The sequence below is a fragment of the Triticum aestivum genome, chromosome 6D, assembly GCF_018294505.1.
Source record: "Triticum aestivum cultivar Chinese Spring chromosome 6D, IWGSC CS RefSeq v2.1, whole genome shotgun sequence".
Taxonomy (NCBI): Eukaryota; Viridiplantae; Streptophyta; class Magnoliopsida; order Poales; family Poaceae; genus Triticum; species Triticum aestivum.
The window spans coordinates 452,373,043-452,442,490 of NC_057811.1; the positions used below are offsets into that span (position 1 = coordinate 452,373,043).

Below are 69,448 nucleotides of genomic sequence, written 5' to 3' on the forward strand. Positions count from 1 at the left end.
TCGGCAGACACGTTTGGAGCTCGACTAGCAATTCGGCCTCCGTCCTAGTCTCAGTCAAGTGGCGAAATCTGTGCCATGCGTACATAACTACGCACTCAAGATACCTTGGGCATAGGCGGAGGCACCAATACGGCACGTCCCACAATGCGGCTCAACCGCCCCAGGGGCTGTACACCTTTATCATTTGTTTTCTCTTTCAGGACCTTACTCTCTGGAAGCCCTTTCCGGCAGTCTAATTGTTGGACTCATCGCGGTAAGGAAATACCAAGGAAGCAAGACGGTCTGACGTACAAGGGAATCCCCAGGTGGTCTCTGATAACGATCAAAATACCTATTTTACATACCCGCACGCAACTTGCCCTTGGATAGGACATGTCAAATGGTCCTATTTTTTGCTTATTGCACTACTTGTATCCGTACGCTTTGACGTATTATTTAATAACAATGCGTAGCGTTAGCCTATTATTGCATTCCCCTTTCCTTTTTTCTTTTCCTTGTCTGCCTATTTACGACAAATTGCACCCGTACATTCTGGGACGACCAGTGCGCCAGGGGCTTCAGTATACCCCATAACACGGCGTGAGAAGTCCGAAAACTTTCGACAGTGCGGCACCCCGAACTTATAGCATTATATGCATCAGCCCCGAATCATGTCTTGGGTCAATAGTTGGGTTTGCCCGGCTCCCATGTTTTGGTACCTTACGTTCCGCAATATCGGCTAAGGTAGCACTGGGAGAACTACTGCGATTGTGTCCCGGTTCTTCCGGACGAGCACCTCAGTAGAGAAAGCCGAAAACTGAGTGTCATGATGAGGTGAGAGCTGGTCGCTGTTCGAGAGGTCTCAAGTCCTTAAAGACTTTTTCCGCTTCGGGCGAGGAGTCGGCCTTGTCTGACTTAGGCGTATATAACGCCCCAAATTCGGCCTTCCGAATACTAGGGGCTTCGCCGAAATTTAAAATTGTAGACTTCTATGGCTAAGTGAGAGTGATAAAGCTTTATAGTCCGATTGCCTGGTTCGTTGTGCTGCACACCTCCTTCGAAGGACCCAAAATTGGGATAAAGAGTGCTCAGGTTTATCCCAAACACCTCAGTACTAGTTACATGGGGGCAGAAGCCGACGACTGGCCAACTCTCAGATTTCATAAACGGCCGCACAGAAGGTAATATTTTAAATTAACAAGCGTTGCATAGCGCAAATGAAATCGTTTCATATTACAGGATCACATGAGTACATTCATTCAAATATTACATCCTTAGCACATTCCTCCGCCACAAGGCGAGCACCCTTCAGGACACTGTCATAATACATTTCGGGGTGGCGATGCTCCTTGCCTTCCGGCGGCCCCTCCTTCACCAGCTTTACAGCGTCCAGCTTCGCCCAGTGCACCTTCGCCCGGGCAAAAGCCCTGCGCGCACCCTCGATGCAGACGGACCGCTTTAAGACTTCAAGCCGTGGGCAGGCATTCACAAGCCGCCTCACCAGACCGAAGTAGCTATCAGGCAGGGGCTCGCCAGGCCACATCCGGACTATAAGACCCTTCATGGCCTGTTCGGCTGCCTTGTGAAGCTCGACCAGTTGCTTCAGCTGGTCGCTCAAGGGCATTGGGTGTTCGGTCCCAGTATACTGAGACCAGAACAACTTCTCCGTCGAGCTCCCCTCCTCAGCCCGGTAGAACTCCGCGGCATCCGACACACTGCGGGGCAGATCTGCAAACGCTCCTGGTGAGCTCCGAACTCGGGTAAGTAAAAGGAACGTTTCCTTCACATGCTTGCTTTGCATAATGAATGCCTTACCCGCTGCTATCTTCTTAACCACCTCAATTTCTAGGAGGGCCTTTTGGGCTTCGGCCTTGGCATGTTGTGCGCTTTCGAGGGCCTTCGCAAGCTCGGACTCTCGCGTCTTAGAGTCAAGCTCCAAGGACTCGTGTTTTTTGGCGAGAGCCTGGAGCTCTTGTTGCACCTCGCCTACCCGGGCTTCTTGTTTTTCTCGCTTGATGCGCTCCTTGGCCGCTTTGTCTTCGGCCTCGGATAGTGCCTTCTGCAGGGTCGCCACTTCGGTCATGGCCCCTAGCAAAATTCATGACGATCCTATTATTCTAAAACCAAACTCTTTAATATACATACGGGGTATCGCTTACCTTTGTTCTCTTCGAGCTGCCTCTTGGTAAGGCTGAGCTCTTCCTTGGACCGCTCAAGGTCCTGCTTCAGCGCAGCGACCTCCGCGGTACGTGGCAGCGGCTAGCAGTGAAGCCTTCATATGCACACAGACATATTCTGATTAGACTCCTACGGTTATTATTTGATCCTCTATTCGGCCTTTCTTCGCGAACGCCAAACAGAGCATCAGGGGCTACTATCTATGCTGTAACATTTTCCTATAATTTGATTATTTACCTCAAAGCCTGTTAGGAGGCTGGCACAGGCTTCAGTCAGTTCGCTTTTGGCGGACTGAACCTTCTCGACCACCGCACTCATGATAGTGCGGTGCTCTTCGTCGATGGAAGCACCGCGAAGCGCTTCCAGCAAGTTGTCCGATGCCTCTGGATGGACAGAGGCCGTCGGCACAGGCGGCTTGCCCCTCTTAGCGAGGGGTCGCCTGACAGAGTCTGGAACCACTGGAGGTTCCGACGCAGTATTCGGCTAGGGGCCGGATTTACTGCCCCCGCCATCGGAGCCCATGGTAGTCTTGCTCCCCTTGCGCCCAGTGTCCAGAATGTCGCCTTGAGGCGCCTCTAGGACTACCTCCCCTCGGCTCGGTGCCCTTTGAGACAACACCTCGACGTTGTCCGTAGGGCGAGGGGAGGAGGCGGTCGGAAGTGAATCGCTGTTCAGATCCGACGGGTCCAAAGAACCATCCGACGAAGATACGTCGCTACGGGCTCGGGACGGGCTGCATAATCATGTTCGGCGTGATGGAAGCAGTGCAATAAAATGTATCAAGGATTATTATGGTATCCAGATACTTACGACTTCGCCAGGGGCTTATCCCTGGGCAACCACTCATCATCACTATAGGCGGCCGTCGTGGAGCAGTCGGGGAGGAGGGTCCTTCCCTTCTTGGACCCTTCGGCCTCCCCGGATGGGGCGACCTTCCTTTTCTTGTCCCCCCCGGCTGTGGGGGGGGGAGAACTTTCCTCTTCTTCCTCCTCGTTTTCGTGGGAGGAGTGCTCCTCGGTGTTTTCGGACGATGAGTCCGATATAACCTTGTGCCAGAGACCCTTCCGGGTCCCTGTGGCCTTCTTCTTGGCCTTCTTCACCGGCACCTCGTAAGGCGCCGGAACCAGCATCTCCGTTAGGAGAGCATCTGCTGGATCTTCGGGCAGGGGGGCTGGACAATCGATCTGCTCCGCTGTCTCTACCCAGTCCTGTTAAATGGCGTGGAGGCTTAGATCCCGCCCATGGTTAAACTGGGGAAAATGAACATCTTATGAGATATAAAAGACTTACCGGATTGGTAGGGCGCTTTGCGCTAAGTCCGTGGTCCTCGGTAAGGGGAGGAGGTACCTCGGCGCCCTTGAACAACACCTTCCAGACATCCTTGTGCGTCGTGTCGAAGAGCTCTCGCAGCGTCTGGTGCTCGGCCGGGTCGAACTCCCACAAATTGAATGCCCGTCTTTGACACGGGAGGATCCGGCGGAAGAGCATGATTTGGACCACGTTGACAAGCTTAATTTTCTTGCTCATCATGTTTTTGACGCAGGTCTGGAGTCCGGTCAGCTCTACCGAGGAACCCCAGGATAGGCCCTTCTCTTTCCAGGAGGTGAGCCGCATGGGGATTCCGGATCGAAATTCGGGGGCCGCCACCCAGTTGGTGTCGCGCGGCTCAGTGATGTAGAACCACCCCGATTGCCACCCCTTTATGGTCTCCACGTAGGAGCCTTCGAGCCAGGTGACGTTGGGCATTTTGCCCACCATGGCGCCTCCGCACTCCGCTTGCTGGCCGACTACCACCTTCGGTTTAACATTGAAGGTCTTCAACCACGGGCCGAAGTGGGGCTTGATGCGGAGGAAGGCCTCGCACACGACGATAAATGCCGAGATGTTGAGGATGAAATTGGGGGCCAGATCGTGAAAGTCCAGCCCGTAGTAGAACATGAGCTTGCAGACAAACGGGTGGAGCAGAAATCCCAGTCCGTGGACGAAGTGGGTAAGAAAAACCACCCTCTCATGGGGTTCTGGAGTAGGGACGATCTGCCCTGCATCTGGCAGCCGGTGTGTGATATCCGCGGCCAGATATCCGGCTCTCCGTAGCTTTGTGATGTCCTCCTCCGTAACGGAGGAGACCATCCACTTGCCTCCCGCTCCAGACATGCTTGGAGTGGTTTGAGGGGAAAATGCGAACTTGGGTGCTGGAGCTCGAGTGCGCAAGAATGGATGAGCAAGGAGGAAGAAGGCGTGGGTGAAAAAGAAGAATCCTTGTCCCTTTATAAAGGCGAAAGAAACTATACGCCTCCCCACCTGCCTGGTAAAACTCGCTTATTCCCCAAGCGTCGTAATTGATGGCGCGGTTGGGTTACCCACACCCGTATTGATGAGAATCCCGTGATAAGGGGACACGATCTCTGCTTCGACAAGACGTGCCAAGAAAACTGCCTCGCAATATGTGCAGTAGCTGGTTGAGAAAAACGGTTCGAATAATGACCAGGCCGTGGTGTGATGTCGCGTTATGAAAAGTTGTCAGCAGATTAGATTTGTGGAAATATTATTCTCTCTAGGATGGTATGTGGAATTTTTTTGCAGAGCCGGACACTATCCTTGTGTTCAAAATCTTCCACGGAGTATTCGGAGGAAGAACCCGCCTTGCAATGCCGAAGACAATCTGCGCGCCGGACTCATCGTCATTGAAGCCTGGTTCAGGGGCTACTGAGGGAGTCCTGGATTAGGGGGTCCTCGGACAGCCGGACTATATCCCTTAGCCGGACTGTTGGACTATGAAGATACAAGATTGAAGACTTCGTCCCGTGTCCGGATGGGACTCTCCTTGGCATGGAAGGCAAGCTTGGCAATACGGATATGTAGATCTCCTCCCTTGTAACCGACTCTGTGTAACCCTAGCCCCCTCCGGTGTCTATATAAACCGGAGGGTTTAGTCCGTAGGACAACAACAATCATACCATAGGCTAACTTCTAGGGTTTAGCCTCTACGATCTCGTGGTAGATCAACTCTTGTAATAGTCATATCATCAAGATCAATCAAGCAGGAAGTAGGGTATTACCTCCATCGAGAGGGCCCGAACCTGGGTAAACATCATGTCCCCCGCCTCCTGTTACCATCCGCCTTAGACGCACAGTTCGGGACCCCCTACCCGAGATCCGCCGGTTTTGACACCGACAGTGGGTATCGTTATTTTCTGACCTTCACAGATGATTTAAGTAGATATGGGTACATCTAATTGATGAAACATAAGTCTGAAACATTTGAAAAGTTCAAAGAATTTCAGAGTGAAGTGGAAAATCATCATAACAAGAAAATAAAGTTTCTACGCTGATCGTGGAGGAGAATATTTGAGTTACGAGTTTGGTCTTCATTTGAAACAATGCGGAATAGTTTCGCAACTCACGCCACCCGAAACACCACAGCGTAATTGTGTGTCCGAACGTCATAATCGTACTTTATTAGATATGGTGCGATCTATGATGTCTCATACTGATTTACCGCTATCGTTTTGGGGTTATGCTTTAGAGACGGCTGCATTCATGTTAAATAGGGCACCATCTAAATCCGTTGAGACGACACCTTATGAACTGTGGTTTGGCAGGAAACCCAAGTCGTCGTTTCTTAAAGTTTGGGGCTGCGATGCTTATGTGAAAAGCTTCAACCTGATAAGCTCGAACCCAAATCGGAGAAATGTGTCTTCATAGGATACCCAAAGGAGACTGTTGGGTACACCTTCTATCACAGATCCGAAGGCAAGATATTCGTTGCTAAGAATGGATCCTTTCTAGAGAAGGAGTTTCTCTCAAAAGAAGTGAGTGGGAGGAAAGTAGAACTTGATGAGGTAACTGTACCTGCTCCCTTATTGGAAAGTAGTTCATCACAGAAATTAGTTCCAGTGATTCCTACACCAGTAAGTGAGGAAGATAATGATGCTGATCATGAAACTTCTGATCAAGTTACTACCGAACCTCGTAGGTCAACCAGAGTAAGATCCGCACCAGAGTGGTATGGTAATCCTGTTCTGGAAGTCATGTTACTAGACCATGATGAACCTACGAACTATGAGGAAGCGATGATGAGCCCAGATTCCGCAAATGACTTGAGGCCATGACATCTGAGATGGGATCCATGTATGAGAACAAAGTGTGGACTTTGGTTGACTTGCCCGATGATCGGCAAGCCATAGAGTATAAATGGATCTTCAAGAAGAAGACTGACGCTGACGGTAATATTACTGTCTACAAAGCTCGACTTGTTGCGAAAGGTTTTTGACAAGTTCAAGGAGTTGACTACGATGAGACCTTCTCACCCGTAGCGATGCTTAAGTCCGTCCGAATCATGTTAGCAATTGCCGCATTTTATGATTATGAAATTTGGCAAATGGATGTAAAAACTGCATTTCTTAATGGATATCTCAAAGAAGAGTTATATATGATGCAACTAGAAGGTTTTGTCGATCCAAAAGGTGCTAACAAAGTGTGCAAGCTCCAGCGATCCATTTATGGACTGTTGCAAGCCTCTCGGAGTTGAAATATACGCTTTGATAGTGTGATCAAAGCATATGGTTTTATACAGACTTTTGGAGAAGCCTGTATTTACAAGAAAGTGAGTGAGAGCTCTGTAGCATTTCTGATATTATATGTGGATGATATATTGTTGATCAGAAATGATACGAATTTCTGAATAGCATAAAAGGATACCTGAATAAGATTTTTTCAATGAAAGACCTCGGTGAAGCTGCTTATATATTGGGCATCAAGATCTATAGAGATAGATCAAGATGCTTAATTAGACTTTCACAAAGCACATACCTTGATAAAGTTTTGAAGAAGTTCAAAATGGATCAAGCAAAGAAAGGGTTCTTGCCCATGTTACAAGGTGTGAAGTTGAGTCAGACTCAATGCCCGACCACTGCAGAAGATAGAGAGAAAATGAAAGTCATTCGCTATGCTTCAGCCATAGGTTCTATCATGTATGCAATGTTGTGTACCAGACCTGATGTGTGCCTTGCTATTAGTTTAGCAGGGAGGTACCAAAGTAATCCAGGAGTGGATCACTGGACAGTGGTCAAGAACATCCTGAAATACCTGAAAAGGACTAAGGATATGTTTCTCGTTTATGGAGGTGACAAAGAGCTCGTCGTAAACGGTTACGTCGATGCAAGCTTTGGCATTGATCCGGATGACTCTAAGTCACAAACTGGATACATATTTTTATTGAATGGTGGAGCTGTCAGTTGGTGCAGTTCCAAGCAGAGCGTCGTGGCGGGATCTATGTGTGAAGCGGAGTACATAGCTGCCTCAGAAGCAGCAAATGAAGGAGTCTGGATGAAGGAGTTTCTAAGTGCATCTAGTGCCCCTTAGTGATTTTGGTGTATTGAAGACTTATAGGTTAAGGGACTAATGTGTTTGTGAGTGTACACAGGTCTATAAGTCTATGAGGAGTTTGATATTTACAGAGAAAGTTGACCCCTAAAAATGAATGTCTTCGACTGAAGACTTTCTGAAGACTTTGAAAGTGAAGAAATTGGTGTGACCATGAAGACTTGGTATTCATGCGAGGAACATGCATGAAGCGTGAAGACTTTTGTTTTCGTAGTTTCATTTTTCTCTTTCTTGAGTCATAGGAAACACCGTACTGTTAAAGGGGGTCGAGGAAATACTAAGGAAAATTTTCCAAGTGATGCTCATCTCAAAACCCTACACCTACCAATCCCTTCGAGTGAAGCCATTGGAAATCTCATGCAGTTCAATCAATTTCTTCAGTGACACAGACGAAGTTCTTCTGGTCTCTGAGGAATTTGTTCTGACTCAGGAGTTAGGAATTCGTCAGTGCAGGTTGCCTACAAGTGAGGAACATGATAGCCCTGAGGTTGGCTGCTCCGAGAGAAACTGACACTTGTCATTTGAGAGCATCCCATCCTTCGAGGACTTTGAGCGAAAATCATCAAGTGAGGAAAACCCAAACCCAAACACCTACAAACTCAAAGTGATTGAGCATCACTGAAGAGATTGATCCTGCGTGGATCCGACGCTTGTTACCTTTGAAGAATGTGCATCTTCCAAACGGTTAGGCGTCATGGTCTAGAGCATCTAAGAGGAAATTGTGGATCGTTGAGTGACCGAGTTTGTGAAGGTTTGGAAGTCACCTGAAGACTTACCACGAGTGATTGGGCGAGGTCTGTGTGACCTTAGCTCAAGGAGAATATGGTGAGGACTGTGTGTCCGGGACTGTGTGTCCTCAGGTTTAAATACCTATCCGCTCCAACCAGACGTACAACTGTCACAACAGTTGGAACTGGTCTACCAAATCAGTGTCTTCACCAAGCCTACTAGTTCTATTTCCTCAACTCTTTCATTTCCTTGTTACTATGTTGTGTGCTTGTTCATATCTGTTCGAAGACTTTGACTGAAGACTTTCGTAATTTCCTCAGTTCAATTTCTTCAGTCTGTTTGTCTTCATCCTTTTTATCATGTGTTTACGCTTTCCGTACTCTTTGTGTGTTTTCATTTCATCATGATGACCATGCTTATGTTCAGTTATGTTTGCATCTGAGTACTTATTCCGCTGCAAGTAGTTCTTCTCTTAGGAATTTCCTCACCCTGAAATTCCTCAGTGAAGAATTCATAAAAATTGCCTATTCACCCCCCTCTAGTCGACTTAACGCACTTTCAATTGGTATCAGAGCAAGTTACTCCCTTGTTCTATGTGATTTTGGTTTAACCGCCTGGAGTTTTAGTTATGTCGACCGCAGGTATGATCAAGGTCTCTGCTGGGTGTCCTACCTTCTATGGGATGGACTACGCATACTGGAAGAATAAGATGCGAATGCATCTTGAGGCAGTTGATAACGATCTCTGGTATGTTGTGGAAAATAGTGTTCCCTCTGTCACTCCTACCATCAACGCTGCTGACGTGAAGAGATTCAAGCAACTGGACTCTCAAGCGAAGAACATCATATGTGGCCATCTGAGCAAAGGGCAGTATGGCAGAGTGAGTGCTTTTGAGACAGCTAAGCTTATCTGGGATAGGCTGTCCAAGGTCAATGAAGGAGTCTCAACACAGCGTGACTCTCGAGTTGTCGTTCTTCGCAATCTCTTCAACCGGTTCAAAAGACTCGACAATGAAAATGTTCAGCAAACCTTTGATCGCCTCACTGACATTTCAAATGAGCTTCAAGCACTTGGTGCCACTGACATCACCGACCATGCATGAGGTGGTGAAGAAATTGCTGAGATCGCTTGATTCCTCATTTGACACTCTGGCACTGATGATACAAGAACGTGGAGACTATAAGTCACTTGATCCCGCTGATATCCTCGAGAGGCTAAACACTCATGAGTTCCAGCTTGCTGAGAAGAGAGATCTCTATGGGCCGAGCTATGGCAGATCACGTGCTCTGAAGGCCAAGGCAGTGTCTGAATCTGAAGGTGAAGATTCTGGTAGTAGCCTAGGTGATCCTGAAGAACTGAGCCAGGAGCTAGCAATGCTCGTGAAGAAATTCCAGAAGTTCTCAAGGCGTGGTCGCTTTGGAAAATCCTCAATAAGTGATGATTCCTCATCCCGTGACTACAAGGAGAGGCTATGCCACAAATGCAAGAAACCTGGTCACTACATTCAAGATTATCCTCAGTGGGAAAAGGAATCAAAGAAGAAGAAATACAAGGATTACAGTTCTGATGACTCAAAGAAGAAGAAGAAATCTTCAAAGTCTTCATCATCAAAATCCTCAAAGTCTTCATCTCTCAAGAAGAGTAGCTCTAAGAAGGCTCGGGCATTCATTGGCAAAGAAATGGACTCTGAAGCTGAATCTGAGGAACATGAGGAAGAGGAGGCATCTGAGGAGTCAGAATCTGGTGTGGCGAGCCTAGCCCTCGCTACTGCATTCGTCAGTAAGTCCATCTTCAACACTGAAGAAAATGGCTTCCACAACAAGGCTGATGACGATGATGATGACTACGCTCCCACCTATTGCTTCATGGCAAAGGGTGCCAAGGTACTTAAATATCCCTCCTCTGAATAAAGTGAGGATGAATCTGATGAAAACCTCAATCCTAGCTACTCTAAACTTGCTAAGATTGCTGTGAAACAACAAAAGGCTTTTGAAAAGGTTCAAAACATGCTAGACAAAAGTGATGATATGTTGGGTGAAGAAATGGATCGCACTAAAACCTTGTCTGAAAATCTTCAGGGACTTCAGTCTAAGTTTGACAACCTTCAAAGTCATCATAACACTCTCTTATCTGATCATAAGAAGCTTTCTTATGAATTTCTTCAAAGAAAGCAAGATCTTGAGAAGCTAAGGGTGAGTTATGAAGATCTTCAGAAGGAGCATGATTCATTACTTGCTCAACAAATCAGCGCTGCTCAGGAAGAATTTATTCCTCCATGTTTGAAGTGCATTGAACGTGAATCTGCTAATTCTTCACCTGAATGTTCAATTGCTTCTACTGCTACAAATTCTTCACCTATCTCTGCTATCACTAATTCTTCATCTGAGGATATTGCTAGTATCACTGACGATGCAGGGCTGAAGGAATTGTATATAACAGGCATGTACAAAAGCCTCAAAGGGCATCAGGCTCTTTGTGATGTGCTCAAAAAGCAGATCCTCAACAGGAACCCTAGGAAAGAGGGTATTGCCTTTGAGAGGAAACTCAATGCTGATGGAACATACTGGAAGCCTGAGCAGTACCCCAAAACCTCATGGGTTGCTGCAAAGGGACATCCAGTAGATCCATCTACTCTATCTGGCTTTACATGTGAATCTCCTCATTCTTCTAATGAGTCATTTGACTCAAACTATAAACTGTTCAAAAATCAGAATGGTGAAGTATTTGCTAGATATGTTGGCACTAACTGCAGGAACAGTTCTCCTATGAAGAAAATCTGGGTTCCCAAAAGGTGCCTTGAAAGTATTCAGGTGAATGTCATCGTGAGACCACCTGTGAAGAATAGGAACCCCAGATCAAATTCTTCATATGGACCAAATTCTTCATATGGATCCAAGTCCTCATATGGACCGAATTCCTCACATGGATCAAATTCCTCAAAAGGATCAAAGTCCTCATATGAACATCATCAGGCTAACACTTCTGCTTCGGAGGAAAGATCTAAGGGCTATGAATATGTGCATTATTCTTCTAACCATTATGTTCATAAGTCCTCGAAGAATTTCTCTGATTATTCATATGCTTACCCTAACTCCTCGTATGTGAAACGAAGTGGACTGGCTTCTATGCCACCTTTTTCTTATGGAGCTCGCAAAATGATGAACTCTTTGCCACCCCTTCAGATGTGGGTGGTGAAGAAAAGGAACTAATCTCTTATGCAGGGACAGGTCTCCAGACGAACTTAAACGTCTGAAGAATTTGCTGGAGACCTGAATATGCTTGAAAGGACGCAAGCTAATCATGAAGAAATGAATTTTCATTTCTCGCGTCCTCATTCTGTTTTATCTGTTCCATTGCTTGATGAAATTGATCTGATGAATTTGATGTCATATTCTTCACTGATGAAGTATATGAGTTCGTAAGCTGCACTAATTCATCTGCAGGATGATCAACCCAAAGCCACTGAGTGGGTCCTTGATAGTGGATGTACAAATCACATGACTGGTGACAAAAATCTATTGGTGGACGCTCCCTTATCACCATCACATCTGAAGCATATCACCTACGCTGACAAAGGAAAAAGCAAGGTATTGGGTCTTGGTAAGGTTGCGATCTCAAAGGATCAACACATGCACAAAGTCATGCTTGTCGAGTCCTTAGGATTCAACCTCATGTCAGTCTCAATGCTTTGTGATCTTGATATGGTTGTTATCTTTGGCAAGTATCGTTGTGTTGTGATCATGGAAGCTGACCATTCCAAAGTCTTCGAAGGCTTTAGGAGAGGAGATCTGTATATTGTTGATTTCTTTACAGGACCACAACCAGCTATATGTCTACTTGCAAAAGCTTCAGAAGGCTGGCTATGGCATCGACGACTTGGTCATGCTGGCATGAGGAACTTGCACACGGTCGCGAAGAAGAAGCAAGTCATTGACATTGAGAATGCCAAATTCCTCAAGGATCACTTGTGCGGAGCCTGTGAAGCTGGAAAGATGACCGAGGCCAAGCATCCCGTGAAGACTATCATGACTACCACTCGACCATTTGAATTGCTTCACATGGATCACTTTGGTCCTAACCATTATTCTGCATTCACTAATGAAGCATCTCTATATGGCTTTGTTATTGTTGATGATTACTCACGTTACACATGGGTGCATATTGTCACTTACAAACGTGAAGTGCAGGAAGTCTTCAAACGATTTTCCTCGAGGGCTTCAACCAACTTTGGTGTGAAGATAAAGCACATGAGAAGTAACAATGGAACTGAGTTCAAGAATACTGGTCTTGATGACTATCTTGATGAACTTGGTATTACTCATGAGTTATCTGCTCCTTATACTCCTCAGCAGAATGGCGTCGTGGAGCGCAAGAACAGGACTCTTGTTGAGATGGCTCACACTATGCTTGATGAATACAAGACGCCTCGTCATTTCTGGATTGAGGCAACTGATACCGCATGCCACATCATCAACAGGGTCTTCAAATTCGTCAATAGCGCAATGGCATCTTCATATCTCAGGAGAAATACCTCAAGGATGTATTGAGGAAATTCGGCATGCAAGATTGCAAAGGCGTCAAAATCCCTATGCCCACAAATGGCCATCTATGCACTGATGGAAATGGTATTGACTTCGATCAAAAGGTATACCGCTCCATGATTGGCTCCTTATTGTATTTATGTGCATCTAGGCCAGGTATTATGCTTAGTGTTTGCATGTGTGCCCGATTTCAAGCCACACCGAAGGAATCACACCATAAGGCTGTGAAGCATATTCTTCGATATCTAGCTCACACACCAACACTTGGATTATGGTATCCCAAGGGCTCGGCTTTTGATCTCATTGGATATTCAGACTCTGACTATGCTGGTGATCGTGTGGACCGCAAGTCAACATCAGGCACATGCCATTTCCTCGGGCGATCCTTGGTCTGTTGGTCCTCGAAGAAACAGAACTGCGTATCACTGTCTACTGCTGAAGCTGAGTATATTGTTGCTGGTTCTTGTTGTGCTCAATTACTATGGATGAAGCAAACCCTCAAGGACTACGACGTTAACATGAAGAATGTGCCTCTCTACTATGACAATGAGAGTGCCATCAAGATTGCTCATAACCCAGTGTAGCACTCGAAGACAAAGCACATTCAGATTCATCATCATTTTCTTCGTGATCATGTGTTGAAGGGCGACATCTCTATTGAGCATGTGAAGACTGAAGAACAGCTAGCCGATATCTTCACAAAGCCCTTGGATGAGAAGAGATATAGCAAGTTGCCGTGTGAGCTAAATATCCTAGAATCTTCGAATGTCCTTTGAAAAGGACACACATCCTAACACTTATGCAAAATTGATGACTTAGATGTGCAACACACGAAGAAACGTTTTTCTTCAATCAATGAAGACTAACACACTAAGTGTGAAGAAATTAACAAATAATTTGATTCTCAGAACCCTACGACAATTGTACGCGGTGTCTGAAATCATCATTCTTATATGGTGGGTCACGCCACCATCAAAAGTTGAAAATCTTCAATTTGGGTTTTTCTTCTTTTTGAAATTCCCCAGTTGTTCAATTTCTTCAACTTTGCATTATCTTCACTGATTCCGTCGTTTTTCTTCATTGGCTATATATATATATATATATATAGACACACACACACATGAGTTTATGTCCTCTACAGCATTCACTTATTGCTAATTCTTCAGGTTGCCTTTTCTGCTAAGTGATCGGACCCTTCCCCCTCTATGCTAAACTCAACCCAGTCTATTCACAAATTCTTCATATGCGTTCTATTTGAAACTCATTCAAAATCTTCACTATGTCCTTGTCAGCTGAAGAATTTGCGAACCAAACATTAAAATTATCTTATCTGAATTTTCGGATTTTGCCGATCAAACCTTTCCACATTCCACGATGAATTTATCTATTCACCCACGTTCTCGCACGATCGCCGCCTCTCAGTACGTGGGTGACACATGTCACGCGAATGAGAAGGGTTAGGGGCACGTTCGTCCAATTTCCTCGGACGAGCAGTTTTTTTCACCTCGGCTATAAATACCCCCCTCCCTTCCTCACTTCGTTTTTACTCCGCTCGACCTCACTCCCTCGCTCGAGCTCTCAAAACCTAGCGCCGCCACTACTTCCATCGTCGCCGGTGAGGAAGAGCTTCACTGCCTCGACCTCGTCGCCGTCGTACTCGGGCCGGCCGCGGATTTCTTCACTCCGCCACCGCCGTAGTTGTCTTCCTCTGCCAAGTTAGGGCGTGGAAGATCTGAACTGACAAACTTCTAAATCTACACTTCATAGTTCGTCGTGTTCTTCGTCAAGGGTAATTAAAAATTGCTTTTACTGCCCGTATTGATTCTGATGTTTTCTACAAAATCTTCAAAAGGTGTTTATTCTTAAAATCTTCACACACTAAACACCTCACATAACATCTGTTCTTGATTTGTTTCCCTAAGCAACATTTTTCTTCAAGATTCCTCAATTGTGTGGATTCTCAATCTGTACAACTCTGGAACCTAAGTCAAAGAACGCTTAGTGAAATTCCTCAAGACTCATCTGGTCAAATTCCTCAAACTTGTTCTTTTTGCAAAAACTTTTGAGAACGCATATGACCTCTCCAAATTCTTTGCAACTATATTCTGTTCACAGGTACACATGTCCGCTGCTGAATCTCTAGGTTCTCATCAACTTAACTCATTTGCAGCGTTCCTCGAAGAAAAGTTGCATACCTCTTCAGAGAACTCTATTGTTCAGATTCCTCAACTGAAGAAAATGGCTGACGGCAAGAAATCCCAGAAGGGAGGAAAGAGACCAGAAGCAAACACTGCTTTCGAGATTCCTGATCTATGATGAATATTGCACTCCTGATGAGGCCAAGTATGGCAAGGAGAACAAAAATCAGCGCAAGGTGCGCATCCAAAGGATAGAGAGGAGATGAGCATGGGAATGGAGGGAGTATAGATATGTGACTCCAAAGTACATGAAGAAATTTGCAGTACACCCTCCATGCCCAAGACCTCCATTGGCACCTGGCCAACAAGCTGATCCCTCTAGCATCAGAAGAGGTGAAGAATTTCCAAAGGAATGGGCCAAGCGTCAAGCCAACCTGGCAAAAATGGCAAAAGAAGCAGTGAAGAAATTCAATGAAGATTCTGCTGCTGCTGCTGTTGAGGCCTCTGCTAGCAAGCCTAAGAAGGCTATGCCCCAGAAGCCCGCACACAAGCCCAAGGCTTCTGCACCAATTTCCTCACAGCCAAGCTCATCTGCAATGCCCTCACGGCCAGCTCCGCAAAGCCCTCACGGCAAATTCCTCAAGCTGCTCCAGCTCCTCCAAAGTCCTCAGGTCCTCCTTCCAAATCCTCAGCACATGTGCATCTCTCCTCGTGCCAAAGGACAACAGGCATCTCTATTGCCTCAGGAGCCTCTGCAAGTTCTTCAGCTCCTCCGCATTCCTCAACTGGCCCCACTCTGCTGAAGACTAAGGCCACTGCTGGACGAGGTTCTCGACCAAGTCCTCACAAGAAGTAGGTCGCCTTCCAAGTGCCGTCTGATGACGACGAAGCTGATGATGAGGAACTCGCTGAAATCATCAGAGACAGGCAGCACAGGGCTGCTAGAGCCAAAGGCTCAAATGTACCTCTGCTTTTGGATCCAAAGCTGATCCTTGAGTACATTGATCTCTGGCACAAGGACCCCAATACTCCTATGCCTGACTTCAATCTTACTCCTGGTCAAAGTCACGTGCTTTCCGCCTTCATAGGTGAAGAAAAATGGAAATTCGAGAAGGCCAGGCAGTTGAAGAAAGCGCGGTACAAGAAGGAGCGCCTTCTGAAGAAGAACATTGTGAAAATGACCACTGATGAACTTATTGCTGCTCAAACAGAGATCAAAAACCTCAGTGATGAATTTGCCACCTACTGTGCAGACTGGCTTGGAGCCAAAGTCAGATTTGTCAAATTGGCGAAAGGATTTTCTTCAAATGTTGCTCCAACGCACATTGAAATTCCTCAGGCTGAAGCATCTGCCCAGCCGACTGAAGAACATGCCAGCACCGCTGATGAAAATCAGGCTGCTGATGAAACTGCTAGTACCAGGGCTGATGACTGCATTCCAGCCGCTGATGAAACTGCCAGGGCAAACTCTAGTGTTGCGCCTGAAGAAATGGTCAGGCCAGCTGAAGCTTCAACCGCTGTGCCTGAAGAAACTGATCATGCCAGGGCAACTGCATCAGTTGTGCCTGAAGAAAATGAACCAATTTCCTCTGCTCCTCCTGCACCTACACCAAGTCCAGTTCTTCCTTCTGCATCAGAAGCTAAGAAGACCAAGGTTGCAGAGCGTGTAGCAGTGAAGAAAAGGAAAGCATCAACTTCATCAGAATCTTCAGCTCCGAAGAAGATGAAGAAATTGACAAGCTCTTTTGAGAATCCAATTGATTATGTTCCAGTCTCATGCATGCCATCAAAGGAACTCGTTCCCTTTGGTGAAGACTATGCGATCCCAAGCGGATCCGATGAAGATGTTCCTTCTGCTCCTTCTTCAAAGCAGTTGGACAAAGAAATTGAAGTGGATACAATCCCTTCAATCCCAGTTGTCTCATCGCCCATGCCTCAGTTCACAGCTGAAGAGGCAGGCGTTGAAGAACTAAGTGAAGAAGATGAGGATGTGGACATTGGGAGCACAACACCTATGATGAATGATGACTTTTCGAAGAGTCGGCATCCCAATTCTCCTTTGTTCACTCCTCTGCAACAAATTCCTCAGTCCCCAGTGCATACTAAAGTTCAAATGGGCTCTGAAGAACCCCATACCACTCCGTCCATTCATGAAGAAATTCCAGCCACTAGTGCTGATGAACAAGCTGCTGAAGAATTGAAGAACCAGGCTGCAACTGAAGACGAAACTAAAATTCCTCAGCCTGTGGTTCCTGAGACTACGATTCCCGAGGTTGTGATGCAATTGACTAACACTCCTCAGCCCAAGCCAAAGGATCCCTACTCCAAGAAGCAAAACTTCAAGGCTGATGACTTCTTCCACAAGCATGTATTCTTCACGGATTACAACCCATATGACTCAGCTCGTCTTAGAAGGAAGCGTTTCTGGACTGCCAGCCAAGCCAATTTTTATTCTTCACTGCTTTTCAACAAGGACAAAGTCCTCGACCATGAGCATATTCCTCACGTGGACATGGAATCACTGCCTTGCTTCACGCCAGTCCTCAGTGTTCTTCATGACGCTGGACTTCTCAACTTCTGCACTGATATTGTTGATTGGAATGAAGAGCTATTTCTTCAGTTCTATGCAATGTTGCACATCACAGGAAATGCTGAAGATGTGAACTCTTGGGTATTGGACTGGATGACAGAAACTACTCATTTCAAAGCACCCGCCTCTGAATTGCTTCATGCCCTGCCTGTCAGTGCTCCCCTTGAAGGTGCTCATTGTATATACCATGAACCTGAGCTTACAGATCATTACATGCAAGTGTTGATGAAGCCGCTGAAGCCCGGTCAAGCCCCAAGGACCAAATTCCTCGTGAAGGAATTGCAATATGTGCCTCGGACTGTCTATCGCATACTGACGAAGACTTTGAGTCCAATCATAGGCCACGACTCGAATGATGAAGAGGTCGTTGGCATCATGAAGAATCTGCTTTTCAACATCATTCATGGCGTTCCTGTCAACTACCATGATTTATTCATGAGGACTCTGGCCAATGTTGCATTATCTCCATTTGAGTTGAATCCTTACGCTCCTTGGATTTGAGATTCCTCAGAACAAGATCTTCACTCAACTACAAGGCTAAGTTTCAAAATCATCTCAGCTACTTGCCCCCCATTGAAGTCCTCAAACGGACATTTTCCTCAGCTGATGAAAAGGGCAAGGCCACTTCTATTATTGATGAAGGCATTCGTCCATTGGATGGTTAGTTCCGCAAAGTTGCATCTTACTCCACCAATGATTACTCTGCCACTCATGACTCTGCCGCGAATGCTTCAAAGCAAAATTCTCACGGCACAGCTCCAAGGGTGATGACTGATTGTGAGCTACTCCTCAGTCTTCACCAGAAGGTCGATCGCAACCACAAATGGGTTAAGCGTCAGTTTGGTTCTATTCTTCACAACATGACTGGTACACATAATGCAGTGAAGATAAACCATTACTACCTCCATGAAGTCTTCAGTCGCACCTGAGTTGTTCTATCTCATCTATATGGTGAAGAAGATATGAAGCAAATTGTTCTCAAGCAGGACTTTGACTAGTCTCAACCACCAGCGAAGAAATTCAAGAAGGTCAAAGTTCCCTCCTTGGTGGCCAGCTCATATTCTTCATCGCGCGACACAGATGAGCATGAAGATTTGGACGACACTGCGGCAGGCCCTACTACAACAACCGACCCCAACAATGCTGGCGCTCCTCCATCATCATGATATTCTTCAGGGGCGTTAGTCCTCATTTTTCGATCCTTTTGGTCATTCGATGACAAAGGGGGAGAAATTTGAGTTAGTCTTCAAGCGGGTCTCTATATATGGGCGTGTTTTTTCTAAGTTACAACTCTCGTTCTTTTGAAGACTTTGCTGGATCGAGTTGTAAACTTAAACCCGATGGTGGTCTGATACTTTTGATGTGTTCTTCTGCATGCTTATTCCTCATATATGTTAATGCACGCATGCTGAATCACATCAGTCACCATATTTCATCATGCATTTCAAATTCTTTATATTATATGTTAAATGCGTGTATGAATTACAAGATATAGGGGGAGATCTCCATGATTCTACTCTTCAAATGTGCATTGCTTCCAAAGCAAATTCCTCACTATGCACATCTTTAGGGGGAGTTCTTCTATATCTTGCAATCAAATTCCTCAATATTAGTGTTTACACTTCATATGTTTTATCCCTGTTGAAAACTTAACCTATATTGTCATCAATCACCAAAAAGGGGGAGATTGTAAGTGCATCTAGTGCCCCTTAGTGATTTTGGTGTATTGAAGACTTATAGGTTAAGGGACTAATGTGTTTGTGAGTGTACACAGGTCTATAAGTCTATGAGGAGTTTGATATTTACAGAGAAAGTCGACCCCTAAAAATGAATGTCTTCGACTGAAGACTTTGGATTTCTGAAGACTTTGAAAGTGAAGAAATTGGTGTGACCATGAAGACTTGGTATCCATGCGAGGAACATGAAGCGTGAAGACTTTTGTTTTTGTAGTTTCATTTTTCTCTTTCTTGAGTCATAGGAAACACCGTACTGTTAAAGGGGGTCGAGGAAATATTAAGGAAAAATTTCCAAGTGATGCTCATCTCAAAACCCTACACCTACCAATCCCTTCGAGTGAAGCCATTGGAAATCTCATGCAGTTCAGTCAATTTCTTCAGTGACACAGACGAAGTTCTTCAGGTCTCTGAGGAATTTGTTCCGACTGAGCAGTTAGGAATTCGTTAGTGCGGATTGCCTACAAGTGAGGAACATGATAGACCCGAGGAATTTGAGCCTCAAATTTCCGACCGTTGCTGTGCTACGCGCCAGCTATCCCAAAATATCTACCCACCTAACGGTCATATCATTGAAGGGCATTTATGTCTTATCATGTCGGGCTGTTCCCTAGGCTATAAATAGCCGCCCCCTACAACCACTAGCTGGTTAGCTGCTCCAAGAGAAACTGACACTTGTCATTTGAGAGCATCCCATCCTCCGAGGACTTTGAGCGAAAATCATCAAGTGAGGAAAACCCAAACCCAAACACCTACAAACCCAAAGTGATTGAGCATCACTGAAGAGATTGATCCTGCATGGATCCGATGCTTGTTACCTTTGAATACTGTGCATCTTCCAGACGGTTAGGCATCATGGTCTAGAGCATCCAAGAGGAAATTGTGGATCGCCGAGTGACCAAGTTTGTGAAGGTTTGGAAGTCACCTGAAAACTTACCACGAGTGATTGGGCAAGGTCTGTGTGACCTTAGCTCAAGGAGAATACGGTGAGGACTGTATGTCCGGGACTGTGTGTCCTCAGGTTTAAATACCTAGCCGCTCCAACCAGACGTACAACTGTCACAGCAGTTGGAACTGGTCTACCAAATCATTGTCTTCACCAAGCCTACTGGTTCTATTTCCTCAACTCTTTCATTTCCTCGTTACTATGTTGTGTGTTCATATCTGTTCGAAGACTTTGACTGAAGACTTTCTCAATTTCCTCAGTTCAATTTCTTCAGTCTGTTTGTCTTCATCCTGTTTATCCTGTGTTTACGCTTTCTGTACTCTGTGCGTGTTTTCATTTCATCATGATGACCATGCTTATGTTCAGTTACGTTTGCATCTGAGTACTTATTCCGCTGCAAGTAGTTCTTCTCTTAGGAATTTCCTCACCCTGAAATTCCTCAGTGAAGAATTCATAAAAATTGCCTATTCACCCCTCCTCTAGTCGACTTAACGCACTTTCAGAGTTCATATCCGATCTATGTGTCATACCTAGTGCATCGGGTCCAATGAAAATATTTTGTGACAATACTGGTGCAATTGCCTTGGCAAAGGAATCCGGATTTCACAAGAGAACCAAGCACATCAAGAGACGCTTCAATTCCATCCGCGATTAAGTCAAGAGGGAGAACTTAGAGATTTGCAAGATACATACGAATCTGAATGTTGCAGACCCGTTGACTAAGCCTCTCTCACGAGCAAAACATGATCAGCACCAAGACTCCATGGGTGTCAGAATTATTACTATGTAATCTAGATTATTGACTCTAGTGCAAGTGGGAGACTGAAGGAAATATGCCCCAGAGGCAACAGTAAAGCTTTCTATTTATATTTCCTTACATCATGATAAATGTTTATTATTCATGCTAGAATTGTATTAACCGGAAACTTAGTACATGTGTGAATACATAGACAAACAGAGTGTCACTAGTATGCCTCTACTTGACTACCTCGTTAACCAAAGATGGTTAAGTTTCCTAACCATAGACATGAGTTGTCATTTGATGAACGGGATCACATCATTAGAGAATGATGTGATTGACTTGACCCATCAGTTAGCTTAGCACTATGATCGTTTAGTTTGTTGCTATTGCTTTCTTCATAACTTATACATGTTCCTATGACTATGAGATTATGCAACTCCCGAATACCGAAGGAACACTTACTGTGCTATCAAATGTTACAACGTAACTGGGTGACTATAAAGATGCTCTACAGGTGTCTCCGATGGTGTTTGTTGAGTTGGCATAGATCGAGATTAGGATTTTTCACTCCGATTGTCGGAGAGGTATCTCTGGGCCCTCTCGGTAATGCACATCACTATAAGCCTTGCAAGCAATGTGAATAATGAGTTAGTTGCGGGATGTTGCATTACGTAATGAGTAAAGAGACTTGCCGGTAACGAGATTGAACTAGGTATGATGATACCGACGATCGAATCTCAGGCAAGTAACATACCGATGACAAAGGGAACAACATATGTTGTTATGCGGTTTGACCGATAAAGATCTTCGTAGAATATGTAGGAACCAATATGAGCATCTAGGTTCCGCTATTGGTTATTGACCGGAAGTGAGTCTCGGTCACGTCTACATAGTTCTCGAACCCGTAGGGGTCCGCACGCTTAAAGTTCGATGAAGGTCGGTATTATGAGTTTATGTGTTTTGATGTACCGAAGGTAGTTTGGAGTCCCGGATGAGATCACGGACATGATGAGGAGTCTCGAAATGGTCGAGACATGAAGATTGATATATTGGAAGGTTATGTTTGGACACCAGAAAGGTTTCAGATGAGTTCAGGCATATACCGGAGTACCGGGGGGTTACCGGAACCCCCCGGGGGCTATATGGGCCTACATGGGCTTTAGTGGGAGAGAGAGGAGGCATCCAAGAGGTGGGGGCGCGCCCCCCAAGCCCAATCCGAATTGGGAGGGGGCCGGCCCCCCTTTCCTTCCTCTCCTCTTCCCCTTCCTTCCCCCTCCTATTAGGACTAGGAAAGGGGGGAAACCTACTCCTAGTAGGAGTAGGAATCCCCCCTTGGGGCGCACCATGAAGGGCCGGCCGTCCGGCCCCCTCCTCCCTTCCTTTATATACGGGGAAGGGGGGCACCCCATAGACACACAAGTTGATAGTTGTCTTAGCCGTGTGCGGTGCCTCCCTCCACAGATTTCCACCTCGGTCATATCGTTGTAGTGCTTAGGCGAAGCCCTGCGTCGGTAACTTCATCATCACTGTCATCACGCCGTCATGCTGACAAAACTCTCCCTCGGCCTCAGCTGGATCAAGAGTATGAGGGACGTCACCGAGCTGAACGTGTGCAGATCGCGGAGGTGTCGTGCGTTCAATACTTGGATTGGTTGGATCGCGAAGACGTTCGACTACATCAACCGCTTTACTAAACGCTTCCGCTTTCCGTCTACGAGGGTACGTAGACACATTCTCCCCTCTCATTGCTATGCATCTCCTAGATAGATCTTGCGTGATCGTAGGAATTTTTTTGAAATACTGCGTTCCCCAACAATCACATCATTAGAGAATGATGTGATGGACAAGACCCATCTGTTAGCTTAGCATTATGATCGTTTAGTTTATTGCTATTGATTTCTTCATGACTTATACATGTTCCTATGACTATGAGATTATGCAACTCCCGAATACCAAAGGAACACTTAGTGTGCTATCAAATGTCACAACGTAACTGGGTGATTATAAAGATGCTCTACAGGTGTCTCCGATGATGTTTGTTGAGTTGGCATTGATCGAGATTAGGATTTGTCACTCCGATTGTCGGAGAGGTATCCCTGGGCCCTCTCGGTAATGCACATCACTATAAGCCTTGCAAGCAATGTGACTAATGAGTTAGTTGCGGGATGATGCATTACGAAACGAGTAAAGAGACTTGCCGGTAACGAGATTGAACTAGGTATGGTGATACCGACGATCGAATCTCGGGCAAGTAACATACCGATGACAAAGGGAACAACATATGTTGTTATGCGGTTTGACCGATAAAGATCTTTGTAGAATATGTAGGAACCACTATGAGCATCTAGGTTCCGCTATTGGTTATTGACCGGAAGTGAGTCTCGGTCACGTCTACATAGTTCTCGAACTCGTAGGGGTCCGCACGCTTAAAGTTCGATGATGATCGGTATTATGAGTTTATGTGTTTTGATGTACCGAAGGTAGTTCGGAGTCCCGGATGAGATCACGGACATGACGAGGAGTCTCGAAATGGTCGAGACATGAAGATTGATACATTGGAAGGTTATGTTTGGACACCGGAAAGGTTTCGGATAGGTTCGGGCATTTTCCGGAGTACCGGGGGGTTACCGGAACCCTCCGGGGGATTAATGGGCCTTCATGGGCTTTAGTGGAAGAGAGGAGGAGGCGGCCAAGTGGAGGGGCGCGGCCCCCCCAAGCCTAATCCGAATTGGGGAGGGGGGCCGGCCCCCCTTTCCTTCTCTCCTTCTTCCCTTTCCTTCCCCTCCTAGTTGGACTAGGAAAGGGGGGAACCTACTCCTAGTAGGAGTAGGATTCCCCCCTTGGGGCGTACCCCATGAGGCCGGCCGGCCCCCTCCTCCACTCCTTTATATATGGGGGAGGGGGCACCCCATAGACACACAAGTTGATTTCTTAGTCGTGTGCGGTGCCCCCTCCACAGATTTCCACCTCGGTCATATTGTCGTAGTGCTTAGGCGAAGCCCTGCGTCGGTAACTTCATCATCACCGTCAACACGCCGTCGTGCTGACGAAACTCTCTCTCGGCCTCAACTGGATCTAGAGATCGAGGGACGTCACCGAGCTGAACGTTCGCAGATCGCGGAGGTGTCGTGCGTTCGGTACTTGATCGGTTGGATCGCGAAGACGTTCGACTACATCAACCGCGTTACTTAACGCTTCCGCTTTCAGTCTACGAGGGTACGTGGACACACTCTCCCCGCTCGTTGCTATGCTTCTCCTAGATAGATCTTGCGTGATCGTAGGAATTTTTTTGAAATACTACGTTCCGCAACAGACGGGGGAGCGGGAAAGGAGGAAGCAAGGACCAAACAGGACGAGGAAGGGAAAAGAGGCGCCGACGGCCACCACGACCGAGACGGAGGGCGAGGGAGCGGGAGGGAGGTGGAGAGGGGGAAGCTATCCGCACCACACCCTGTGTTCCATACACCATCTCTATTATGCATTTAATAGTATATATTTAATAAATGTACTTTCTGTAATTTCCTTCCATATATATTTATTTCCAAAGGTAGCCATGCTTTGATAATCAAGGACAAGGTTGCAGTTGCTGGATGTAAGAGCTATCAGTTTTACTTTTATAACGGGGTGCCTACAGATTCTTAAGTGAGGACTCAGGAGAACTATCATTCCCCTACCTTTCATTATTGATTTCTTTATGCAATTCCAAATGGCAAGAATCCTCTTTCTGAAGATTTGGTATGAAAAGCAAGCTGATACTTGGTTGCAGAGTCTTATAGTTTGGTTGGAGCTGTGCTGCCAAAAATATCATGGCTTATTTGAGGAACTTGTGTTGTCAATGTTATAGTGTGGCATATTTCATTTTGTTGAGACATTGTTTCTTTTCACTTAAATTTTGCCTGGAGGTAGGGTGAAGTGTTCATGAAATTTACCAATCCAATGAATTATCTGGTAACATGTTTTTTTGCCCCACGATATTCGTCGTCAAATGTTGCTGCTTGGGAATCTAATAAACCCAGTAAGAGAAATCAGATTTTATGTCAGCTATCTTCATGTGTATGTTGTGAACTAGAAAACTGAAGTTGTTGTGGTACTTTGTCTTCCTGATTAGAGGGCCGCTGGGGATTTCCGCCGTCGTCCTCCTCTTCATGGACATGACATTCTTTTCCTGTTGCGGCATATATTCATCTAAATTTATTGGTCAGTTCTTGTTTGCTCGCCCCCCTCCTCCCTGTCTGATCTTGTAATATATAGTTATTTAGATCATTGCTCTCTATGTACACATCATCGAGTTACATTACAGATGAGTTGGATTTCAATTATTTTTCAATTGTTGCAGGCTATCTTTTTCTATACATCTGAACTATCATATACATTATATGCACAATCAGAAAAAAAATTATACATGCAAAATTTGATATGAATTGCATTCATAGCTGTAATTTAAAAATAAATTAAAAGCTCGTGGGAACGCACGTGCGTTCTACTAGTGTGCTAAGTGTCTAAGTGGTACTGCAGCGTGCAAGTGCAATTTAATTGGATGTTGCAAACTTATTTGTGCCAACATGGTGTGCTATGAAATCAAAAGTATATATATGTGTCAGTGAAAAAAAGTCAACGAATGGAATGATACAACCTTGTGTATAACAAAGTGCTCGGTGAATCCCCAACAAGTATATATAGGTGTTAATTAAGGAAAACATTTATGCTCCAATCAAATATTATAATTTTGAGCCATGGATTCCCCCCCCCCCCACCCCCCCACCCCCCCCACAATAGTAAATTTAAATCACATAGTAGTATGTCGTCCAAATTACCTCGATTATCTTATTATTTCTGGTATTTGACCAGTACATAATTTTCTTTTGACAAAAATAATTCCTTGGTTGTTTAATTTTGAAGTTTTTCCAGGACATTGACTTTAATTCTGTTGTTAACTCAGAGTAACAGCATACGTGCGCCTTTGCTGTTTCTGAAATTGCAAGCGAAGGTCAGATCTTCAGAACATGTGTAGCTTGTTAGAAATGATTAAGAAAATAACCAAGTTTTGTTCTTACAGAAAGCGATGATATCCTTTTTGTAACTATATAGTTTTGGACTTCACCAGGTGAGTGTGCACCCTGCAAGTACAAAATAGTCTGCAAGCGTGTATAATATACAACCCTGCCCCAATGATTTATACTGCAGCAAAACCCCGAGTTTTCTCTGTTATAGATGGTAGAGTCACTATAATCTCATTGTTGGAATTATTGCCTAGAAAATGAAGTATATATGTGTCTTAGGATTTGGGATTAAAATCAAAAGCATGAGATACTTCATCTTGACTCCAATAACGCTCGCACGACACCGTAGCCGTGGTCTTCGACGCCAATCTTCCCGACGGACTCACGTCCCGACCACCACCATCGAACACCGTACCCACGAGTAGAGGGGCCTCGTTGCCTGCCGGGACCAACCGGACCAGCCTACCATCATCTACCCGGAGAGAGCTCCGACCTGTTCTAGGCCCAAAATTGATCCGCCCGAGCATGAGCTCCCTGTCCTGGCCATATCCTTTGTGCGAGAACCCCGCGCCGTCGGTCGGAACCCGGAAGAAGAAAGGTACCACTAGCACCCCGCCGCCAACCGCCTCCACCAAGCCGCAGTGACTTACCCGTCTACAGATGTAGCCACCCGCCGAACTAGATCGGGGCAAGGGGGGATCCCTTCCGCGACCTAGCACTCCACCCATGAGAGCTGCGAGGAGAAACCAAGGCCATTCAGATGCACAAACCACCTTGAGCAGCTCCCTCGCGTCGCGCCCACAACACCCGGCGATGGATCCGGGCCACCACCACGCGCCCGCCGCGCACCCCCTCCGCCGACAACCATGGCCGCCTAGAGCAAGGCCGCGGCCTTGGGCCCATGCCTACCCGACCCGTGCCGGCGTTCCCCCCCCCCCCCCCCCTCGGAATCAGCACAGCTGTCGCAGCCACGGCACCGTCCATACGAGTTTTCGATCAACTTGATACTTATCCTTGCTATTCTAGTTGGGCAAAAATTTTCTTTTTGACACTTAAGTTAGGTCCTGACGAAATGAGTAGGAGTACATGGAATGTTTTCGTTTCGTTGCGTGTGCATATATGAACGTGGCGTTTCTATTCTTGTTTTGGCAGTGGTAGTGTGTTTCTAACACGGACACATTTGTTTTCAGCACTAAAAAGAAGACATTTGTTTTCACCAAAATAAATAAATAAATAAGGAAAGACACGGCAACGGCACGCACGCTGGCTGGAAATCTCCCGTTACGCTCCCAATTCAGAAAAAGGAAAGCGCCGCCGCCGACCCGATCCGGATCCAGCCCCAACCCACCACCCCACCTCACCTCCGCCCGCCGCCACCGCCTCTGCCCCGGCTATAAAGGTCCGCCCTTTGGCCGGCCCGCTCCTCCTCTCTTCGTCCGGGCCGCGCCTCTCGCCTCCTTCCTTCGTCCTCGGTTCGTCCGGGCCACGCCCTTTGGCCGTACCTCCGCGTGACGGACTCCGTGCCGGCCTCCGATTCCAAATCCATCCGCCCTGCTCCCTCTGCCTCTGCGGTGCTCGGCCAAGAAGCAGGCGACCGGCGGCGGGGGCACCAGCGTCGTGAGCCAGCTGCGCGCGCTCGTCGCCGCGCGGTGCGTCGAGGTGGAGGGCAGGGGGGCGGTGGTGCCCGTCGCCGCCTGGTCCGGGTGGGAGTTCCCGCGGTCGCGCTCTGCCGCCGCCGCCGCCGCCGCCGTGTTCAAGATCGTCTTCTTCGGGTCGACCCGCCCTTCCGAGGCAATGTGTAGAGCCTCTCCTCCTCTCGCGTCTGGTGCGGCAATTTGTCCTCGATTCCTGCCTCTCCTCCTCTGTCCTCGCTCGATTCGTCCGCTTAGACTAGAAGAATCGCGTCTGATTTGTTTCATTTTGCTCGTCCTCGTCACCCATTTAGAATCGCTTCTGAATTGATTTTGCTCGTCCTCGCCGTCGTCGTCAGTTTAGAGTCGCATGTGATTTGATTTTTTGCTCGTCGTCGCCGTAGCCCTGATGCTCTCGCGTGTTCTTGGCGCCGTCTCGTCCGGGGGTCTTCGTCCCTGCGACTCTCGGAGGAAGTGACCGAGCGGTCGGTCGGTTTGGGTCACCGTCTGCTTGAGAAACTTGTGCGTTCGCTTCTGTTATCTGCCTGCGTTTCGTGTTCGCGTCGCCCCGACGGTTGCAGGAACGATTGGTTCTGGTTTCGAAATTGGAGCAGTGTCAAATGGCTCCCTCTGTTCCATCACCTGCGTTGTTCGTCGGTTGATTTCAGATCTCAAACGCATGCGCCCTTGTGATACTCTGGTTGCCCTCTGTCGATTCTTGTTCTACCGGCAGGCGTGTGTGCTCCCATCGTAGATGCAGATAATCTTGTTCTTGTCTGTTACGGTTGTTCTGATGCTGTTCGTTTCAATTGTTTAGTGTTACATCATGCTCTGCTTATGTTCCCATATGGCACGATTGACTGATTGATTGTTGTTTGTTGTTTGATTGATTGCCTTGAGATGGATTGTTGTTTGTTGTTTGATTGATTGTCTTGAGATGGATTGTTGTTTGTTGTTTGATTGATTGCCTTGAGATGGATTGTTGTTTGTTGTTTGATTGATTGCTTGCCTTGAGAAGGTACAAACCATGTAGGCTAGTTGCTTGTTGTTTGTTGCCTTGAGATGGTACATGTTTATATGGGACGATTGATTACTGTTTGTGTATGGTTATTAAGGTTGATTGATTGATTGTTGTTTGTTGATTGATTGATGTTTGTTGACTGGTATCTGACTTTGGTAACGGTAGTTCCTGATCATAGGTAACAGACCTAGTGCTATTCTTTTTTCTGAACTTTTTTGTGATTATTATGCCTTCACATTGCACTGCTCCCAGATCCATATCGACATGCCCACGCTGTCTGATGAGGATAAAGATGTAAGGAACTCCTCCCAGGATCTCTCATGCTCCTTGTATTAACTTGGTTACTAGATTTACATGTTAATTATTATTTTCGTGAAACTGGAGCTCCTTGCTGTAACCCATTATATGACTTTATGAGCATGCACCACTTCCAGGTTATGAAAAAATGGGGAAAGCAAGATTGACTTCTTCTCTCTTTCTTATACAAGGAATGCAGAAGATGTGCGGCAAGTAAGTAACTCATTATGTCGATATTTAGAGTGTACTACTTCACAGTGCCATCTTTCCCAACAGATTGAATTTTTTTATATTGATATTTTGTTGAATAGTATCACATGTTTGTTTGCATTTCATACTTTGGTAACGTTGATAGTATTTTTCCTGCAATAGGCACTGGAGTTCCTCTCAAAGTTAGGTGATCTTAGCCAAACTCTGATATTTGCCAAAATTTAGAGTGTAGAGGTAATTTCAAGATATTCTTTCAACATTCCTTAGCAACTTCGATTTGTTTACCACCTACTCCTTATTCCTTACAGGGCTTGAACCATTTTGATGAGATACTGGAAGAAGCAGATGGTATAATTCTGTCAAGAGGAAACCTTGGAATTGATCTTTCACCTGAAAAGGTTGGTTATCTCAACCTTCGCAATGCATTATCTCTTAATGTGTCGTCCTAGGTATTGAAAAAATTAGAGAGAATCACCCCAATTCTTAAGGGTCGTATCTAAATGATATTGCATTTAATTAGTTTATTATGTATCTTTTTTACATCTCAACATTGTGGCCAAGTTGTGGAGAAAATAAAAGAATGGGAAAACAGGGAGTGCAGGAAAATGAGCTAAGAGCCATATCTATATGAACATATAGCTCCACTCTCATTCTTTCTTAATTATTACAGAGCCACATCAGCATTTTGACTCTGATAACGTGCTAAGGGCCAAGCATTGTGAGTGCCTTTGGTAGTTGTGAAGGCATTTTGTTAGATTAACATGTATTTTTCCCATTTGCATGAAGCTTATTGGTGATTTTATGTCCTTTAGTTAGATTTGCTCTGTTTTAAACAAAAATCAAGGGTCTCTATTGAGTACTCCCTCCGTCCGGAAATACTCGTCGGAGGAATGGATGTATCTAGATGTATTTTAGTTCTAGATACATTCATTTTTATGCATTTCTTCGACAAGTATTTTCGGACGGAGGGAGTACTACTTTATTCGTTCTTTAGGTGTTGTTATTTTAGAAGTCTGCTCTGCACAAGTGCAACATGGCTGGAAAGTCTATTGCTTCCTCTGAAGTGCGTATTTTGTTTCTTTTCATTTTCCAACCTTTTGATAGTGTTTACAGGGAACAATTTCTGTCTTACATTGATTGAATATCAGTCTGTGACACTTGAGTTTATAAGTATGAAATAGTTTACTACCTATTTGCTAGGTGCGGGTTGCTATCAAAGTTAAGGCTTCGGTCATCATTTGCTTCACCTCATCTGGACGGGCTGCAAGGTAGAAAGAGAAAGTAATAGAGTATTTCTTCTTATAGGTGCTTCACCTCATCTTGTAGTTTAATGGAAATTGATTCATATATTATGCCGTATCGAGTATCTGCAGGCTAATTGCCAAGTACAGGTCCACCATGGCATTCCTCGTCTAAAAACAAATCAATTGAAGTGGAGCTTCACAAGCGCATTTGAAGTATGTGAACAGCCTTTTTCCTTGTAACCTTTTGAGTACCTCCTTCTATGTGTGCTATATCTAGGTAATAATGATTCAGAACTAGCATGTTGATCTTCAAACTTTGAAAGATAACTTCAGGCAACACTGAACCTTTCACAATCGTGCAACTCAATACAGAGGAACAATATATAAGTATTTGCCATGTAATGCTAGAAAATTCATTTAGCATTTAACCTTCCATGGTTTTGCCTTGATACAACATCCTTCTTTTCTCTCAGCAAAATATTGATGATATGTATTGCTCCTTTATTTTTACTTGGTGCATAATTCCTACTACCTCCGTTTCAGTTTATAAGGGACGCCTATATTTCTAGATCATCAGTTTGACCAACGAAATATGTATTATATGCTGAAGTATACCATTGAAATTCGTATTTGAAATAGGTTTGTCATGGTGTACCTTTTGTAGCACACCTCATATTTCATTGGCCAAATCGTTGATCTGAAAATAGCATGTGCCTAACAAACCGAAAGAGTGGGAGTATGTTGTTCAAACGGAATCGCTAATGTACTATAGAATTTACCCTCATGAGAAACAGTGTGGTGTTCAACTAGACTCACTAATTAACATGTATTACCACGTGTCTAGTACATCCGTATCTAGACAAATCTAAGGCAAGTAATTCGGGATGGAGGGAGTACTATAGAATTTTGCCCAATAAGAAACAATACTGCTTATGTTATAACTCATATTTATTGCATTATCTTCCTGCAGGCAAGACAATCACTCATAGTTAGAGACCTCTTTCCCATGCTTGCTGATCCACGTCACCCGGTGAGTTAACCTGCCTTTCATCTCTTGCCTACATTAACCATTCTTAGGTGGTTCTTTTCAATTTTAGAATACATGACCTAGTATGTATAGTATGAAGAATAGGAACTACCTACTCCCTCCGTTCCCAAATATAAGTCTTTCTAGAGATTCCAACAAGTGACTACATACGGAGCAAAATGAATGAATCTACACTCTAAAATATGTCTACATACATCCGTATGTTGTATTCCATTTGAAATGTCTAAAAAGACTTATATTTAGGAACGGAGGGAGTACAATATCAACGCCCTTGTTCTGAACATAAAGGGAATAATGACAGTTGGCGTTAGTGCATATTCCCAACATGTGAAAAGTGGATGCTTTACATACACTAGGCCAGTGAATTAATTCTGCTTTTAGGGTTTTTGCTTGCATCATGTTCTACTTACAAATGGAATAAACACTAGAGTTCACTTTTGAATTGTTGGCAAGTCATCATAAGCTTGGTTAATCAGTACATTATTTCGAACTTGACTGGTGGTAGGCTGGTTTGTTTATTCTGTATAATATAAACGCAATACGTGAGTTTATAAGCTGGTGTGCACCAGTGAGGCTTATGTTTGGAGGTGTTTCATCTTGCATCCACCTTGAATTATTTGGTAGCTAGAATTCCTTGGTTTGGACCCAACAAGTAAGAAGGTTGGTTTGCCTGGTGATTTGTACTGACATTGTTTCTCTGCCCTGCAGGCTGAATCTACTAGCAGTACAAATGAATTCACTGTTGAAGGTTGCTCTTACCTTAGCCAGAATTTCTATAAGAATGTTGCTCATGTTACATGCCTTCCTTTCTCTAGTAAGTAGAACAAGAATACATTTAACATTTCTTTTATGTCCATATGCGTACGCTCATGATATTTTGAAGTACAAACCAAATTCTAAATAAATAAGCATGCGTCTGTGTGCCTACAAACTTGTGGGTAGTGATCAAGATAATCACTTAACCAGCCTCTAACTAGCTTCCTATTTTCAGGAACGAAGATCAGTTTACTCATTCAAGTTCTGGAATTCTTTATAGCTTTTTGAGTTTACTTCGGTCTTGCATGTATTAGCTTTCTGTTTGTGCCCTATCTATATCTGTTTCTTGTGTGCAAGCGCTCCTGTGTGACTCTGTGTGGCTTGACTCTGTGTGTGGCTTGACTGTGGGTGGCTTGACTGTGTGGCTTGACTGTGTGTGTGACTGTGTGTGTGGCTTGACTGCGTGTGTGACTGTGTGGCTTGACTGTGTGTGTGCTTGACTCTGTGTGTGTGTGACTCTGTGTGAATATTGCATTTGCTTGATGGTGTGGCTTGTATGCTTTGTTGAATGGTTGGTTGTATAACTTGTGTTTTATATTGTTAGGGCCTAACACTGCCTTTGCCGGTCCCAAGCCCGGATGTGAAAATGTGGAGGGAGCGGCAGTTACCTTCTTTGTATTGTTTGCATTACGAGTGTTGATAGAAATTACACAGTTTAGGTACTGTCCTAATCGAATAGTGAATCTTCACATAATTTGGTAGAATGTGATTTAAGCTTTAAAATGCATCCTTCCTTGCTATAAACTTACTGATTCCTTTCTGAAGTTGTACGAGGTCAGTGTTATGGTACGGGTGTGTCCTTTTCGAAGTTGTACGAGGTCAGTGTCTGGTTTGATTTGCTCGTCCTTGCCGTCACCCGTTTAGAAGCGCTTCTGATATGATTTTGGCCGTCCTCACTGTCGCCCTTATGCTCTTGCGTGGTCTTGGGGCCGTCTCGTCAGGGGTCTCTGTCCCATGACTCTGGTAGCAAGCGAGCGAGCGGTCCGTTTGGGTCACTGTCTGGTTTGCGAACTAACAAGTCTGTTTGACAAACACGTGTGCTTCTGTTATCTGAGGATCCTGCGTTTCGTGTTCGCGGTGGAGCGATGATTCCCGCGTTTCTGTTTGAGAAACTTGTGCGTGCGCTTCTGTTATCTGACGATCCTGCATTTCGTGTTCGCGTCGGGGCGACGGTTGCAGGAACGATCGGTTCTGGTTTCGAAATTGAAGCAGTGTCAAATTGGTTCCTCTGTTCCATCACCTGTCTCCCATCCTAGATGCAGAGAATCTTGTTCTTGTCTGTTACGGTTGTTCTGATGGTGTTCTTTTCAATTGGTTTCTTGTTATCATGCTTTGCTTATGTTCCCATATATGGTGATGTGTGTTCAGGGGTGCAAACCATGTAGGCCGTAGGTTCCGTGATGTGAGGCTTCTCTCCTGCTGATAAATTAGGATGATAGGCTGAGAAGAAAAGTTTGACTCTTGTAACAATCACTTGCTGGGTTTCCACTTCTTTGCGTTGCCGATTTGACATCCAATGCCTATCTTATTTATCATAATCATGTTTTCCCTTCTTTTTCTAACCAATAATCATGTTTATCATGGTGTTCGACAATACTCCATTTCTACTGTTCTTCGTTCCCTTTTGTAGTTCACTGATTCAAATTTGATGTGGAAGGTAGGAATATTGATCACTTTATGTCTATATGGCACGATTGATTGTTGTTTGTTTATGGTTGTTAAGATTGATTGATTGATTGATTGCTGTTTGTTGATTGATTTACTACTGTTTGTTTACCGGTATCTAACTTTGGTATTGGTAGACCTAGCACTATTCTTTTTTCTGAACTTCTTTGTGATTATGTCTTATGTGGATATCATATTCTATTTTTGTATTACTGCTCATTGGAATAACGCTTTTCTAAGTATTTAAGGTACAAACATTTGGATCTAGACATATCACATTTGCTCTTTATTGTGTGGCTAAGGACATTGATGGGTTGAGTTGGCATATATCGCATGTATATTTACGTTCTTTACATTTTGCGATGCTGATGCCTGTAGTCCCAAAGCGTTTATTTAGCCAAGTATGATGTTTGTGCTCAGAATGATGTATATGTAGAATCCAGGGGTGGATGGATGTTTTCATGATGGCTAATTTGATTCGTTATGGTTGTTCGGATGGTGTGCTTCTGGTGGTTGAACTGAAGTCGTGGATCGCTCATCATCCTGGTATGTATAATCCCTCTCGAATTTAACTCCTTCCTATATTAACACAATGTTTATCTCACGGCTAGTAATGGTAACCTTATGAATGCATATCCCACATTTTAGCTAGTTATATAGTAACGCCATACTTCTTTGGACGTTGTTCTGTATATGCAAGTGTGGTGAGCTAACATATTGTGTCGGTATGTACCTGTGTAGCTAAGCACTTCTGGATAGGACAGATGTACAATGTTTGCATACATGGAAGAAGGTTCTTCTGATTGTTCAAAGGTCCTTGTTCATCAAAGGTCCTTGGACTCAAGAGGTTTGTCACTGCACTCCTGACTTTGCTCGGGAAAAACAAATTTTGCACATTTTACAGTTATATTTATGACATTTTTTCTACAGGAAGATGAAAAAATTATTGATCTTGTAAGCAAGTATGGACCAACAAAATGGTCTCATTTCAAGGTCCTGGATGTATAGGCAAGTAATGTTGAGAGAGGTATTCTTCTGATTGTTCTATTTTTATGGTTTGCTGAATGCATTTCCCCCCTCCGTGCAACACAAACGTGGAATGTTTGCTAAGTTTTAACACACTGGTTACTTCCATTTGTGTACTTGTATTTGTGTAACTTCTATTTGTTCTCAGTTCTTCTCACCTATAGCTAAAGTCAAAGACGAAAAACCAGGTGAATTATTGGAGTTGCAAGATACACAGAATCATCGGTAAGTTTCTATCCTTAGGAGTATGAATTTTGATCAGTTTGTTTGACTTGTTTTATACTGAATCCTTGATTCCTTGATAACTTTGATATACACACATGAATAATTACTTATGGTATGATCATCACTTAATCAGCCTCTAACTAGCTTCCTATTTTCAGGAACGAAGATCTGAATCACCCTCACCCCTCTAGAGAAATAAGTTTACTCATTCAGATTCTGGAATTTTTTTATAGCTTTCTGAATTTACTTTGTTCTTGCATGTATTAGCTTTCTGTTTGTGCCCCAATCTGTCTATTTCTTTCTGTTTCTTGTGTGGAAGCGCTCCATTGTGTGTGTGTGACCGTGTGCATGTGATGTGCCCCTATCTATCTCTGTTTCTTGTGTGCAAGCGCTCCACTGTGTGTGTGTGTCTGACTCTGTGTGTGACTGTGTGTATGTCTGACTGTGTGTGACTGTGTGTGTGTGTGTGTGAATGTTGCATTTGCTTGTGTGTATGTGACTCGTGTGTGTGTGTGTGTGTTTGTGTCAATGTTGCATTTGCTTGATGGAGTGGCCTGTATGCTTTGCTGAATGATTGGTGTTGGTGTGGTTTAACACTGCCTTTGCCGGTCCCAAGCCCGGATGTGAAAATGTGGAGGGAGCTGCATTTACCTCCTTTTTATTATATATATATTCACCTTCTGAATTTTGTGGCTCATGGCATTCTAGTTTACTTAGACGGTTAGCTTGTTAATTAGTTTTGTGCATGCAAGACTTGAAATCTAGCTGATGTAGTGTTTAGTTTTTGTACATGATAAATGGTTTTGTTGTGCACCTTTTTAAAGATGTCGCCCGTTTTCCCCTCTATTTTCCTCTTGGATGTTAACTTGCATTTCTTGTGTTTCTGAATTGATTATCTGTTGTAAGGTATGGTTAGCGTATATAGTTCAGAGATAAATCCCTTTGTGTGCAACAGATTTCATACATTTTATTCATTCCAATGGTGATTTTACTACTGGTTTTTGTGTGTTGGAACTCTTGCGGAAGTTCTCTGTACCCCAGTACCATTTTGTACTAGAACATCACTGAAGCCAGTGTTTCAGTGTCATTTTGTACTAGAACATCACTGAAGCCAGTGTTTTTTTAGATGAGTGATGTGATTACATTGTACCAGACATGTGACAGCAGCAGGTTTAGTGTATGAGTATGTGCCCTGCAACAACAATTATCTAGTTACTTTAACATGACTAGCTACTTTTGAACAATCATGTAGCATCATATGAGCAATAAAAAACACGTGAAATTCAATATGAATTGTATTCATAGATGTAATCGGAAAAAAATAAAGTAAAAGCCCATGGCGTTCTACCAGGTTTGGTGATGAAACCAGAGATTCATTCTTTTCTTTCATCTAAGAGGGGTTTGTTCTAAGAATATTGTATCGAGTAATTCGACACATAAAAGTACATTCAAAGAAAAATCAAAATTATTAAATAATTGGAATTCTTTTTTGATAAGTCAATTCATATTATTCCAAAATCTTATTATTTGTTTGTTGCCCAGAAAAACCCTTTGGTATTGGATGCTCACTACCGCTCGAAAATGATCTTGATTTTACTAGAGAATAAGATTGTACTATGGAAAAATAAGTTTTTTTATTCCAAATATTTTTACGAATACACTTTTTTGACATTGAAGTATTTATTTTGGAACTGCCATTGAAAAAGGAAATTACTTTTTTCTAGTTGTATGTGAAAGACATCTATTCCTGCAAATCAATCCTTCTTTCTTCTTTTTATTTGTATTTATACTTAGATACTGAAAGATACTTAAATTTGGATTATTTTTTTACTTCATTTTGTCTAACGCGGATAAGACAAGAATTTTTTAATTTTTTTTAATATATTTTATACTTGTTTTTTTAATAATATAGAATATATAGAAGAGTTTGTCATTTAAATCTATTTATATGTATTTATATATCAAGTATACTCCATATATAGATATATGGTATGGAAGCCTATCCCCCATATAAGATAAGGCGGGGGGATACAAAGAAGGGAAAATGAAATAGTTAATTAAGTTCAGAATGGTATTCCATAAAGGAAAGGAATTCCAATCAAAACAAAAAATACCGAGTCTCTTAAACATGACATTCTAAAACTTAGGTAATTTGTAGTCATTAGGATTTTAGTTCTATACGAAGTAAGGACTATTCGATAATTTCTTATAAACATAGGTTTTCATTGGAATTCACTCAATCAGTTAATTATGGAACAAGAGAGTTGTTTCATCTTTGTTTTAAAGAAATATAAAAATGAATTATGAATAGAAAGTAAAACGATTCAACTTTTTTTTATTTTTATAAATATCTTTATTTAGTTAATAAAATAACTTCGTTACCTAGTTATTTTATTAATTTTTGAATTTAACCAACTAAACCCATTCTTAATTTTTAATTATTTCAATGAGATAAAGTTTGAAAAAATTAATAATTTGAGTATTTTTTATTATTCTTTTTATTTACTCTTCCAGAAAGAGATAAGAATTGGTTTGGTAAATCAGAAACAATTTTATAGAAAAATTGAAGTAAAAATTTGCAATTTCTTTTCTTATGGAACATACATATCAATATGCATGGGTAATCCCTCTTCTCCCACTTCCAGTTATTATGTCAATGGAATTTGGCCTTAGTCTTATTCCGACAGCAACAAAAATTCTTCGTCGCGTATGGGCTTTTCCTAGTGTTTTACTCCTATGGTATTCTCAGTTCAACTGTCTATTCAACAAATAAATGGAAGTTCTATGGTCTTGGACCGTTAATAATGATTTTTCTTTAGAATTTGGATACTTGATTGACCCACTTATTTCTATTATGTTAATACTAATTACTACTGTAGGAATCCTGCTTCTTATTTATAGTGATGGCTATATGTCTCACGATGAAGGATATTTGAGATTTTTTGTTTATATAAGTTTTTTCAATACTTCCATGTTGGGATTGGTTACTAGCTCCAATTTGATACAATTTTTTTTTGGAAACTCATGGGTATGTGTTCTCATTTATTGATAGGCTTTTGGTTTACACGACTAATCGCAGCGAGTGCTTGTCAAAAAGCTTTTGTAACTAATCGTGTAGGGGATTTTGGTCTATTATTAGGAATTTTAGGTTTTCTTGGATAACAGGTAGTTTAGAGTTTAGGGATTTGTTCAAAATAGCTAATAACTGGATTCCTAATAATGGAATTAACTCTTTACTTACTACTTTGTGTGCTTTTTTATTATTCCTTGGTGCAGTTGCGAAATCCGCACAATTCCCTGTTCACGTATGGTTACCTGATGCTATGGAAGGACCCACCACTAGTAGAAAAAGGGCCTATTGTCCCGGTTCGTGAGGGCCTTCTGTTCCGGTTTGTGAACCGGGACTAAAAGGTCGTTACTAATGCCCTTGGCCTTTAGTTCCGGTTCTTACACGAACCGGGACAAAAGGTCCTCCACGTGGCCGCTGCGGCCAGCCCAGGACGAAGGGCCTTTGGTCCCGGTTGGTGACACCAACCGGGACCAATAGGCATCCACGCGTCAGCATTTCGGGGGTTGGGGTTTTTGTTTTTTTGAAGGGGGGGGGGGGGGGTTTAGGGGGTTTTGGGGGGTTAATTTAGGTTGTTATTAGGTAGCTATTAGAGAGAAGTGTCCTCTCTTATATCTCCGTGCTTGGTTTACCAACGCTACGTATTGCTATGCCTAAACATGGCTTAGATTGAAGTGAAGGCAACATGTGGTGCATGTCGAAAGTAATACTAATCCTAACTTGATCAAGTTTGGATTGTACTACTTTCGACACGCACCACATGCATGTTGCCTTCACTTCAATCCAATCCATGTTCATTTCACCCGCTGATATATAATAACTCTTCATGCGCGCATCATGCATCATCATATATAATAACAAGTCCTACTAATTATCATCATACAACTTCTACTCGTTATTAATAACAAGTCATACGATCATCATCCTCACAGTCATCGAACCAACCCTATTTAATTGTTCTTAGCACATGATCATGAGTATTAGGTAGGACCGAAATACCCTCTTTAAGGTAAAATAGCATAAAACAATATAGACCCTGACTCTCCATTATGGAGAATGGAGATCATCCTGTCTCCAATTCTTGCGCTTCGCTTCCTTTTGTTTCCAAGAACCTCCTTGCGACTGTCCATACATTTTTTCCATTCTTTGATTTGCATGTCTCCACTTCTTTTAGAAATCCGGTATGGACAGTTGAGATTCGTAGGATGACCTGGTTGTATATTCAAAACATCAAGCCTACCATTCTGATACATCAAATGAGGCACACAATCCTCTGGGATTATCTGTTGAAAAACATAGTAATAACTTCATAGTTAGCAATGATGTACTAGTTTTAGAACTATGCAAAATATGCACGGATGTCGTAATAGTAAGAAATCTTACCAGGGTATCTCCATAGTAGTTACCGTAGTTCAACACGTGCACTAGTGGCACGTATTGACCATAATGCGGAGGAGTTTTACAATAGATATTGTAATTCTCAAGATCAGTACAAAATCCGACCAGATGAGTTTTCTCCTTATAAGTTAACTCAGAGCCATCGGTGTAGTAGGTTCTGTCTACCATGTTCCGCACATTGTTTGAACAATCAAAATAAGCTGTCAATGAAAATAAGCTGTCAACTATTTTGAAATGAACAATATAAATTAGCTAATTAACTATGTTTGAGAAACTCACATAGCAGTAGAATTGGAGGCGTATCAACAAGGACCCTAATGTCCATATTGTCTTGCTCGATGTCAGGATCACGAAGATCCATGGTGACAAGCATACCCTCATCAAAATCATACATCTTGCAAAATGCTTCCCATTATGTGATGTGCATGTTTGTACTGGATTCACTAAATAACGTGATTTACTCTCCTATGCCGAGGGTGAATGCCAAGTGTTTGTATTCTGCATAGAGGCTTGATTACGGTGCCTCTGCAGTATTTTCTCTAACTAGCTACAACATAATTATGCGTGAGAAAACTGAAACTTTCTTCATGGTTAGTGCTTCTCTATGTTTGTTTGCTTACGGTCAGATTTGTGATTCGTGTGCAACAGGCGAGAGTTTGAGCTGATTCATTATTTTTTGGACTCTATCGTGTTGGTCTTCTGGCCACCAGTCTTGCTATTGTGATCATATTGTCGATGAAACATGTCATAGTATTTTTGCAAGATTTCTACTGTATGAACATCTTCTTAACTTTCTGTGTTTTATTTATGAAATTTGTAGAGTCTTGATAGATAGTAGTTTACTTGCTACTCCCTCCGTTCCAAAATAGATGACCCAGTCATCTATTGTGGAACGGAGGGAGTACATGTTTTGTGGGGGCTTGCTCTGCCCTGCACATGTGTCCCTGCTCCGTCTGCTAGTTGGCCTATGATACCTGTAGGTGTTTTTTCTTTTCTGTAAATCCTTACTACTTCAAGGCATGTTAGTCGTGGAAACCGGAAAGAATGCATATACTACCTCTGTACCGAAATACTTGTAGCCGGGGAAACTAGTAAAAGTTCCCCCAACTACAAGTATTTTGGTATAGAGGGAGTATGTATGTAGCTATTGTTAGCTATGTTCATTTTGTTGTATAGTGCTGCTAAGCTAACCGTGCCCAAGATGAGAAAAAACCTATCAGATGCATCATTTTCTTTTTGCCTGTGTGACTTCATTTCTTTCTATTGTGGTTTCATCATGATCTCATCGTGTTCCCATTTTATCATGTATTGTGACAGCATACTGTGACCCCGACGCACGCTGGTGGTCTTCCCCGCCCGCCGCCTCTTCTTCGACTCCTCGCTGGTAAGACGCTGGGTTCCTTCTCATGTCCTCTCAGATGCTCCGAGGAGCCCGACCATCATGGCCATGCTGCGCCGGCCATCGCGCCAATGACCTAGTGCTTGTGGCGGTTGTCATCTGGCCACCAATCCTCTTGACTATAGCATGTCACTAACAGGATAAGTTGCATGTTTAATTACCTAGCTCATTATGTGACTTTCCTTTTTTGGGCAGTCATGATATGAACTCCTCTTTCGTATTTGAGCCCACTCAACATTTCTTTTGTTTCTTTCATTAGCTTGTATTTTGGCCTATTCGTGTCTTTGTAGTTTTTGGCAAAATGAACAGAGCTAGACTCTGATTATTTCTATTCTGTTTATAATCATCCCATCTCAGAGAAATTTAAAACTGCTCCGCAGTTCCAACTGAATTCACTGTTCCCCCCTTAAAAGTAGTACAAAGATTGCATCTTGCGTTGCTAGAATTTCCCTGGTAATTGTATATCACCTGCAGAGGCTTCTCTGGGCATTTAAGCTTTTGTTCCAGCTTATGATAGCTGAACTTATAATACCCCAACATTTTTTAGGTGATGTTATTTATTTAGTTTAGTGAAAGAGGTGCAGTCATGGAAATTGAAAATGTGTGCTCCAGTCCCGTGATATTGATCGTGCGGGCTTTGCTCCTATAGGAGACAGTGAACTTAAATGATGCTCAGGTTGCTTCTCTCATGTACCGGCCCATTCATCTCTAGCCCCCTTCCCGACGGGCTGCAGGTCGTAAACGAGGACCCTGCGACGACTACGGGTTAGATGTGGATGCCACCGAGGTATGCCCTCCTCATTCCCTTCCTGTGAAGTGCTTGTGTGCAATCTTGCTGCTGTGAAGACCATAAACATAATATTGCTGTTGTGAAGACCATAACCACAATCTTGCTGTTTATTGAGTATTGTGAAGGAGAATGCTGCCTTAACATGATCACATCCCGTGATTTTGAATATTTTCTGTCACCCTCCTGCCTTTGCTCCTTAATTTCTGTTGTGTTTAAAAAAAATGTTAATCACTCCAAGATCTACAGATCCGCCCCTCTTCCTCTCCTGCGGCTCTGCTGCCCAACATGGAGATGATATAGGAGGCCGACTTCTTTCTGTAGATAGTAGCTGTAGGAATAGGTGTCGGTTGGGACTTTGCCTTGTAATGTTTATGGGCTCAGTAGCCATTTCATTTTCTTTAGAGGTCCTCGGTTAAGCTGTATTGATTTGCAAATGGAAAGAAGCTCCTGTTCAAAGAAATAATAAAAAGAAGTCAAGTGTCAACTATGATGAGTTTCCTGGAAGTATAAGATCACCCTATTGCAAGAAAGCTATTCTTTTTTTTAAGAAGAATAGAATTGCACAAGTTACATGTATCATCACTCATATTGTAGAAATAAAAGAGACTTGGTGATGTGATATTATGTTTCGGTGATGTGATATCATCACTCATAATGTCGAACTTGTCGCTGCACAAGAAGTCAAGCCGAACTTCAGGACTCCTCCAAGATGGTAAATCAACCTGGCTGAAATAGATAATTAGTCTCCTTAATATTTGGTAGAACTTGTGCATGCCATAGTGCCCGTCTGTTTGGATTCTAGTGATCAATCTTGCCGGATATTTAGTTAGTTTTACTTCTGTTTAGAGAGAGTCCTAATTAAAAGGAAGGGTCGCGTACTAGTTGGTAGTTTGGATTTTTAGGGAGATACAGAGTCCAGCCCGATTGCTCCTATAGCTGTGCCTGCGTCCATTATTATAGAAGGCTGGGTGCAGCCTTGTATCGAGGACGGAAATTTTTTAGTTGAAAAATATAGAGAAAAACATCAGGTCGGATGCGCCAAATATCTGTGTTGTTTGCTGATCCTTGAGTGATTTTGGAGCTGCTACGTGTAGGATTTGATCCGATTGAATTCTTGCACAAGTTTTTGTTCTTTTGTCTTCCTGCGCTTTTGCTTGATCGGAGGAGTTGTTCTACTACTTCTACACACGCTGCTATTGCAACGATCATTCGTCGACGTTCTTGCTATTTTGTTGATTACCGTGAAAGATTGGGTCAATAAATGACTCGCCGTTTAGTTGGGACACGTCACTTGGATTGGATCTTCTCAAAAGATGTGAGCCTGGATTGGTCATCTTCAAGAGTAATCCAGCGCCTATCTATGGTCTGCTCTTATCTTCAAGGTTATATTATGTTGCACTAACCAACATGGTAGTAATATCGAGTCGAGTCGAGCACTGATCAGTTTGCTCTGCCTGTTGTCTCAAGTTTCAATTTCGTAGGCTTGGTTCCCTGATTTGCTTGCTTGACTCAATTTAAATAGATGGCTGAATGAGAATGATTGGTGTAATTGGATTTATGAAGTTTACTGAAGTTGTTAGAAAATAGATGGCTGTTGGGGCAGTTGCTTTAACAAATAAAAATAATGCATCTTCTTTAGTCACCTATTTAGCATGAAGTTCATGTTTTGCTTCGCTTTATTCTGAAATCTTCTTGTGAACACAGAAATTCACTGGATAAATGATTTGTGAAGCTTACCTACCAGAGATCCCTCGATGATAATGTTGCTAAGTTATTCTGTCTTTGGAGTTGAGGGCCTGGATTGCAAACTTAAGATACAGACTGTTAATAGCCATCTACTCCTGGCAGAGGACCCTCACGAGGTCCGCATGAGGTAATGGAAGTCTTTGGCTTGTTTCTTTACCCTACTAGCTAGTTTCACACCTATTGCTTTCGATTTAACTCCGAGGATCAGTGTTCGTCACATGCTTATTGCATTATACCTTGTTTGCTTGTGCTACTGTTATTGTGTGGAACCGTACATGTTAATTAGCAGAGCACCAAGAGTTTGTTCCGGTAGTGTTGCTTCTCAATATGCCTTTGTTTGCATGGTGCGTAAGTGCATCTGCCTTGTTTGCTCACTTATGTAGTATTATTATGGAGGTGGAAAGCCGGTCCTTTAAACTCTGGTCCTATGTTATCTTCCTACTGTCCTTGAGGAGCCTAGTACTCTTTCTCTGAAAGAGCAAGATAATTTTTTGATTCATGCAATTTCCTTATACTTATTTATTTAGTTCTGATGGTAAACACCAATTTTCATGAATATGCAGTTGCAGAGGATGACCCACTGCCATCCATAGATGGGCTAAGAATCTCAGGTGAAGCTTTTCCTGCAGAAGAACTTCAAGCAAGTGGGTATTCCATCAAGGGGACCACAAGATGTAATTTTGAGGTGCGGTTTATAGGTTTGGTTCAAGAATTTCTGATACCCTATGAAATTCCTACCTCTTAAGCTTGTTGTTAGTTCAGTACAATTGAAATGTTTGCCACAAAAATGTGCATGCAGTGTGTACGCCATCTGGAAGATGGATCAATGACCATGCGTGTGGCGGAGGCAGTGCTGTTTGGCAGTGGCTACAAAACAGCTACGGTGAGCTCCTCCATCTCCTCTCCTTCCTCTGCTACTCGCCTCTAGTTGCTCTGAGCTCGTGCCCATCGAGCCACAACAATGGTGGTCGCGCTGGGTTCATGGCCATCATTCCATGACCATGTCTGGTTATGATTTGGTCTCCTTGCATAATGACCATCTCTGGTTATGATTTGGTCTCCTTGCATAATGACCATGTCTGGTTATGATTTGGTCTCCTTGCATAATGATGAAGCATGTGTTGTGCCTTAGAATGCTTAAGGCTTGCTACATGAGCTAATTACGTCATCTGGCTTGCTACTTAACTCTGCTCTTCTAGCTGTGCTTCTGTCATCTAGTCATTCAGTACAATTGTATGCTTTCCTTGATGTTGTGAATGTCAATAGATTCACTAAGTTGGCTCTGGTTATAGTACGTGGTATCACTGTGTGATGCGCATGTTTGGGTCTTCTTTGCACTAGATGATCTCATTATGTGATGTGCATGTTTGTACTAGATTCACTAAATAACATGATTTACTCTCCATGCAAAGGGTGAATACCAACTGTTTGTGCAGTGCTTGTGTTCTGCATAGAGCACTAGTAGAAAAAGGGCCTATTGTCCCGGTTCGTGAGGGCCTTCTGTCCCGGTTTGTGAACCGGGACTAAAAGGTCGTTAATAATGCCCTTGGCCTTTAGTCCCGGTTCTTACATGAACCGGGACAGAAGGTCCTCCACATGGCTGCTGCGGCCAGCCCAGAACGGGGGGCCTTTGGTCCCGGTTGGTGACACCAACCGGGACCAATAGGCATCCACGCATCAGCATCTGGCTGGAGCTAAGGTTTTTGTTTTTTTAAAGGGGCTGATTTAGGGGTTTTGGGGGTTAATTTAGGTTGTTATTAGGTAGCTACTAGAGAGAAGTGTCCTCTCTTATATCTCCGTGCTTGGTTTACCAACGCTACGTACTGCTATGCCTAAACATGGCCTAGATTGAAGTGAAGGCAACATGTGGTGCATGTTGAAAGTAATACTAATCCTAACTTGATCAAGTTTGGATTGTACTACTTTCGACATGCACCACATGCATGTTGCCTTCACTTCAATCCAATCCATTTTCATTTCACCCGCTGATATATAATAACTCTTCATGCGCGCATCATGCATCATCATATATAATAACAAGTCCTACTAATCATCATCATACAACTTCTACTCGTTATTAATAACAAGTCATACGATCATCATCCTCATAGTCATCGAACCAACCCTACTTAATTGTTCTTAGCACATGATCATCAGTATTAGATAGGACCTAAATACCCTCTTTAAGGTAAAATAGCATAAAACAATATAGACCCTGACTCTCCATTATGGAGAATGGAGATCATTATGTCTCCAATTCTTGCGCTTCGCTTCCTTTTGCTTCCAAGAACCTCCTTGCGACTGTCCATACATTTTTTCCATTCTTTGATTTGCATGTCTCCATTTCTTTTAGAAATCCGGTATGGACAGTTGAGATTCGTAGGATGACCTGGTTGTATGTTCAAAACATCAAGCCTACCATTCTGATACATCAAATGAGGCACACAATCCTCTGGGATTATCTGTTGAAAAACATAGTAATAACTTCATAGTTAGCAATGATGTACTAGTTTTAGAAGTATGCAAAATATGCATGGATATCGTAATAGTAAGAAATCTTACCAGTGTATCTCCATAGTAGTTACTGTAGTTCAACACGTGCACTAGTGGCACGTATTGACCATAATGTGGAGGAGTTTTACAATAGATATTGTAATTCTCAAGATCAGTACAAAATCCGACCAGATGAGTTTTCTCCTTATAAGTTAACTCAGAGCCATCGGTGTAGTAGGTTCTGTCTACCATGTTCCGCACATTGTTTGAACAATCAAAATAAGCTATCAATGAAAATAAGCTATCAACTATTTTGAAATGAACAATATAAATTAGCTAATAACTATGTTTGAGAAACTCACATAGCGGTAGAATTGGAGGCGTATCAACAAGGACCCAAATGTCTATATTGTCTTGCTCGATGTTAGGATCACTAAGATCCATGGTGACAAGCATACCCTCATCAAAATCATACATCTTGCAAAATGCTTCCCAATTTTTGCAACCAAAATGGGTTACGCTCTCAGAACTATACAGATTTACTTCAAAATCTATATCATGATGGGTCCCTAGGTGAATTTTCTTTATTTCCATAATTTGATGGTCTTCAAAACCCATCCTCTCCAAGACGTACGTCTTGCATGGCATGGGATAAGCTAGCCGAATTGTAAAAGATGAAAAGTACACGTTGAAATAGTTGAAGTCGTGCTTAATTACGAAAAAATGACACTTGTCGTCGTTGCGTACCGTTTCAACATCGAAGGTCTCCTCCAGCTTAATACTGAAGCGCCGATCTTCGTCCAGGTGAGGCCTGTCGCACTGACCTCGGTCGTCGTGGCACCAGTCGCACTCCCCCGGGAGACTTTCGTCGTCCGAGTACGATATTTCCTATGTTCATAATTCAAATATTAAACATCTACAATTAAATATATGTACTAAAAAACCTAAGTTAGATCATTATTATTCATCACGGGTTGACTATCGGTTTGTCGAGTCTTTTCTTGAAAACTCTCAGCTCACATGGTGTATACATTCGACCGTTGGTGGTGGTCGCTCCTCCCTTTGTCCCCGTGTGCATTACACCAAAATGTCTAGCACACGAGAACAAAGGAGAAGCGACCCCCCCCCCCCCCCCGACAACAGTCGGGATTCTTCGTCCTCTCATATATGGTGGAGACTCGACAGACTTACAGTCAACCCGAAATATCGTTTAATTATCTTTCTAAAAGAGGATTTGGCTGGTCTCACCTCGATGTCGGAGGGGGCGGTGACGGGGACGACGACGGGGATGATGGAGGGGCCCGGGGCTCCTAGATTTCTGCGAAAACAAAAACCCTATAAGCTATCAACTAATCATAGTGCTCTCCAATTTTAGCATTCAAAGTAGGATTAGAGTAGTTTTCCACTTTGAGCATTCAATAAGCAAAATCAAATCACAAAATAAAGTAGTATTCAAATTAGGATGCATTCAATTATAAGCAAAACTACATCATCTCCATGCGTCCGTACATCGTCGAATATTATCACTAATACACCTCGAATACTATCATACATATAGCATCGCTAGTACAGCTAGAACGGTAGCGCCCGGCGGGTATCGGCGCGGGCGGTGGACACCCAAAGGGACGGAACCATCACAGGATCATAGCTCCAGTGAGATCCCTGAAGAACCTGCCAGGTATTGTCGAACCTGCCCTCCAACGCAACCATGTAGCGACGGACGTGCTGGTCCTCCTCGCTGACACGGTGACGTACCACCTCCGCGGTGTCCGGAAGCCTCGGCACCGTCACTGGCCCACGCGAGCGCCACCAAACAAGGATCGGGTCAACGACGGGCTGGTTCCTCACCAACCTACGCCCACCGGAAGGTAGCACCTCCCAAAACCAACCCGGCGGAGCCCAGTCCCGGACATGGCCCCTCTGATCAAGCCGGCCTCCTCCGCCGAGTCGACGACGAGGATGCGGGATAGGCATCGTCGACGTCGATGCGGGAATAATTGCTTTAACTAAAAAAACAAACTAGTTCTATTAATTTCCTTGCTAAAAATAAACTACTTCTATAGTAAAATAAACTAGTTTTGTTAAATCAACTAGTTCAACTACTAATTAAGCACTTACTATAAATAAAATAAAGTAGTTTTATTAATTAATCAACTAGTTCAACTACTAAGCACTTACTATAAATAAATAAAATAAAGTAGTTCTTACTAAAAATAAACTACTTCTATATATAGTAAAATTTAATAAAATAGTTCTATTAATTAATCAACTAGTTCAACTACTAAGCACTTACTATAAATATATAAAATAAAGTAGTTCTTACTAAAAATAAACTACTTCTATATATAGTAAAATTTAATAAAATAGTTTTATTAAATCAACTAGTTCAACTACTAAGCACTAACCTAAAATCGATATGTACTAATAATTAACCTCAATAAAAAATTAATACATATATGAAAAAACGTATATAAACAAAAAAATTGTATGAACATTATATTCATACATACATAGCCACATCCATTCATCATATAGCTACCACATGCATATATATATATACATTATATATATATGAAAAAATGCAATGAACAAAAAATAATACAAATTATATGAAAAAAATAAATAGAGCCGTGGCGTGGCGGCGGCTCACATCGGGCGACGGAGGGCGACGGCGTGGGTGGCGGAGGGTGACGGCGACCGCGGCGGGCCGGGGGTGGAGGGCGACGGTGACGTACGGGCGACGGCTCGGGGGCGCGCGGCGGAGGCCGACGGCGACGGCGGCGGGGGGCGGAGGACGACGGCGACGGGCGATGGCGTGGGCTCGGGGGCACGGGCGACGGCGACGGCGGCGGGGCAGCCTGGCGGTGTAGATCGAGCTCGCGGCGTCGTCGGGCGGGGGGAAACTGGCGATGGAAATCTGAAAATTTCCTAAGTGCTGGCTTATATAGCAAATGCTTTGGTCCCGGTTCAACGCACAAACCGGAACCAATGCCCACCCTTTAGTCCCGGTTGGTGGCACCAACCGGGACCAAAGGCCTCTTTTCACCAGCCCAAAGGGCGGGAAGCAGAGGGCTTTGGTCCCGGTTGGTGCCACCAACCGGGACCTAAGGGGAGCATTGGTTCCGGTTGGAGCCACCAACCGGGACTAATGTGCTGGCGCGGTGCGGTGGGAGGTTTAGTCCCACCTCGCTAGCTGAGAGAGCTCAGCACTTGTTTATAAGCTGCGTTGCAGCTCAGGTGCTGAGCTCCTCTCTAATATGCAGGCATTACATGCCTACCCTTGTCACTAACATGTTGGGCCTATTGGGCCGGCGGGCCTGCATCTTGGCCCATGTGCAGATGGGTTTCTAGTCGTATGCAGGCCGTGTGGCCCATTAGGCGGCATTTTTTTTTTCCAGTATTTTTTTGTTTTTTGAATTATTTATTTTCTTTTGATTTTTGCTTTATTTTTTATTCTTTTTGCTTTTAGCTCAGAATAATTATAAACTTTCTATTACTCCATTAGTTTCCAAATTTGAATAGTTTAAATTTTAATTCTTTACGAAAATACTAGAGGTTTATAAAAGCTTTTTAGTTGATTCCTTTTGCTATTAGAGTTTATAAAAGCATATCAAATGAACTCTGAAAAGGTTGAAAGTTTGCATGGTATCATCATTTCATTCACATAGCATGTGCAAGAAAGTTGAGAGGATTACGGCAAAAACTGGATGCACTTCGTGTACAAAACGGACAATCTCTTTCAAAGTATCAGGATTTCATCCGGAAACTCGTCTGTTACAAAGGGATTTCATTTTTTAATACTTATTTGAACTCCTGACTTTTTGTGTGTTCAAAATGCACCATTCAAAGCCACATCATCATTTTTCAATCCTTTCTGACTTCATTTGTTATTTTCCATGCATTTACTAATTATTTTGAGCTATAAGACCCTAAAATTGAAAAGCATTTCAAATGAACTCTGAAAAGGTTGAAAGTTGGCATGGTATCATCATTTCATCCACAACATAGATGCGCTTATTTCAAATGAACTCTGAAAAGGTTAAAATTGAAAAGCATTTCAAATGAACTCTGAAAAGGTTGAAAGTTTTTTTTCTCTTTTGCTTTATTTGTTTTGTTTTGTTTCTACTTACAACAAAAAACTTATTTATTTTATTTCTAATTACTTATGTATTTTACTTTAATTATTTTATTTTTATTTATTTTACTACTGCTATTTTTATTTATTTTACTGCTACTATTTTTACTTAATTTATTAAGGTTTATTTATTGTAGTTACTATAGTTTATTTTATTTTATTTTATTAAGGTTTATTTAGTTTTATTTATTTTATTAAGGTTTATTTATTTTATAAATATAAAAAAAGAAAATAGATGCGCTTATAGAGAAAATTGAACCTAAATTCATAATAAATTTCTATGAAATTTACTGTGAATTTAGGTCAAATTCCCGGTATAAGGGCATCTATTTTCACTTTAAAAGGCAGAGAGGGACGGGCTTATAAACTGGTGTGAGCGCCCTTCGGTTGGCGAGGTGGGACTAAACACTGGCCGCAACTAGGACCAGCCCTTTAGTCCCGGTTTGTGGTATGAACCGGGACTAAAGGGTGGTGGGCCAGGAGCGTGGCCCATTGGTCCCGGTTTGTCCCACCAACCGGGATCAAAGGGTCCTGACGAACCGGGACCAATGCCCCCACGAGGCCCGGCAGGCCCCTGGCCGCACGAACCGGGGCTAATGTGAAAACTGCCCTGTGACCTAAGCCCTGTTTTCTACTAGTGCACTCCTATTTCGGCTCTTATACACGCAGCAACTGCGGGAATTTTTCTTCTAGCTCGACTCCTTCCTCTTTTCACATCTTTACCTTTGATAATGAGTTTTATTTCTTTAGTAGGTACAATAACACTATTCTTAGGAGCTATTAAAAAGAAGCTTAGCCTATTCTACAATGGGTTCTTATCAAGCTGTTTTATTACATTTGATGCTTATTCAAAAGCTTTATTGTTCAATGGAACCTCTTGTTGGATATTCACCAGATAAAAGTCGGAATATGGTTCTTATGGGCGGTTTAAGTAAATACATTCCAATCACAAGAACTACTTTTTTATGGGGTACACTTTCTCTTTGTGGTATTCCACCTCTTGTTTGCTTATGGTCCAAAGATGAAATCCTTAGTAATAGTTGGTTGTATTTGCCCTTTTTTGGAATAATAGCCTCCTTTACTGCAGGATTAATTGCCTTTTATATTCGTACTTAAACCAATGATTACTTGAAAGAAATGGTTTATCATTTGAGATGAAACAACGTGTTTTCCTCATGTAGAGGGACAATATGATATATATTTAATCGGTCTCTTTGAGAAACATCTTATCAGAACAACTGTGCAAGTGATATCTTGCTCATGCTAATCAGCGCGACAAAGCGTGCATGTTGCTTCTAGGTTTGATTATACCTAGTGTCCCAAGATTGAGCGGAATCAGTTTTGGGTAGGACGGGATCTAATTACGGCGTTATCTAATTATTACTCCCTCCGTAAACTAATATAAGAGTGTTTAGAATACTATAGTAGATTTAAACACTTTTATATTAGTTTACAGAGGGAGTACAAAGTAATCTAAACAAACACGATGCAACGCTATCTATTACTGTTGTTATCTTGTGCCGTTACAAAAGCACGAACCAAACACCTTCTAAGTTGTAAAGCATAATCTTATACAAGTACTACTAGCGTACTGAAATTCGTCAAAGTATATATTAATTACTACTGTACTAGCAATCCTCAAACTGAAGCACAAACACGTCACACATGCATTACTTCAGACAGAAGCGCTGGTGGAGCTCCTCCTCTCCTCCAGCGTCGAGTCGGCCTCCGAGCAGTCCAGGACGCGATGGGGCTCTTGACGGGATGATCCGACCGGCAGCGGCAGTTCCGCCGTTGCTTCCTTGGGCCAACTCTGGGGCGCGTGGTCGTGCAGGTCTTCTCCAGGGAAGCGGAGGATGTCCGCCATTGCCATGGAGGCGAAGAGACGCTCGTTGAAGAACGACATCTCGTGGAAAGATCGATTGGCTACTAGTACTAGGCTTTGGGGCTCTCGTTTCTTGCACAATGTCAATGGATACGGTGCTGCCGGTCGAGTCTGTCGTCATATATATAGGCGGCAGTGCTGGGCATACGGGAATCCGACTTGAAAGTGAGAACGGAACGAGAACTCCGAATTCGATACATCACACGAGGCGGTTCGAACGGAGGCCAGGCCCAGGAAGGAATAGCTGATGGGTCACAGCCCATTGCGTGTCCGTCTATGGTAACCTCATTGTATCTGACAGGACGGTAGGGACTTGAGTTTTCACGGCTTCTAATTTTATGTTTGAGCCTAGATCTTCAAACTTTGAAGCTCATAGGTTAGCTATAGGTGTGTTACTATTCCCCTGGGGAGACACATATGGGTTAGGGCATCCCCATGATGCTAATATTATCCCTGTAAACATTTTAGGGCACCGATAGGCGTCGGCGTGCTGGCTTAAAATTGGGCCGGTCAGCAGGCAGCCGTCCGATTCCCGTATATACAGCCGTTGGATTGGACCTTCCATGCTCTTCGCCCGTGCTCGCCGGCCACACCCGTGCCGCCTGTGCTCGCGCCTGACTCGCCAGCCGCTCGCGCTCGCGCCTGACTCATCGGCCGCCCGCACTCGTGCCCGTGCTCGCCCGTCAACCCCGCACCGCCCGTGCTCGCCTGCCACCCCCACACCCGCTGCTAATCGCGGTCGAGCTTGCATGTCCACGATGAAAAAAGGATATAGCCAAAATCCTCTATTGGCGTAGAAAAGAGTACAAAGGTTGTAGCAAAAATAGGTCGCCGCCGTCGAGCCTGCAGGTTCATCATGAAAAAAAGGATGTAGCAGAAACCATCAACGGACGTAGCAAAAACCATCGACGGACATAGCAAAAATAGGTCGCCGCCCTCGAGCCTACAAGTTCACCATGAAAAAAGGATGTAGCAAAAATCATCGACGGACATAGCAATAACTACAACGGTTGTAGCAAAAATAGGTCGCTGTCGTCACGGGACGCGGCTTGGCCATGAATGAATGTAGCAAAATCTGTAGCCGTTTCCAGCAAAAATCGCAGCCGGTACCAGCAAGAAAGAAAAACGGTTGTAGCACTCGTGTTCCAGCAAAAAGAAAAGTCACCGTTCACCACATGCAGCTCCCCCGGAGGCCGATTGCAGCTCCTCCGGATGCCGATTGCAGCTCCCCGCCATCCATGGTTGCAGCTCGCGTTTCGGCCACAGCTCCCATGGACGCCGGTTGTAGCTCCCACGAAAGCGGGTTGCAGCTCCTGCCGTTTACGGTTGTAGCTCGCCGCTTCGGGCGTCGGGGGAGAAGAGGATGCAGTTCCACATCCATGGATGCAGCTCCCGCTTGCATCAGCTGTGGCGTCCTCAAAAGTGCAGTCGCCGACGCTGGTATTTTGGACTCAGAGAGAGGACGGCGGCGGGAAAGAACTGGATTAGATACTCACGGGGTGGGGATAACGTTTGTGTGGCCAGCGGTGAGTTGTTTCGTGCGTGGGGCCTACCATGTATACGCGTCTCACGCGGGACCAGGCGTGTCAGCCAGCATGGCGTGGGAACCGGCCGAAAGTTCGGCCGGACTGCCGGCTCCGAACGTTTACCAACATTTTAACCATGCAATAAAGACCTAGCTATCCTTCTCAAAAAAAATAAATATCCGACAGGAGCGGTACTAACAGGAGTACAGGACTATTCCCCAGGTCACATACGTACCCTCTAGGTTAGGGTTTCAGACCTCTGGCGGCGTTCGTCGCTGAGAGGATCGTCCGATACCTACCCCACCCGCCGGCGAGATTGGTCCTCTGATCTCCGCTCTGGTGTTGCGTGTGGGTTTCCCTATCCCTTGTTGTGCCCGCTCGTCCCTACCCTAGTGATGGCGGTGCCCGAGGGGTCTTCTTCTTAGGCTGGCGGATGCAGGGGCAAGAACCTGGAAGAGATGATGGAGTTTCTGGACCTTAAGGACAACGAACTAGACGACGTCATCGTTGGGTAAGTGGAGGCAAAGCAATTTAAGGTGGACGCAAGGTGGATGGTGCCGATCGGGCGGCTGAACACTTCGTGGCAGTTCAGTTCTCCAGCAATGTTTGAGACACTCAAGTCGATCTGGGGGCTGGCTCATGTGCCGAAATACAGAGAAGCTGGAGATAACCTTTTTGTTTTTCAGTTGTTCTGCTTAGGCAACTGGGAGAAGGTCGTCCATGGAGGTCTGTGGCTGTTCTAAGGGATGGGGCTGTTGGTTGAGGATTAGAGTGGTTCTTTGCACCCCCGGTGCACCCACGATCAAAAACTTAGCAAAACCTTTTTATACAACCTGAAATTTTGTGAATGTGATTATAATCAAAAAATTTAGGTGCTTGCAAAATTTGGCTGCGAAATGACATCCGATGAGCTCTGTACAAAAAAAAAACAAAGTTTGTGGTGAAAACATGTGAACAGTCACTTGGGTGCAGAGCATCATTTGTATTTCATTTTGTATAGAGATCATGTGATGTGTTTTGGTGACCAAACTTTGTAAGATCGTAAAACATTTGCTCACAAGCACATCCACGAAGTTTCAGAATTTTTTGATTTTTTTTCTATTTTTCTTGAATTTACTGTTCACTATGTGGGTGCACCGAAGTTAGGTGCAACCACTACTTCCCCTTGAGGATTATGGCAGCAAGTCAGATCCAACTGCGTGAGGTTCGACGGGCTGTACGTGTGAGCGCGGATTCACAAACTGCCTAACCTGTATTGCCCTGTGGGGGTTGTGGATCAGCTTGCGCGTCAATTCGGAATGGTTAAGGAGGTCCACCATGTCGTGGGAATGATTCGGATAGTAAGGAATAGGGGTACGAACAAGGGCAGGATCTAGCTACTGCGCAGATGTGACACGGGAGTTTTACGACTTCGGACCCCTCGTGGAGGAGATGACAATACGTCTCGAGCCCTTAGGCTATGCTTTCTCTTGTGTCTGATGATTACAAATGGATTGCGAACCCATGTTCCTGAGCTACGGGACGGCTTATATAGAGTGCGCCGTCCCCTCACTAGCTATGTTACAAGGCTTTATGTGATTGTATTGACGACACTTATTACACATGGTAACTGCCGCAATAAATGCTAGTGATGCACGACGATGTGCGCCTCTTGACCCTCCAGGTTTTGTGCTGGTTGTGTGCCTTCTCTTGTCTGAGTCATTCTGAGGCTGCCGAGTGGACTTGGCGCATCCGATTGAATGAGATGTCATTCGAGTGGATAAGCCATGTCCTAGTGAAGGGAATCTTAGCTGGCGGACGAATGCATTGGTGACCCGGAGGTCTTAATGTCTGATGTTGTGGGTCCTTCATATGGACCAGCATGTGCCTCTTATGACCCTACCTATAATGTTTATCCCTGACATTAGCCTTCGAATCGATTGCGATTTTGTAAAACGAGTATACTGGAAGCCTGATTTGGCCCGAGTACTGCGGAGATACTTGGTGCTTGTCGTCAGCTTTAGTTAACTACTATTTGAACAAAATTCCAACGGATTCTGTTACTAGTGCTTCTCGACTGATCGAGGATATTTGACTATGAGGAGAAACTTGGTAGCACTCGATCATCTCCCGGAGGAGGCTGACTAGAGATCTGAGTATGGATGTGCCATGAAAACCCGAGTAGTGATGCTCGCGCGTGGTCTAAATCTTCGGAAAGATGCCACTCAATATCCCAGAAGAATGCCGACACAGACTAACTCCAAGAGTTTATGAATTTTACACCTTGGAGCCTAGAAGAAGGGCCAAGTATATTTGCGGAGGAGCGACGAACTCACCCTATAACAGTCTCTGGAGATGAGTCCAATCAAAGTTTTGGGCATATGTCCTTTGTAGATCTTCGGTGGACCAAATGATCGTGTTTACGGAAACGGATCCGACACGATCAACGGACTAATCGAATTCGCGCGGGTGAAATCTCGCATGCATGCGCCTGCTCAATTATCGCGAGCGCGGTGATGTTGGTCGTGGCTCCTCGATTTCCGCCCACAATGTCGCCACCTGTCCCACTTCCTCTGTCTCCCGAGGTTTGTGGGTGCCGTTGGATTGCCAGATCGACAGCCGAGGGCGCTCGCGGCGAATTCACCTAGGGTTATAAATTAGGGGAGATAGGGTAAATTCTAGATTCCCTTTTCCCTTCGCTTAGAAATCACCACCGCCACTCCCTTTCTCCCCGCTCGACTTCGACATCGTACACCGGAATGGGGAAAGACAAGACCTCAGCGTTGGAGAAGAAGAACGGGCACGGAAGGGCCCGACGTCGAGCTCCGGGCCCTCGTCTGGCTGGAACCAGGAGACTGGTTGCCGTCCAAGGTCACCGAGAAGCAGGTGCTTGACCTCGTCGCCGACGGACTTGTTCCGGAGGGGAAATAGAGGCTACCAGAGCCCGGCAAAATGGAGTCCGCGCCGCAGCCGAATGAACTGGTAGTCCTTAGAGCATCTCCAGCCGTTGGCCCCCAGGGGGCGCCTAAAATCGCCGCCTGGGGGTGACCCGACGAAAAAATGGGCCTGGGAGCGAGTTGGCCCCCAGCAGCCGCCCCAAGGGCCGGCCCCAGGCGCGGAAAAAAATTGTGTAGCAAATTTACGCAAAGTGCGGCTAAAACATGCCAAATTTCGGCAAACTTGAGCTTATATTCGCGGATTTAAGTCGAGTAGTCGCCATTACATATAAAAACTAATCAAAAAAAAAACTTGATGAAGGCCGAGAAGTCGCCGTCGTCGCCGCCATCGTCGGCCTTCTCCTCCTTGACTCGGGCGCCCCGGCTGGTGGCGGCGGCGGCGCGTCGTCGTCGTCGTCGCTGTCGTCGATGATGATGACTCCTCCTTCGTCGCGGCCTCGGCGGCGCTGCTCGAAGAACCGCAGGGCGGCGCGCTGGCGCTCCGTCGCCATCTTCATGGAGTCCTGGCGTGCCCATTCAAGGGCCGCGTCGTCGTCGAGCTCGACCTCGCCGTGCTCCGTCTTCACCGGCGCGAGCCCCGGTTCCGTCTTCACCGGCGCGAGCCCCGGCTCCGTCTTTGGCTTGACGAAGCTGTGAGGAGGAGCCGACGAGGAGGCGCGCCGGCCGCCCTCGTTGATGACGATGCCGGGCTCGGCCTTGACGCCGAGCAGCGTCGGAGTGTCGGAGGAGTGGGAGAAGGAGCGGGAGGAGGAAGAGGAGGAGGACGCGCCGAACCTCCTTGGCGCCCATTGCCCGTCGCGTCGGCGGTGCGCCGGGGCGGCCGCCCTCGCCGGGGGGTACGCCAACGGCGGGTTGTTGCCGCCCTCGAGGTGCGTCAGCACGCCCTCAAGTGTGCAGCTGGGGGCGGCCCGCCACAGGTGGCACCCCTCGCTGTTCTTCACGCCGCCGACCACCGGCGCCCCGTTGGTGGACACCAGCCGCTGCTGCTCGCGGCGCTCGAAGTACGCCGCCCAAGCCGCATGGTTGTCGGCGGCGTACTGGGGGAGGGAGAGCTCGGCGTCGGTGAGGGAGGCGCGCACGATCTCGACCTCGTCGGTGAAGTAGGATGGTTTGGCCACGGCGTCGGGCAACGGGGAATGGGCACTGCCCCATTGCTGAGCCTCCAGTGTTGGGGAACGTAGCAATAATTCAAAATTTTCCTACGTGTCACCAAGATCAATCTAGGAGATGCTAGCAACAAGAGAGAGGGAGTGCATCTTCATACCCTTGAAGATCGCTAAGAGGAAGCATTACAAGAACGCGGTTGATGGAGTCGTACTCGCGGCGATTCAAATCGCGGAAGATCCGATCTAGTGCCGAACGGACGGCGCCTCCGCGTTCAACACACGTACAGCCCGGGGACGTCTCCTCTTTCTTGATCCAGCAAGGGGAGAGGAGAAGTTGAGGGAGAACTCCAGCAGCACGACGGCGTGGTGGCAATGGAGCTCGTGGTTCTCCGGCAGGGCTTCGCCAAGCACTACAGAGGAGGAGGAGATGTATGAGGAGGAAGGGGCTGTGCCAAGGGAAGGGTGTGGCTGCCCTCCCACCCCCTCACTATATATAGGGGGAAGGGGAGAGGGGAACGGCCCCTCTAGATGGATCTATAGGAGGAGGCGGCGGCCAGGGGAAACCCTAGATGGGTTTGGGCGCCCCCACCCCCTAGGAAACTTGCCCCCCAAGCCGAGAGGGGCGGCTGCCCTAGGGGTGGCGCCCCCACCTCTCCTGGTTACGTGAGAGGGGTTGGGAGGGGCGCACAGCCCCTTAGTGGGCTGTTTTTCCCCTTCCCCTTGGCCCATAAGGCCCCCCAACGCTTGCCGGGGCCTCCGAAACCTCTTTCGGACATGCTGGCCATAGCCTGGTACCCCCGGAACAATTCTGGACTCCAATACCCTTCGTCCAATATACCGATCTTCACCTCCGGACCATTCCGGAGCTCCTCATCATGTCCGGGATCTCATCCGGGACTCCGAACAACCTTCGGTAACCACATACTATTTCCCATAACAACTCTAGCGTCACCGAACCTTAAGTGTGTAGACCCTACGGGTTCGGGAACCATGCAGACATGACCGAGACACCTCTCCGGCCAATAACCAATAGCGGGATCTGGATACCCATATTGGTTCCCACATGTTCCACGATGATCTCATCGGATGAACCACGATGTCGGGGATTCAATCAATCCCGTATACAATTCCCTTTGTCTATCGGTATGTTACTTGCCCAAGATTCGATCGTCGGTATCCCAATACCTCGTTCAATCTCGTTACCAGCAAGTCTCTTTACTCGTTCCGTAACGCATGATCCCGTGGCTAACTCATTAGTCACATTGAGCTCATTATGATGATGCATTACCGAGTGGGCCCAGAGATACCTCTCCGTCATACGGAGTGACAAATCCCAGTCTCGATTCGTGCCAACCCAACAGACACTTTCGGAGATACCTGTAGTGCACCTTTATAGCCACCCAGTTACGTTGTGACGTTTGGTACATCCAAAGCATTCCTACAGTATCCGGGAGTTGCACAATCTCATGGTCTAAGGAAACGATACTTGACATTAGAAAAGCTCTTAGCAAACGAACTACACGATCTTGTGCTATGCTTAGGATTGGGTCTTGTCCATCACATCATTCTCCTAATGATGTGATCCCGTTATCAATGACATCCAATGTCCATGGTCAGGAAACCATAACCATTTATTGATCAACGAGCTAGTCAACTAGAGGCTTACTAGGGACATGTTGTGGTCTATGTATTCACACTTGTATTACGGTTTCCAGCTAATACAATTATAGCATGAACAATAGACAATTATCATGAACAAGGAAATATAATAATAACCATTTTATTATTGCCTCTAGGGCATATTTCCAACAGTCTTCCACTTGCACTAGAGTCAATAATCTAGTTCACATCACTATGTGATTGTAATGAATCCAACACCCATGGGGTTTGTTCATATCTCGCTTGTGAGAGAGGTTATTAGTCAACGGGTCTGAACCTTTCAGATCCGTGTGTGCTTTACAAATCTCTATGTCATCTTGTAGATGCAGCTACCACGCGCTACTTGGAGCTATTCCAAATAACTGCTCTACTATACGAATCCGGTTCACTACTCAGAGTCATCCGGATTAGTGTCAAAGTTTGCATTGACGTAACCCTTTACGACGAACTCTTTTACCACCTCCATAATCGAGAAAATTCCCTAGTCCACTAGTTACTAAGGATAAGTTCAACCGCTGTCATGTGATCCATTCCTGGATCACTATTGTAGCCCTTGACTAACTCATGGCAAGGCACACTTCAGGTGCGGTACACAGCATAGCATACTGTAGAGCCTACGTCTAAAGCATAGGGGACGACCTTCGTCCTTTCTCTCTCTTCTGCCGTGGTCAGGTTTTGAGTCTTACTCAATACTCACACCTTGTAACACAGCCAAGAACTCCTTCTTTGCTGATCTATTTTGAACTCCTTCAAAATCTTGTCACGGTATGTATTCATTTGAAAGTACTATTAAGCGTTTTTGATCTATCCTTATAGATCTTGATGCTCAATGTTCAAGTAGCTTAATCCAGGTTTTCCATTGAAAAACACTTTTCAAATAACCCTGTATGCTTTCCAAAAATTCTACATCATTTCTGATCAACAATATGTTAACGGCATATACTCATCAAAAATTCTATAGTGCTCCCACTCAGTTCTTTGGAATACAAGTTTCTCATAAACTTTGTATAAACCCAAAATCTTTGATCATCTCATCAAAGCGTACATTCCAACTCCGAGATGCTTACTCCAGTCCTTAGAAGGATTGCTAGAGCTTTGCATACTTGTTAGCATATTTCAGGATTGACAAAACCTTCTGGTTGTATCACATACAACCTTTCCTCAAGAAAATCGTCGAGGAAACAATATTTTGACATCCTATCTGCAAGATTTCATAAATAATGCAGTACCTGCTAATATAATTCTAACAGACTCTTAGCATCGCTACGAGTGAGAAAGTCTCATCATAGTCAACTCCTTGAACTTGTCGAAAAACATCTTAACGACAAGTCGAGCTTTCTTAATGGTGACACTTACCATCATTGTCCGTCTTTCTTTTAAAATCCATCTGCACCCAACAGCCTTACGACCATCAAGTAGTTCTTCCAAAGTCTATACTTTGCTTTTATACATGGATCCTCTCTCGGATTTTATGGCCTTGAGCCATTCGTCGGAATCCGGGCCCACCATCGCTTCCCCATAGCTCGTAGGTTCATTGTTGTCTAGCAACATGACTTCCAAGACAGGATTATGTACCACTCTGAAGTAGTACGCATCCTTGTCGACCTACGAGGTTTGGTAGTGACTTGATCCGAAGTTTCATGATCACTATCATAAGCTTCCACTTCAATTGGTGTAGGTGCCACAGGAACAACTTCTTGTGCCCTGCTCCACACTAGTTGAAGTCATAGTTCAATAACCTCATCAAGTCTCCACCATCCTCCCACTCAATTCTTTCGAGAGAAACTTTTCCTCGAGAAAGGACCCGTTTCTAGAAACAATCACTTTTGCTTCCAGATCTGAAATAGGAGGTATACCCAGCTGTTTTGGGTATTCTATGAAGATGCATTTATCCGCTTTGGGTTCGAGCTTATCAGCCTGAAACTTTTTCACATAAGCGTCGCAGCCCCAAACTTTTAAGAAACGACAGCTTAGGTTTCTCTAAACCATAGTTCATACGGTGTCGTCTCAACGGAATTGCGTGGTGCCCTATTTAAAGTGAATGCGGTTGTCTCTAATGCCTAACCCATAAACGATAGTGGTAATTCGATAAGACACATCATGGTATGCACCATATCCAATAGGGTGCAGTTATGATGTTCGGACACACCATCACACTATGGTGTTCCAGTCGGTATTAGTTGTGAAATGATTTCCACAATGTCTTAATTGTGTGCCAAACTCATAACTCAGATATTCATCTCTATGATCATATCATAGACATTTTATCCTCTTGTCACGACGATCTTCAACTTCACTCTGAAATTACTTGAACCTTTCAATAATTCAGACTTGTGTTTCATCAAGTAAATATTCTCAGCATCTACTCAAATCATCTGTGAAGTAAGAACATAACAATATCCACAGCGTGCCTCAGCACTCATTGGACTGCACACATCAAAATGTATTACTTCCAACAAGTTGCTTTCTTGTACCATCTTACTGAAAACGAGGCCTTTCAGTCATCTTGCCCATGTGGTATGATTTACATGTCTCAAGTGATTCAAACTCAAGTGAGTCCAAACGATCCATCTGTATGGACTTTCTTCATGCATATATACTAATGGACATGGTTCGCATGTCTCAATCTTTTCAAAAATGAGTGAGTCCAAAGATCCATCAACATGGAGCTTCTTCATGCGTTTTTATACCAATATGACTCAAATGGAAGTGCCACAAGTATGTGGTACTATCATTACTATCTTATATCTTTTGGCATGAACATGTGTATCACTACGATCGAGATTCAATAAACCATTCATTTTAGGTGCAAGACCATTGAAGGTATTACTCAAATAAACAGAGTAACCATTATTCTCCTTAAATGAATTACCGTATTGCGATAAACATAATCCAATCATGTCTATGCTCAACGCAAACACCAAATAACAATTATTTAGGTTTAACACCAATCTCGATGGTAGAGGGAGCATGCGATGCTTGATCACATCAACCTTGGAAACACTTCCAACACATATCGTCATCTCACCTTTAGCTAGTCTCCGTTTATTCCGTAGCCTTTTATTTCGAGTTACCAACACTTAGCAACCGAACCGGTATCTAATACCCTGGTGCTACTAGGAGTAGTAGTAAAGTACACATTAATATAATGTATATCCAATATACTTATGTCGACCTTGCCTGCCTTCTCATCTACCAAGTATCTAGGGTAGTTCTGCTTCAGTGACCGTTCCCCTCATTACAGAAGCACTTAGTCTCGGGTTTGGGTTCAACCTTGGGTTTCTTTACTAGAGCAGCAACTGATTTGTCGTTTCATGAAGTATCCCTTCTTTCCCTTGCCCTTCTTGAAACTAGTGGTTTTACTAACCATCAACAATTGATGCTCCTACTTGATTTCTACTTTCGCGGTGTCAAACATCGCGAGTTGCTCAAGGATCATCATGTCTATCCCTGATATGTTATAGTTCATCACGAAGCTCTAATAGCTTGGTGGCAGTGACTATGGAGAACCATCACTATCTCATCTGGAAAATTAACTCCCACTCGATTCAAGCGATTGTAGTACTCAGACAATCTGAGCACATGCTCAACGATTGAGCTTTTCTCCCTTAGTTTGCAGGCTTAAGAAACTTGTCAGAGGTCTCATACCTCTTAACGTGGGCACTAGTCTAAAATCCCAATTTCATTCTTTGGAACATCTCATATGTTCTGCGACGTTTCAAAACGTCTTTGGCGCCTCAATTCTAAACCGTTAGCATTACGCACTGAACTATCACGTAGTCATCAAAACGTGTATGTCAGATGTTCGCAACATGCACAGACGACGCTCGAGGTTCACACACCGAGTGGTGCATTAAGGACATAAGCCTTCTGCGCAGCAATGAGGATAATCCTCAGTTTACGGACCCAGCCCGCATAATTGCTACTATCAACTTTCAACTAAATTTTCTCTAGGAACATATCTTAAACAGTAGAACCAAAGCGTAAGCTATGACATAATTTGCAAAGACCTTTTGACTATGTTCATGATAATTAAGTTCATCTGATTATTTGATGAACTCCCACTTAGATAGACATCCCTCTAGTCATCTAAGTGATACATGATCCGAGTCAACTAGGCCGTGTCCGATCATCACGTGAGACGGACTAGTTATCATCGGTGAACATCTTCATGTTGATCGTATCTACTATATGACTCATGTTCGACCTTTTGGTCTCTTGTGTTCCGAGGCCATGTCTGTACATGCTAGGCTCGTCAAGTCAACCTATGTGTTTCGCATGTGTAAATCTGGCTTACACCCGTTGTATGCGAACGTTAAAATCTATCACACCCGATCATCACGTGGTGCTTCGAAACAACGAACCTTCGCAACGGTGCACAGTTAGGGGGAACACATCTCTTGAAATTTTAGTGAGGGATCATCTTATTTATGCTACCGTCGTTCTAAGCAAATAAGATGTTAACATGACAAACATCACATGCAAATCATAAAGTGACATGATATGGCCAATATCATCTTGCGCCTTTTGATCTCCATCTTCGAGGCGCGACATGTGTTGGGGAACGTAGCAGAAATTCAAAATTTTCTACGCATCACCAAGATCAATCTATGGAGTAATCTAGCAACGAGGGGAAGGGGAGTGCATCTACATACCCTTGTAGATCGCGATGCGGAAGCGTTGCAAGAACGCGGATGAAGGAGTCGTACTCGTAGCGATTCAGATCACGGTTGATTCCGATCTAAGCACCGAAGAACGGTGCCTCCGCGTTCAACACACGTGCAGCCCGGTGACGTCTCCCACGCCTTGATCCAGCAAGGAGAGAGGGAGAGGTTGGGGAAGACTCCGTCCAGCAGCAGCACGACGGCGTAGTGGTGATGGAGGAGCGTGCAATCCTGCAGGGCTTCGCCAAGCACCGCGGGAGAGGAGGAGGGAGAGGGGTAGGGCTGCGCCAAGAGAGAGGAAGTCTCATGTGTATGGCAGCCCCAAAACCCCCACTATATATAGGGGAGGGGGAGGGGCTGCGCCCCCATCTAGGGTTCCCCCCCCCAAGGGGTGCGGCCAGCCCTAGATGGGACTTGGGGGGCGGCCAAAGGGGGAGAGAGGGGGGCGCCCCACTAGATGGGCCTTAGGCCCATCTTAGCCTAGGGTTTCCCCCTCCCCCCCTCCTGCGCCCTGGGCCCCTTGTGGGAGGCGCACCAGCCCACCTAGGGGCTGGTCCCTTCCCACACTTGGCCCACGCAGCCCTCTGGGGCCGATGGCCCCACCTGGTGGACCCCCGGGACCCTCCCGGTGGTCCCGGTACGTTACCGATAGCACCCGAAACTTTTCCGGTGACCAAAACAGGACTTCCCATATATAAATATTTACCTCCGGACCATTCCGGAACTCCTCGTGACATCCGGGATCTCATCCGGGACTGCGAACAACATTCGGTAACCACGTATATCTATTCCCTATAACCCTAGCGTCATCGAACCTTAAGTGTGTAGACCCTACGGGTTCGGGAACCATGCAGACATGACCGAGACGTTCTCCGGTCAATAACCAACAGCGGGATCTGGATACCCATGTTGGCTCCCACATGTTCCACGATGATCTCATCGGATGAACCACGATGTCGGGGATTCAATCAATCCTGTATACAATTCCCTTTGTCAATCGGTATGTTACTTGCCCGAGATTCGATCGTCGGTATCCCCATACCTTGTTCAATCTCGTTACCGGCAAGTCTCTTTACTTGTTCCGTAACACATCATCCCGTGATCAACTCCTTGGTCACATTGTGCACATAATGATGATGTCCTACCGAGTGGGCCCAGAGATACCTCTCCGTTTACACGGAGTGACAAATCCCAGTCTCGATTCGTGCCAACCCAACAGACACTTTCGGAGATACCTGTAGTGCACCTTTATAGCCACCCAGTTACGTTGTGACGTTTGGTACACCCAAAGCATTCCTACGGTATCCGGGAGTTGCACAATCTCATGGTCTAAGGAAATGATACTTGACATTAGAAAAGCTCTTAGCAAACGAACTACACGATCTTGTGCTAGGCTTAGGATTGGGTCTTGTCCATCACATCATTCTCCTAATGATGTGATCCCGTTATCAACGACATCCAATGTCCATGGTCAGGAAACCGTAACCATCTATTGATGAGCTAGTCAACTAGAGGCTTACTAGGGACATGGTGTTGTCTATGTATCCACACATGTATCTGAGTTTCCTATCAATACAATTTTAGCATGGATAATAAACGATTATCATGAACAAGGAAATATAATAATAACCAATTTATTATTGCCTCTAGGGCATATTTCCAACAGTCTCCCACTTGCACTAGAGTCAATAATCTAGTTCACATCACCATGTGATTAACACTCACAGGTCACATCACCATGTGACCAACATCCAAAGAGTTTACTAGAGTCAACAATCTAGTTCACATCACTATGTGATTAACACTCAATGAGTTCTGGTTTGATCATGTTATGCTTGTGAGAGAGGTTATTAGTCAACGGGTCTGAACCTTTCAGATCCGTGTGTGCTTTACGAATATCTATGTCATCTTGTGGATGCTACCACGCGCTACTTGGAGCCATTTCAAATAACTGCTCTACTATACGAATCCGGTTTACTACTCAGAGTCATCCGGATTAGTGTCAAAGTTCGGATCGACGTAACCCTTTACGACGAACCCCTTTTCACCTCCATAATCGAGAAAATCCTTAGTCCACTAGATACTAAGGATAAGTTCGACCGCTGTCATGTGATCCATTCCCGGATCACTATTGTACCCCTTGACCAACTCATGGCAAGGTACACTTCATGTGCGGTACACAACATAGCATATCGTAGAGCCTATGTCTAAAGCATAGGGGACGACCTTCGTCCTTTCTCTCTCTTCTGCTGTGGTCAGGTCTTGAGTCTTACTCAATACTCACACCTTGTAACACAGCCAAGAACTCCTTCTTTGCTGATCTATTTTGAACTCTTTCAAAATCATGTCAAGGTGTGCGTTCTTTGAAAGTATCATCAGGCGTCTTGATCTATCTCTATAGATCTTGATGCCCAATTTGTAAGCAGCTTTATCCAGGTCTTCCTTTGAAAAACTCCTTTCAAACAACCCTTTATGCTTTCCAGAAATTTTACATCATTTCGGATCAACAATATGTCATTCACATATACTTATCAGAAATGTTGTAGCGCTCCCACTCACTTTATTGTAAATACAAGTTTCTAACAAACTTTGTATAAACCCAAAATCTTTGATCATCTCATCAAAGCATACATTCCAACTCCAAGATGCTTACTCCAGTCCTTAGAAGGATTGCTGGAGCTTTGCATACTTGTTAGCATCTTTCAGGATTGACAAAAACCTTCTGGTTGTATCACATACAACCTTTCCTTACGAAAACTGGTAAGGAAACTTGTTTTGATATCCTATCCGCAAGATTTCATAAATAATGCAGTAACTGCTAACACAATTCCAACAGACTCTTAGCATCGCTACGAGTGAGAAAATCTCATCGTAGTCAACTCCTTGAACTTGTCGGAAAACATCTTAACGACAAGTCGAGCTTTCTTAATGGTGACACTTACCATCATTGTCTGTCTTCCTTTTAAAATCCATCTGCACCCAACAGCCTTACGACCATCAAGTACATGGATCCTCTCTCGAATTTTTATGGCCTCGAGCCATTCGTCGGAATCCGGGCCCACCATCGCTTCTCCATAGCTTGTAGGTTCATTGTTGTCTAGCAACATGACTTCCAAGACAGGATCACGTACTATTCTAAAGTAGTACGCATCCTCGCCGTCCTACGAGGTTTGGTAGTGACTTGATCCGAAGTTTCATGATCACTATCATAAGCTTCCACTTCAATTGGTGTAGGTGACACAGGAACAACTTCTTGTGCCCTGCTACACACTAGTTGAAGTGACGGTTCAATAACCTCATCAAGTCTCCACCATCCTCCCACTCAATTCTTTCGAGAGAAACTTTTCCTCGAGAAAGGACCCGTTTCTAGAAGCAATTACTTTTGCTTCCAGATCTGAAATAGGAGGTATACCCAACTGTTTTGGGTATTCCATGAAGATGCATTTATCCGCTTTGGGTTCGAGCTTATCAGCCTGAAACTTTTTCACATAAGCGTCGCATCCCCAAACTTTTAAGAAACGAAAACTTAGGTTTCTCTAAACGGTGTCGTATCAACGGAATTGCGTGGTGCCCTATTTAAAGTGAATGCAGTTGTCTCTAATGCCTAACCCATAAACGATAGTGGTAATTCGATGAGAGACATCATGGTTTGCACCATATCCAATAGGGTGCAGTTATGATGTTCGGACACACCATCACATTGTGGTGTTCCAGGCGGTATTAATTGTGAAACACTTTCCACAATGTCTTAATTGTGTGCCAAACTCGTAACTCAGATATCTCTATGATCATATCATAGACATTTTATCCTCTTGTCACGACGATCTTCAACTTCACTCTGAAATTACTTGAACCTTTCAATAATTCAGACTTGTGTTTCATCAAGTAAATATTCTCAGCATCTACTCAAATCATCTGTGAAGTAAGAACATATCGATATCCACTGCGTGCCTCAGCACTCATTGGACTGCACACATCAAATGTATTACTTCCAACAAGTTGCTCTCTTGTTCCATCTTACTGAAAACGAGGCTTTTCAGTTATCTTGCCCATGTGGTATGATTTGCATGTCTCAAGTGATTCAAAATCAAGTGAGTCCAAACGATCCATCTGCATGGAGTTTCTTCATGCATATATACCAATAGACATGGTTCGCATGTCTCAATCTTTTCAAAAACGAGTGAGTCCAAAGATCCATCTACATGGAGCTTCTTCATGCGTTCTATACCAACATGACTCAAATGGCAGTGCCACAAGTATGTGGTACTATCATCACTATTTTATATCTTTTGGCACGAACATGTGTATCACTGCGATCGAGATTCATTTTAGGTGCAAGACCATTGAAGGTATTATTCAAATAAACAGAGTAACCATTATTCTCCTTAAATGAATAACCGTATTGCGATAAACATAATCCAATCATGTTTATGCTCAACGCAAACGCCAAATAACAATTATTTAGGTTTAACACCAATCTCGATGGTAGAGGGAGCATGCGATGCTTGATCTCATCAACCTTGGAAACACTTCCAACATATCGTCATCTCACCTTTAGCTAGTCCCCGTTTATTCCGCAGCTTTTATTTCGAGTTACTAACACTTAGCAACCGAACCGGTATCTAATACCCTGGTGCTACTAGGAGTACTAGTAAAGTACACATTAATATACTTCTGTCGACCTTGCCTGCCTTCTCATCTACCAAGTATCTAGGGTAGTACCGCTTCAGTGACCGTTCCCCTCATTACAGAAGCACTTAGTCTCGGGTTTGGGTTCAACCTTGGGATTGTTCACTAGAGCAGCAAATGATTTGTTGTTTCATGAAGTATCCCTTTTGCCCTTGCCCTTCTAGAAACTAGTGGTTTTACTAACCATCAACAATTGATGCTCCTTCTTGATTTCTACTTTCGCGGTGTCAAACATCGCGAATAGCTCAAGGATCATCATATCTATCCCTGATATGTTATAGTTCATCACGAAGTTCTAATAGCTTGGTGGCAGTGACTATGGAGAACTATCACTATCTCATCTGGAAGATTAACTCCCACTCGATTCAAGCGATTGTGGTACTCAGACAATCTGAGCACATGCTCAACGATTGAGCTTTTCTCCCTTAGTTTGTAGGCTTAAGAAACTTGTCAGGGGTCTCATACCTCTTGACGTGGGCACTAGTCTGAAATCCCAATTTCAGTCTTCGGAACATCTCATATGTTCTGCGATGTTTCAAAACGTCTCTGGTGCCACAATTCTAAACCGTTAGCATTACGCACTGAACTATCACGTAGTCATCAAAACGCGTATGTCAGATGTTTCGCAACATCTACAGACGACGCTGAGGTTCAGCACACCGAGCGGTGCATTAAGGACATAAGCCTTCTGTGCAGCAATGAGGACTATCCTTAGTTCACGGACCCAGTTCGCATAATTGCTACTATCAACTTTCAACTAAATTTTCTCTAGGAACATATCTTAAACAGTAGAACTAAAGTGTAAGCTATG

General features: G+C 44.3%; 2 long non-coding RNA genes across 3 annotated transcripts; both read left to right on the forward strand.

Annotated features, from left to right (window-relative positions):
• Positions 1-27,286: 27,286 nt before the first annotated feature.
• Positions 27,287-32,408, forward strand: LOC123141950 (uncharacterized). Of its 2 annotated transcripts, XR_006470479.1 has the most exons (8): positions 27,287-28,907; positions 29,048-29,123; positions 29,283-29,354; positions 29,429-29,518; positions 30,321-30,388; positions 30,494-30,577; positions 31,335-31,394; positions 32,121-32,408. It is a non-coding gene; the product is annotated as an uncharacterized lncRNA (long non-coding RNA). The 2 variants fall into 2 exon arrangements; XR_006470478.1 differs by having other exon boundaries at positions 27,287-29,123.
• Positions 32,409-32,803: 395 nt separating this feature from the next.
• LOC123141951 (uncharacterized) lies at positions 32,804-35,568 on the forward strand. Its single transcript, XR_006470480.1, has 4 exons — positions 32,804-34,439; positions 34,635-34,740; positions 34,824-35,144; positions 35,303-35,568. It is a non-coding gene; the product is annotated as an uncharacterized lncRNA (long non-coding RNA).
• Positions 35,569-69,448: the final 33,880 nt, after the last annotated feature.